The 65,320-nt window shown below is 45.8% G+C and overlaps 3 protein-coding genes across 3 annotated transcripts; 1 reads left to right on the forward strand and 2 right to left on the reverse strand.

Annotated features, from left to right (window-relative positions):
• The first annotated feature begins 3,612 nt into the window (after nucleotides 1–3,612).
• On the forward strand, nucleotides 3,613–12,988 carry C1S (complement C1s). Its single transcript, XM_032391013.1, has 12 exons — nucleotides 3,613–3,802; nucleotides 4,699–4,863; nucleotides 5,135–5,342; nucleotides 5,480–5,657; nucleotides 6,526–6,651; nucleotides 7,103–7,302; nucleotides 7,503–7,656; nucleotides 8,070–8,185; nucleotides 8,582–8,660; nucleotides 9,330–9,458; nucleotides 10,353–10,427; nucleotides 11,749–12,988. The coding sequence occupies exons 2-12, from the start codon at nucleotides 4,841–4,843 to the stop codon at nucleotides 12,546–12,548; spliced, it is 2,088 nt and encodes a 695-aa protein (XP_032246904.1). The 5' UTR covers nucleotides 3,613–3,802; nucleotides 4,699–4,840; the 3' UTR covers nucleotides 12,549–12,988.
• Nucleotides 12,989–25,978: 12,990 nt separating this feature from the next.
• C1R (complement C1r) lies at nucleotides 25,979–34,978 on the reverse strand. The gene is made up of 11 exons (XM_032391007.1): nucleotides 34,805–34,978; nucleotides 33,850–34,078; nucleotides 32,350–32,542; nucleotides 31,680–31,826; nucleotides 31,382–31,578; nucleotides 30,977–31,124; nucleotides 30,746–30,867; nucleotides 29,625–29,703; nucleotides 29,090–29,245; nucleotides 27,325–27,399; nucleotides 25,979–26,863 (listed from the first exon to the last, which is right to left on the reverse strand). Coding segments are annotated over exons 1-11 (2,118 nt in total). The 5' UTR covers nucleotides 34,807–34,978; the 3' UTR covers nucleotides 25,979–26,093.
• A 3,922-nt stretch (nucleotides 34,979–38,900) lies between these two features.
• On the reverse strand, nucleotides 38,901–49,924 carry C1RL (complement C1r subcomponent like). The gene is made up of 6 exons (XM_032390922.1): nucleotides 49,805–49,924; nucleotides 49,025–49,253; nucleotides 43,381–43,570; nucleotides 41,989–42,111; nucleotides 41,785–41,859; nucleotides 38,901–40,158 (listed from the first exon to the last, which is right to left on the reverse strand). The coding sequence occupies exons 1-6, from the start codon at nucleotides 49,885–49,887 to the stop codon at nucleotides 39,386–39,388; spliced, it is 1,473 nt and encodes a 490-aa protein (XP_032246813.1). The 5' UTR covers nucleotides 49,888–49,924; the 3' UTR covers nucleotides 38,901–39,385.
• Nucleotides 49,925–65,320: the final 15,396 nt, after the last annotated feature.

The raw sequence follows: 65,320 nt of genomic DNA on the forward strand, positions 1-65,320 counted from the left end.
CTGGATGCTGGAAGTCCAAGATCAGGGGCCAGCATGGTTGGGTGGGGGCCTCTTTGGAGTCACAGAATTTTTGTTGTTCTCACATAGGCCTAGGGAGCCATCTGGGTCTCTCTCTCTTCCCCACCCCTGGGTCTCTTTTAAAAGAGCACTAAGCCCATTCTTTTTTAATTTTTTAAAAAGATTTTCTTTATTTATTTGTCAGATAGAGAGAGAGAGCAAGAGAGAGAAAGAGCAAGAGAGCGAGAGAGAGAGAGAGAGAGAGAGAGTACAGCAGGGGGAGAGGCAGAGGCTGAGGGAGAAGCAGGCTCCCTGCTGAGCAAGGAGCCCAATGTGGGACTCCATTCCAGGACCCTGGGATCATGACCTAAGCTGAAGGCAGATGCTTAACCGACTGAGTCAGCCAGGCATCCCACTAATCCCATTCTTGACCCTCATGACCTAATCACATTCCAAAGACCCCCACCCTCTAACACCAGCACATTGGGCATTAGGATTCCCACTTGTGAATTTGGCAGGCATAATCAGACTATAGCAGTTACTGCTTCTTGTCAACATTCACTTCTTTTTATCCCTCTCCCCTAGTTACACTTTATTTGTTCTGATATAGCTATACTTGTTTTTTTCCTTAGGATTTTTCTTTCTTTTTTTTTTAAAGATTTAATTTATTTATTTGAAAGAGAGAGAGCGAGCAAGAGAGCACGAGCAGGGGGAGCAGCAGGGCAGCAGGGCAGAGGGAGAAGCAGGCTTCCCCCTGAGCAGGGAGCCCGATGCGGGACTCGATCCCAGGACCCTGGGATCACGACCTGAGCCAAAGGCAGACACTTAACTGACTGAGCCACCCAGGCGTCCCTGAGGGAGATGATATTATCCCCATTTTACACATGATAAAGCTGGAGCTCAGAGGGATTAAGTAACTTTTCCAAGGTCACACTCCCAAAAGCAGCTAGTAAATGGTCTGAACTCATTGGCTCATTCAGTCAGTCATTTCTCAGATACTCACTGAGCATGTTTATCAGCCATTGTTCTTAGTTGCAGGCAACGGAAACCAACTCTGGTAGATTTGAGCAGAAGAGGAATTTATTAAAGGGATCCTGGGTTGATTGCTCAGAGAAATGCTGGGAGCACTGGAGTACAAACTGTGGAAGCTTCACAGCAGGAACAATGGTCAGACTATGGCTGCCTTGGGGCACCTGGGTGGCTCAGCTGGTTAAACATCTGCTTTTGGCTCAGGTCATGATCCCAGGATCCTGGGATCGAGCCCAGCATATGGCTCCTTGTTCAGTGAGGAGCCTGCTTCTCCCTCTCCCTCTGCGTGCCACTCCCCCTGCTTGTGCTTGCTCACGCTCTCTCTCTGACAAATAAATAAATAAAATCTTAAAAAAAAAAAAAAAGAATATGGCTGCCTCTGCTGCCCTGTCTTTGCTAGGCCCTAGACACTTCAGCTTGTGACGCTCACCCACTGGTTCTGGACACTGGAAGCTGTTTGTGAGCACTGCTTCCTCCCTCATCTTTTTTTAAGATTTGTTTATTTATTAGAGAGCGTACATGTGCGTCAGTGGGGGGAGGGGCAGAGGGAGAGAGAATCCTGAAGCAGAATCCCCGCTGAGCGCAGAGCCTGTTGAGGGGCTCAGTCCAAGGAGCCTGAGATCATGACCTGGGCTGAAATCAAGAGGTGGCTGTCCAACTGACTGAGCCACCCAGGTGCCCTGGTCTCCTTCATCTTACTGCAGCCACCACTGTCCCCAGAGTCTCCATAGTTTCTTGGTATGACAATCTCTGGATTCAAGGCCTAGGCAGATGCCTCTGATGAGTGGAGCGTGAGTGCATGGGCTTGTTCCAGAGCTGCTGGAGTGGGGAGCAACACACTTCTTGCACTTGCATCTTCTCTCCTGGGAGGTGGGCTCTATTCCCAATCATATGATAAGGAACTCTCCAAATGTCGTAAAGACATTCAAACCCTGGGCAGCCAAAGGAACATCAAACGGTCATATGTATATCTACTATACGAATGGCACCGCTAGACATGGTGGAGAATGCAGAGATGAATCAGACCCTGAACCTGCCTTCAGAGACCTTATTGACTCATAATTCTCTTCCTTTCAATGTGCACATTTATTTGGCACCATAGTTTGCAAAGCTCTTTCACTCTCACTATTTCATTAGATCCTTCTGACAGCCATGTAAGACAGGCAGAACTGATGTTATCTCCATTTTATACTTGAAGAAGCTAAAAAGTTAGGTAATGAGCCAGTCCTCTGACTCCAGGCCCAGTGCTGAGTGAGTCAACCAGCAATTAATTCCAAGGCATGTGGTTTCCCCATTTTTAAAAAAAGATTATATTTATTTATTTGAGAGAGAGCGATCGGGGGGTGGGGGGGTTAGAGGGAGAGGGAGAAGCAGGCTCCCCGCTGAGCAGGGAGCCCAACTCGGAGGCTGGATCCAGGACCCCAGGATCATGACCTGAGCTGAAGACTGACCCCTAACCCATTGAGCCACCCAGGCGCCCTTCCCCTGACATTTTAATGCTCCTGAAATCAGGAGGCATCTTATAATCGATGGTATATCATAGATTAATTGGCAGCCTCATTCCTAGTGGTATGTAAACTAAGGGAGCATCTTCAATTGGTGTAGATTCATTGGAATGCAGTCACTAGATAAGGGTAGGAAGTAAAGTAATAAGGGGACATAAAGGTGAGCCAAGAGATCAGGGAAGACTTTGTCGGGGAATCGTACAGCGCACCATCCCTTGGTTCCTTATCTACAACTCTGAATTCCAAAAGGCTTTTTTTTCCCCCCAAGTTTGGCACCAAAACTCATTTGTCAGCAAAACCTGACCTGAACTGATGTGAAGTAATTTATAACTATAAGGGATATGTAAATATAATATATAATTATAACCAAATAATAATTTTAATTATTCTACTTACCATGAAGATCAATATGTGTAGCAGCAGAAATATTAATGTTTGATAATGGAGCATTATTCCAGCCCCTCGAGGGGAGGGAGAGGAGGAGGTGTTACCTAATATTGGGTCCATGTACTGCACTGTCTTTTTAAAATCTGTAAAATTCTGAATTTTGAAACTCATTTAGACCCAAGGGTTATGGATAAGGGACTCTGGATTGTGTCTGACCTGGGGCTTGATTGGTGGATAGAATTTAGATGTTTGGAGATGTGGAGGGGATTTTAGGAAGAGGAAGAGCATCATCCCACACCAGCTTAGGTCTAGGTCTAAGTCATTATCCAAGCATTAAACTTGCTTTAAGAGCAGAGATGACTGGCATCTCTCCCTTAAGTCGTGATTCATACATTGTTGGAGGGTTGGACTTTCTGGGTTTGGCTTTTTCCCCCACAGTATTAATCCCCTCCTTTTCCCACAAGTCACCTGACTTCTCTGAAAACTCTTAACACACCCTTTGGCTGGAAAAGAACATTAAGCAATCGGTGGAATTCCCCACTCCTTCTTTCTCCCCCTGGAGCCCTGGGTGAAGGGACCTCGGGCATGACAGAAGTATGCAGTTCTTGTTTCAAAAGCAGAGGGAGCTCCAAGATCGAGGCTGAGTTACCCTTTCCCTTGTCATGGTCTCCCAGCCCCCTCTTTGTTTAGATCAGGGAATTTCAGACATGCACCCTGGGATAGAGAATCAGATGAACAGAACCAGGACAGGGAGGCCGGCGGAGTTCCTGCAGAGGGAGCGACCAGGCCCAGTGCTGCTCTCCCTGGGAGCCGGCAGGGTTGCCCAGCATGTCCACTGGCACGAGAGAAGGGACTGACCCACTTGTTCCCATCCGCTTCTGAAGGTAAAAACCTTAAAAACTGAAGAGCAGAGCTTTGGTGGAAGAAAAAGAAAGGCAGAGAACTTCACATGGGAAGGTTTTGGGCAAAGACCGAGGGCTGGAAGGAGCAAAGTAAAAGAAGGCAGAATATAGGCAACCTCTTTCTCTTAGGTTGTCCTCCCCCCTCCCCTCGCGGTTACCCCACTACTTACCATCGTTTTCAGGGTTAGAAACATTTTTGGCAAGACTCTCTGAGGAACTATGGAAAGATATCTCATCTTTTTTAATAAAGGAAAAAACCCCAAACCCTTTTTAACGTAGGAATTAACGTAGGAAATTGAGGGGATACATTTCCTTTCCTTTCTTTTTGTGTTTCTTGTCATTCAGCTGCCCTTTGTCTCATTCCCCACCCAACCCTGTCTCAGACCACTTCTCCCAAGGTCACTGCCTTCCCCTAGTAAAAGAAGCTCATCCCTCCATCAGTGGTCATTGGGAGCACCAACAGAAATACGTGCAATAATAAACATAGTAAAGAGAGCTGGTATGAAGTGATAAAGGGGATCTTTGCCAAAAGAGGAGGGAGAAATGTCCTAGGTGGATAGTCATGATGGGGAAAGACTCCTGAAAACCTGAGTGGAAATGGGGATATTGTTTTGTGAGGGCAGGAGAGAGACTGATAGAGTGGGGGCAGGGGTCACTGGTGGGGGTGAGGGAAGAGGAGGAAGAAAATTGGGAGAAAGAGCTCATGTTTTTTTTGGAGAAAAACTGGGAGAAGATCCAGAGAAGCAATGGGAGAAGGATAAGATCTAGTTTTAGTCTAGAAAGTGAATTGAAGTAGAACCAGGGAGGGTATGAGATGACAGGCATCCTGTGGTGATCAGTGTATTGCTTTGTTTAACCTGTGTGTTACTCTTATGAAGGTGACACTGAACCCCAGGTGACCCCCATCACCAAAGCAGGTGCCTGTGTTTGTTTGACAAATACAGCCAGCCCTGCCACCCCTTTGCTCCAAAGTCCAGAGGTGCAGAGAGCCAGGACCTAGAGGCGTGCTCTTCACCAGGGATGAACAAATTGCCAAAGATGTGGTAAGTGATCACGAGTCTACAGAGATGTACATGGACTCTAGTCCCTTTATCTTCTCTAGAAAACAGCTCAGATCTGAAGCCCAGGTTTTGGTTTGACCTAGGCCTTTTTGCTCTATTCCAGCCTAAGATTCTCTTCCACGTGCTGTTGCCCTTCTCCCTTCTACCTATTTCCCTCCCTTTCCCCTCCCTTCTACCCATGACAAATGCTAGGGCACTGCACTAGTCTGCCAGTACCTGGGTCACCCCCCTCTCCATATGTTTTTTTTTTCAGGTGCATTGTGCTATTTTCCCTTTTGGCATCCGTTTATGCTGAGCCTACTATGTATGGGGAGATCCTGTCCCCTAACTATCCTCAAGCATACCCCAATGACATAGAGAAATCTTGGGATATAGAAGTTCCTGAAGGGTATGGGATCCATCTCTACTTCACCCATCTGGACATAGAACTGTCAGAGAACTGTGCATATGACTCAGTGCAGGTATATTATAATAAGCACATAAAGGATAGGGCTGGGGGGGTGGTGGTGGTGGAATGTTCTATTCTTTCTGTCCCCTTCTGTGACCTCCATGCCAAAAATATTACCCTTTCTTAGCTTCCTTTTGACTCTTTTCTTAGATAATGTCAGGAGACTTTGAAGAAGGGAAACTATGTGGACAGAGGACCAGCAAGAATCCCAACTCCCCAATTGTGGAAGAGTTCCAAGTCCCATACAATAAACTCCAGGTGATCTTTAAGTCAGACTTCTCCAATGAAGAGCGTTTCACTGGGTTTGCTGCATACTATGTTGCTGTAGGTAAGGCTCACCCTTCTCTATGTTCCTTAGTGATCCAGCCAAAAGATTAGAAGCAGAACAAACACTGAGAGATTCCGTGAATAAGGATTCTGTTTATAATTATAACTCTTATGAAGTGTTGACTGGACTTGGGTATGTCCATGAATTGCCTTTGTGAAATTCAAATACAAGATTATATCTCAGTGATGATGATGATAATGATAAAAATAGGTAATAAATAGTAACTTATTGAGAACCACTATAAATTGGGCACTGTATTAGGAATTTTATCTATATTAACTTAATCTTCTCCTCAGCTCTTCAAGCTAAGTATAATGATCTCCACTTAAAGATAAAGAAAGTGAGGACTAGGGAAGTTAAGTAACTTGCCAAGAATCACACGAGGAATGCATGATATTCAAACCCATCCAATGGCAAACAAACCTTCAAATTCTGTGTGCTTCTACACATAACTCTAGGTTAAAGTGAAGTTAGAACATCTCATAAAGCCAAACTATTGTTTGGATTTGACAGAAATGCCCAAATCCTCTAAAGTGGTAAGCGTACTGATTGCACTTCCCCTCAGAAGACATTTAATCATGTTTAGCCTATAGAGTGTTGTCTCTGGAACTGAAATGCTCTGTTTGTGAGAAAGGCCAAGGGTCTCTGGCATTGAGAGCTCCCTTATAGCCATGCAATGACAGGGCTCAACTCCAGAATCAGAATCATGGAGAGTAATATAGAATAATACCATCCTGAAATGTGATTCATTCATTCATGTTAGCAATAGGCCTTTCCTAATTTTTCTTACCCTTGTAGTTTTGGGTTTAAATTCATTCTTCCTTCTATGTCTTTGTTCTTGACTTCAATCTTTCTCTACTTTTTCTAGATATAAATGAGTGCACAGACTTTGCAGATGCCCCTTGTAGCCACTTTTGCAACAACTTCATTGGTGGTTACTTCTGCTCCTGCCCCCCAGAATACTTCCTCCATGATGATATGAAGAATTGTGGAGGTGAGCTTGGCATCAAGTGGGGTGCATGTTCCCTGGGATTTGGAATGGCTTGAGGCTTCAGTTATAGCTTTGTTGACCCTTCCAATTTTGACTAGCCTCAGCCTTGCTTTGGCACCTATCTTTAGTTACCCATAAGCTGCGGGGGAGCCACAAGAGCGGAGGAAGACAAGACTACAGGGTCAAGTTAAATAATTGGAGAGGAGAGATAGATGCCTGTGAAGAGTCTACCTGGGACTGTTCATAACCATGAGGGGCTCTATCATAAACAATGTGATGGAAACCCAATAGGCATTGGGTATCTCTATTGATTTGTATCGGGTGTGTAATTGTGGCATGTGGGCTCCAGTCAGGGATGCTCAGTTCATGAGAAGAGTCATAGAATGGGGCAGGATCTCCTTTCCTTGACCCTATATTTGATTCCTCTTTTTTTTTCTTTCTTTTTCTCCCTTAGTCAATTGCAGTGGGGATGTATTCACTACACTGATTGGGGAGATTGCAAGTCCCAATTATCCCAATCCATACCCAGAGAACTCAAGGTGTGAATATCAGATCCTGTTGGAGGAGGGATACCAACTGGTGGTGACTATGCGGAGAGAAGATTTTGATGTGGAACCAGCTGATTCGAAGGGCCACTGCCCTGACAGTTTAGTTGTGCGTGATGATTAGTTTTCCTCCCAACTCACACAGAGAGATTTCTCCTCATAGACAAGTTGTCTTTCTTTCTGTCCCCTCTTTTCTTCCCCTCCTTCTTATTTTATGTTTCTTTCATTACCTCCTTTACTTTTATCCCCTCCATTTTACCTCTTTTAGTTCTTTCTCTCTGCTGATTTCATCATTTCATTTCTTTTCAGTTTGTTGCAAGAGACAAGCAGTTTGGTCCTTACTGTGGTAATGGATTCTCTGAGCCACTAAATATTGAAACTAAGAGTAACACTCTTAATGTCATCTTCCAAACTGACCAAACAGGGCAAAAAAAGGGCTGGAAACTTCGTTACCATGGAGATCGTGAGTAACCTAGAAGTTGCTCTTTGGTGTTACCAAAGTCCTTGGACAATATAAGATCCAAACAGGTAGATTGTTATATGGCTAGGTATCCTGAGAGACTTCACCTCTTCAGCAAGATCTAAACCTGTCAGTGGTTGTAAAAATGCCTGAACCTCTAGGAATCCTTCAACTGGGCTTGCAGGTGCAGACAACTTGGGGTGGTTAGTTAGTATGTACTAACATGGCTGGGTGGATGGAACTGGCTCAATGACTTCCTGGAGTATGTAATACCATATTATTTTAGACATCTCCATTGGAATGTTAGGCCTCAGGATTAAGGACTACTGAATGATTTCAGAAAGTGTGAGGATGATATAAATAGAATAGAGTTTCTCCAACTCTTTGGTAATTTTTCTTTTTCTGTCCCTTCCAAGCAATTCCTTGTCCCAAAGAAGTCACTGCCAATTCTGTTTGGGAGCCTGAGAAAGCAAAATATGTGTTCAAAGATGTGGTAAAGATAACCTGTCTGGAAGGGTTTGAAGTTGTACAGGTAAAGTACTATTAGGGTCTTCTCCCTAATCCTTACATCAGGATGAGCATACTGGAATTGTCTAATGGTTTACCGAATGTCCTTGTTTGAGCAAGGTTTAACACCTTTTCCACAAACAGAACACCTCAGGATCTTTAGTCCTTCCTTGTGAGTCATGGCCAGATTGACACTCTCCTTCTGCCTTTAGTCTTCCTGGGGAAGGGGATTTGATATGCTGGGGCAAAGTTGTCTTTTAGCCTTAACTTCTGGGTGCTTTGGGTCATTCTACTAAGATGTCCCCAAGCTTCTTGTGGTCAGGACTCCTCATTGATCCAAGGCCAGAGATCAATTTCATTTTTGACTTTGATTTCCCATATCTCTCCTTATAAATTAATGGTGATGTGTATTATTCTCCAGGGAAGTGTTGGCTCGACATCTTTCTATTCTACTTGTCAAAGTAATGGAAAGTGGAGTAATTCCAGACTGAAATGTCAACGTATGTATTTTTTTTTAAATGGGACTCTTTCCCCCCACTTTAGATGGGAATTAAAAGATCGGTTCATCAAGATTCAAATTCATGTTTTCCTCTTAGGCTTGTGAGAGAGTGGGTTGGATTTTTTTAAAGATTTTATTTATTTATTTGACAGAGAGAGAGAGAGAGCACAAGCAGGGGGAGCAGGAGGGGGAGATTCAGGCTCCCCATTGAGCAGGGAGCCTGATGCATGAACCCTGGGATCATGACCTGAGCCAAAGGCAGACGTTTAGTCGACTGAGCCACCCAGGCACCCTATGGATTTTGTTTTTGAAGGGAAGCCATCCATGAAGTGTCAGCCCAAATCTGGTCCCAGACTGGCCAGACTAGCAGGTTTCTTTCAAAGAAAGAGGCCATGGGATTGGTAGAGTTAGTAGAACTATAGAAGTCCATTCCTGGCTTCTGCAGGGTCCTCCACCAACCACTGAGAAGCAGGTTCCTCCTTGTAGCTTTCAAGGGCCTATCTGAATTGGCAGGACTCAGTGGTCTGGGGAGATTCATCTCAGGTGCGCTTATGGACGTGGGGGGTGGGAAGGAGTGAGGGACACGGCTGGGAGAATGGAACTGGCTCGGTGACTCTTCCTAGTAGGATGTAACTATCCTAACCATCACTCTCCTGCCTTCTTCTTGTAGCTGTGGACTGTGGCTCTCCTGAACCCATTCAGAATGGTAAAGTCGAAGATCCAGAACATACTTTATTTGGTTCTGTCATTCATTACACTTGTGAGGAGCCATATTATTACATGGAAGATGAAGAAAGCGGTAGGTTTCTTTGACTAGAGAAAAGAGGAGAAAGAATAAGAGTGCTGGAAAGGGAATAGAACAATCTTTCTGGGTTGGAAGAGAGTTTGGAGAGAAATGAAGGATGGGATGGACTTTATCCTCTTGGCTTAGTCTAAAGATATAGTTTTCCTATGGGGATATAGGATCATCCATAGGGAATAACAGAGGTCACTGAGCTCAGCTTCACAACTATGGCAGAAATTCCCCCTACAATATCCATTTTCATGTAGTTACCTAGCTTTTGACCAATTATTTAATGTAGAACATACAGGAGTAATGCTTCCAGTGTCAAGTCACCAATACTATGTGACTGGCTTTCTCAATGGAGAGGCCTTATTAGTACTAGATGAAGGACTGGAAAAGGCACAATATGTACCACTTCATTGCTTTTAATTTATTATTATTTTTAAAGATTTATTTATTTATTTTAGACAGAGAGAGAGAGAGAGAATGAGAGAGAGAGAGCGAGTGGAAGGGGCAGAAGGAGAGGGAGAGAGAATGTCAAGCTGAGCGCAGAGCCTGTCATGGGGCTCGATCTCACGACCCTGAGATCGTGACCTGAGCCAAAACCAAGAGTGGGACCCTTAACCGATTGTGCCACCCAGGCGCCCCACTTTAATTTAATTTAATTTATTTTCCCACTTGAAGCATTTTTCTAATTTCTGCCATAACCCTCTTCTGCTTCGGAAACTGTTCCTTCTCCTCCCTTGGCAGGATAGAGGCCAGAGGCATTGTGTAGAGGGTGTCCTCGATTCTTTTCTAGTTGATTTGATTTGATCCCCTCCTCAAATCTCAGAGGACCTGAGGCTCTGCATGAAAGGGGGAATGGAAAAGAGGAGATGTGGTGGTGAGTGTGTCTTTGTGCTATTCCAGGAGAGTATCACTGCGCTGGCAACGGGAGCTGGGTGAACAAATTGCTGGGCACGGAGCTGCCAAAATGTGTTCCAGGTAATGAGGGCTCAGTCTCGGGGACAGACCATAGACTCAGGTGCCGGTGTATGGGGCCACTCTCTGAAAGTAGCTGCAATCCTCTTGGGAAAGGACTTAATCTGGGTCTAGCTGAGTCTAGTCTAGAGGTGGAGACAACACTGGGCTGGGGGCCTGCCAGGGCCTTGGGGCATTCCTCCAACATTGAGTCAGGCCAACTGACAAGAAATAGAAAGTTAGCCAGTGACGATATCAGATTCGGGGCCAGTTAAGTTTGGTAATGTAGCTGTAGTAAGGGGATGTAGAATTGCTAAAAACAGGACCTGAAAAGTGAGAGTGAGGAATCCACACACAGAAACAAGACAAATTGACTAGCCCAGTTATTATGTAAAAAGTCTATCTGGCAACAGTCTATCTGGCATCAAGAAATGAGTTGCAGACAGATCAGAATTGGATAGAAGAAGGCTTTCAGGCAAAGCCAGAATAATAATAATGTCCTGGTAGTAACAACTAGGGGCTGAGCTAGTTAATTGCATTTATTATCTCATTCCAGTCCTTGCAACAACCCTTTGAGATATGATTAGTCCCATTTCACAGATGAGTGAACTGAGTACAAGGTCACAGAGTTAGTAAGAGGCAGGAGTAGACTTTGAACCCAGGTCTGTCTGGGTCCAAAGACTTTTATGCTCACCTCAGAGTCTATTCAGGCTGATTGCTGAGCGATTTAGGTAAGCTGACTTCATCTGGAATAAAATTCCATTTTAGTTGTATTTGGTAATGGCAAAGTAATCAAATCTGCAATCAGTGGGGAATGAGATGAAAGAGGAAAGAAGAGAACCCTCTCTTTGTCCTACTTCCATGGACTGCTAGGAGGGACTCAGCTGCAATTAGGACTTCAGTAAAGAAGGCGATAAACACTCCATGTGGGCATCAGAAGAAGGTGGGATGTTGCCTCCTCCACCATCTGTATGAGGAAAGAATTTCCCAGCACTGTTTCCAGTTGGGCCCCTGTCCCATGCTGAACCTAGGATGAAGTGCACCTCTAGAGGGGCTGTTCATAGTGTGAGGCACTAGCTCATTTGGACTCAGGAAGTCACACTCTGCTTCAGTTTAACCAGTCTCTTCCACAAGCCTGCCTGTGACTTTGGAAAAGTGAGGGGGAGATGTTTGGTGATTTCATTCAGGATGAACCTGGTACTGAGATGGTTGATCAAATACAGGGTTGGCTATATTGTGCTAGAGAATTCTGATGCCTGGCAGGTTTTTGAGTGGTTGGAGGATTTGTAGGAGGCCAGCGATTTATTTCTTGCTCTCTCTCCACCTTGTTCTTGTTCCTTCCTAGTGTGTGGTGTTCCCAGTAAGCCCTTTAAAGGAACACAGAGGATATTTGGAGGAATCATTGCAGATATTCAAAATTTCCCCTGGCAAGTCTTCTTTTCAAACCCATGGGCTGGTGGGGTTCTCATCGATGAGTACTGGGTGCTGACAGCTGCCCACGTCGTGGAGGGAAACCGTGACCCAGTAATGTACGTTGGGTCCACCTCAGTGGTCACCTCAGAACTGGCAAAAGCCCAGATGCTCACAGCTGAGCGTGTAATTATTCATCCGGGTTGGGAATTCCTGGATGCCCCAGAAACACGAAAGAATTTCAACAATGACATTGCACTTGTGCAGCTGAAAGAGCCAGTGAAAATGGGACCCACTGTCTCCCCCATCTGCCTGCCAGGCACCTCCTCAGAATACAACCCCTCAGTGGGAGACCTGGGACTGATCTCAGGCTGGGGCCGAACAAAGGTAAGAGATCATGTGATCCAGCTCCGAGGGGCAATGTTACCCGTTGCTCCCTTAGAAAAGTGCCGGGAGGTGAAAGGCAAAAATGTCAAAGTGGATATAAATTCCTATGTTTTCACTAATAATATGATCTGTGCTGGAGGAGAGAAGGGTGTTGATAGCTGTGAAGGGGACAGTGGTGGAGCCTTTGCTCTACGGGTTCCCAATGAAGAGACCCCCAAATTCTATGTAGCTGGTTTGGTGTCCTGGGGCCCCCAGTGTGGAACGTATGGAATCTACACACGAGTGCAGAACTACATTGACTGGATAACGAAGACGATACGGGAAAACAGTACCCCCAGAATGGACTAATCCATACATACACTACCAGCCTCTCCAAGGGCTATGACCAATCTGTTGCTTTCTGTTCCTCTCAATATTCCCATTATTTCACCATGATTGAGAGAAGACTTGGGAGTATGATTTAAATAGAACTTGATTATTGGGATACCTAGCTGGAAGTAGTGTTTGCATTACATCGTATTGGTCACTTGGTGTGGTCTGATTCTGTGGGGTCCTCTCCTTTGAATTCCAACTGTGGATAACAACATGAGAAAGGTGCTCCTATCTTGCACTGTTCCATAGGGAGTCCCCTTTCCTGATGATTGCCTGATGTTACAGTTCTGACTCTGAAATTCATTGTTGGGCATACCCTTGATTTTTTTGTTTCCTCTTTACCTGTTTGAAGTTCCATTTACTTTATCATACTCAGTGTCTACTATCTACTTTTAATAAATCATGGTTATAACCCAGTTCTGGCTGACTTGTCTTATTCCACATCAAGACCTGAGCCCCAGAGAAGGGTGATGAAAGGCTGTGTCATGGAGATTCAGGCATCTAGCAGTTCATATTGAATTGTCGTGAAAACAGGGATTTCAGATTTTCTCCTCTCTTCCAATTGAGATTTATTGTGGATCAGCATGAACATCATCAACACAAGGTGCCATATTTTGCTTTTAAAACTTATGAAACAAACCTGAACCTCGTTCAGAAGTCCGCATACAGAATTGGCTGTTTAAGATCTTCAAGTATAAAATTTTGAGGTATAAGTTGTTTCGACATCTTCTGAAAATTAATTTTCTTTTAATACATTTGTATCATATAATATTTTTTTGTATAATACAATATTACAACTTAATAAAAAGAAAAAAGAGAAATTGAACATGCTCTCATCAGCTTGCCTCATGGTTTTGATCAATTTGTCAGTCAGGCAACAATGTCTTCTCCGGGTTAAACTCTGTGCCAAGACGTTACAGCTGAAAATTCTGGTGAGGATGGACCCAAAAACTCTCCCTTCTATTTTTTTCCCCAAGGGAATGGAAATTAAAAAAAACCTTCTTTCTCACCACAAATTGATTAGTAATGAAAAATGACCACACAATTGAGACTAAGTATTTTTAAACTGTGGACAGGAGGCTTCTTTAGGGTGGCGGTTGCCCCAACAAGGTGTCTTATGAAAGCCACGGACTGAGAGTAAGAGTAGGAGTTCAGGAAGACTCTGGTCTGTTGGATGGGACATGAGGCTTTCAAGGGAGGAGTTTTTACCAGAAGGCAAAAGGTGTGTATTTGGGGCCCATCAGGAAAGGACTTTGATTTTTCGTAGACCAAAAGGGCTAAATTCAACAGTTGACCTTAGACTGAAGGTTAATACATGATGAAGTAAACAGAACTGTAATTGAAAGTTCTGAAGAATCAAAGGAGAATTATAATAAGGAAACTTGGAAGGACTGTGTCAAGTCAACCAAGCAGCATAAAGCCATTTACATTATTCCTTGACTGTGTACCTCATAACCACTCTTGTCTACCTGCTGTCATTACATATGCAATGGAATTGACAGTATAACCTGGACTACAATGTTTTGGGTGGGAGAAGGGTGATTCCTCTAGAGAAAAAAAGCATTGAAAAAATACTAAGAAACTTCCTCATGATGTAGAAACTTTCTTTTTAAATAATTGAGATAATAGAAAAAAATAACCTGGAATCAGACAAGTAACAGATAAAGGAAATCCATCTATGCCAGGATCTTCAGTCTATTTGGGTTATTCCTTTACAGATGACCTGGGGTATTAGTGACAGAATCCCCTCATTGTTACTGCCTTATACAGTAGGATGGTTATGGTTAACTTTACTACAAGATCATTTCTCTGAGTGAATGGCAGAGAGGGGTTCTAAATGAATCATCATCAGAGACTTCAGAGCTGGGAAGGACTCATCACCAAGGCCTTGAAGGGCTAGAGAATCACTGATTGTGACTTAAAGAGTATCAATCATATCGCCTCACGCGTCACTTGGGAACAATGTGTGTCTGCTTCACCTGAAACTCAGGAAAAGACAACTTTTAAAAGCGGGTGAATTGTCACATTTCTTTGGTCAGAAGAAAATGGACTGGTGGATCAGTTTCTCATGCCAGGGTGAAAAGGTGGTATCCAGGGGCCAAGAGGATTTAATGGAAGGAACCTAATCGAAACTGGACTCACACAGAAGGCACTGGCAGGATTTCGGGACCCTCTAAAGTTGCTTTTAGTGGGATACCTTGAATCAACAACATATTCTGTAGAAATGTGATGTTACATTTTCCGCATACCTGTTTTTTTAAACTAAAAATAGGAGAAAACTGTTTTTTTCAGCTTTGTTGAGGTATAATTGACAAAATTGTAAAATATTTAAAGTATGCAATGTGATGATTTCATATACATATATATTGTGAAAGGATCCCCCATCACATTCATTAATTCATTACCTCACATATTTACCCTTAATAATATTTTTTTTGGGTGGGAACACTTTAGGTTCTAGTCTCTTAGCAAATTTCAATTATATGATATTGTGTTATCAACTATAGTCACCAAGTTATGCATTAGATCCTCAGACTTTATTCATCTTATAACTGAAAGCTTTTACCTTTTTACTGACCTCTCCCTATTTCCCCTACATCTCACCCACTGGCAACCACTTTTCTACTCTCTGTTTCTATGAGTTTGACTTGAAAAAAAAAATTTTTTTTTTGAGATTCAACATAAAAGCAATACTATGCAGTATTTGCCTTTCTCTGGTTTATTTCACTTAGCATAATGCTTTCCAGATTTGTCCATATTGTCACAAATGACAGGATTTCCTTTTTTAAAAAGCTGAATAGGGGTGCCTGGGTGGCTCAGTCGGTTAAGTGTCTGCCTTCAGCTTGGGTCGTGATCTCAGTGTCCTGGATTGAGCCTGCATTGGGCTCAACTTTCAGCGGTGAGTCTGCTTCTCCCTCTCCCTCTGTGCTCTCTCTTCCTTTTGCTCTCTCTTAAATAAATAAATACAATCTTTTTTTAAAAAAATAAAAAGCTGAATAATATTCCATTGTATGTAATATACACCATATTTTCTTGATCCATTCACCTCTTGACAGACACTTAGGTTGTTTCTATACCTTGGCTATTGTGAATAATGCTGCAAAGAACATTGGAGTATAGATATCTCTTTGAGATAATGGCTTAGTTTCTTTTGAATATATACCCCGAGGGGGTACTCCTGGATCATATGTATTTTTATTTTTAAGTACTTGAAAAACCTCCATTCTGTTTTTCATAGTGGTTGTACCAGTTTACATTCCCAACAACAGTGTACAAGTGTTCCCTTTTCTCCACATCCTTGCCAGTATTTATCTTTTGTCTTTTTTCATAGCCATCCTAACAGATTTGAGATGATATTTAATTGTGGTTTTGATTTGCATCTCCCTGATGATTAGCAATGTGATGCTGAGCACCTTCTCATGTACCTGAGGGTCATTTATATGTCTTCTCTGGAAAAATGTCTATTCAGGTCCTTTACCCATTTCAAAATTAGGTTATTTCCCTTTTTGCTATTGAGTTGTACGAGTTCCCTGTATATTTTGGATATTAACCCCTTATTGGATATGTGGTTTGCAAATATTTTCTTCCATTCTGTAGTTTGCCTTTTCATTTTGTTGATGCTTTCTTTTGCTGAGCAGAAGATTTTTAGTTTGAGGTAGTCCCACTTGCTTATATTTGCTTTTGTTACCTTTGCTTTTGGTGTCAAATCAAAAAAGTCATTGCCAAGATCAATGTCAAGGAGCTTACCCCCTATATTTTCTTCTAGGTGATTTATGGTTTTAGGTCTTATGCTCAAGTCCTTAGGATTAAAGACCTTTTTTTCAGTTGATATTTGTGTATGGTGTAAGATAATGGCCTAGTTTTATTGTTTTGCATATGGCAATCCAGTTTTCCCAACATCATCTATCGAAGAGACTATCCTTTTCCCATTGTATGTTTTTGGCTCCTTTTTAAAAGCTTAATTGCCATATGCGTGGGCTTATTTCTGGGTTCTCTATTTTGTGCCATTGATCTATGTGTTTGTGTTTATACCAATACCATACTGTTTTAATTACTATAGCTTTGTAATATAGTTTGAAATCAGGAAGTGTGGTGTTCCAACTTTGTCCTCCTTTCTCAAGATTGCTTTGGATATTCAGGATCTTTCATGGTTTCATAGAAATTTTAAGATTGTTTTTTCTATTCTGTGAAAAATGCCATTGGAATTTTGATAGGGATTACATTGAATCTATAGAAGGCTTTGGGTAGTAAGAACACTTTAACAACATTAATTCTTCTAGTCCATGAGCATGGAATAGCTTTCTATTTATTTTTATCTTCTTCATTTTCTTTCATCAATGTTTTTTTTTTCGAGTTTTCAGTGTATGGATCTTTCACCTAAGTATTTTATTCCTAAGTAGGTTTATTCCTAAGTATTTTATTCTTTTTGATGCTATTGTAAATAAGATTGTTTTCTTAATTTCTGATAGTTTGTTGTTAGTGTATAGAAACAGAACTGATTTTTGTTTATATTGATTTTATATCCTACAACCTTACTGAATTTATTTGTTAGTTCTAACAGTTTTATTTTGGTGGGATTTTTAGGATTTTTAAATATAATTTCATGTCATCTGCAAATAGAGACAGTTTTACTTCTTCTTTTCCAATATGAATTCCTTTTATTTCTTTTTCTTGCCTGATTGCTCTGGCTAGGACTTCTAGTACTATGTTGAATAAAAGTGGTGAGAGTGGGCATCTTTGTCTTGTTCCTGATTTTAGAGGAAAAGCATTCAGATTTTCACTGTTTAGTATGATGTTAGCTGTGGATTTGTCATATATGGCCTTTGTTATTTTGAGGTACATTCCCGCTATACCCAGTTTGAGAGTTTTTATCATGAAATGATGTTGAATTTTGTTAATGCTTTTTCTGCATCTATTGAGATGATTATATGATTTTTATCCTTCATTTTGTTAATGTGGTGTATTCCACTGATTTGTGAATGTTGACTTATCCTTGCATCCCTGTAATAAATCCCACTTGATTATGGTGTATAATCCTTTTAATGTGCTGTTGAATTTGGTTTGTTAATATTTTGTTGAGGATTTTAGCATCTCTGTTCATCAGGGATTTTGGTCTGAACTTTTCTTGTTCTGTTTTGTCTGGCTTTGGTATCAGGTAATGCTGGCTTCATAAAATGAGTTTGGTACTGTTCCCTCCTCTTCTATTTTTGGAAGAGTTTGAGAAGGATTGGTGTTAATTTTCTTTAAATGTTTGGTAGAATTCATCAGCGAAGACTTCTGGTCTTAGGACTTTTGTTTGTTGGAAGGTTTTTGATTACCAATTCAATCTCTTTACTAGTAATTTGTGGGTTCACATTTTCTTATTTCTTCATGATTCAGTCTTGGTAGATTGTATATTTATAGGAATTTATCCATTTCTTCTTAGGTTGTCCAATTTGTTGCCAAATATTGTTCACAGTAGTCTGTTATGATCCTTTGTATTTGTATGGCATCAGTTGTAATATCTCCTCTTTCATTTATAATTTTATTTATTTGAGTCCTCTCTCTTTTTTTCTTAGTAAATCTGGCTAAAGGTTTGTTTGTTTTGCTTCTTTTCAAAAAACCAGCTCCTAGTTTCTTGGTAAATCTAGCTAAAGGTTTGTTTTGTTTATCTATTAAAAAACCAGTTCCTAGTTTCATTTTCTATTGCCTTTTTAGCTTCTATTTTATTTATTTCTGCTCTGATCTTTGTTATTTTCTCCCTTCAACTAAATTCAAGCTTAGTTTATTCTTCTTTTTCTAGTTCGTTGAGGCATAAAGTTAGGTTGTTTATTTGAGACCTTTCTTGTTTCTTAATGTAGGCATTTATTACTATGAACTTCCCTCTTAGGGAATATTCTGTATATATATATTTGTATGAGATACTATTGAATGAAATTGGTGTGAGGTACTGTTATAGACAAACTGAGGCTCAGAGAGGTTAAGCAGCTTGCTAAGTTACCATGGGTAGAAAGAGACTAGGCCCCTTGACACAAGAGTGAATTCCCTGAACTAACATACCCTCTTGCAGCTTAGTCAGTTGGTGACTGTCTTTTTCTCCCCCAGCCTCCATTCTATAGGGCCTGGCAGTGTGTGACTCCTTGAGCCTCATTACCATGTAGAGACCATTCTCTTCCTTTTGTGGTCTCTTAGTGTTGAAGCTCATGGCATCAGACTATGTCATTTACATCTACTCATTGTTGTAGTCCTCTCCTGGAACCTGGGTCATTCCCCTCATTTTCAATGATCTTGGTTCCTGATTCACTGTCTTTCTAACACTATTCCTGTCATAGTTTTCGGCAATTTCAAAATACAGATAGACGATCCTTCTAACGCTTTGGCCTTATAGTTCCACAAATCTTCTCCAACACTTTATCTTCCACTTCATCTCAGCCACACACTCCCATGGTCATGCTTTGATAAACCGTTTCATTACCAGTAACTGCAACCTCTTCTATTATCTCAACTTCGCACATCCCATTCTTTTGCCACCACCTCCTATTTTTCCAAGTCAATTCCTATAGGTCTACACTTCCTATATCCTATAATACCAGAAACCCTAATACATCTATCCTACTACATATTTACTGTCCATTATCCTCACTGTACTTGGTCTCCTCTTTATCCCACTTAAATTCAATATAATAACTCTCTTGCATACAACTTGGACTCCTGTGCCCTTCTATGGCTTCAGTATACTCACTTGGCAAAATGAAACCTGCCTCCTCAATGCCCGTATAGGTGCAGCTGAAAGTGGCTAGGGAAAACATACAACCTAACTCATACAACTGTCTCACAAAGGTGAGAACAACCATCTCATTTTATTTATTTGTTTATTTATTTTATTTTATTTTTATTTTTTTAAAAAGATTTTATTTATTTATTTGACAGAGAGAGATAGAGAGAGCAGGAGCACAAGCAGGGAGAGTGGGAGAGGGAGAAGCAGGCTCCCTGCTGAGGAAGGAGCCTGATGTGGAGCTCGATCCCAGGACCCTGGGATCATGACCTGAGCCGAAGGCAGACGCTTAACGACTGAGCCACCCAGGTGCCCCAACAATCATCTTATTTTAATTCATGACCATGAATCTCAAGTGGACCCTAATGCTCCTAGGCAATCAAAATTCCCTAATCCATTCTTTCTCCCACTCTCCTTGATGATTATTCATTCTTTCTTCTCTCTCCTCAAACCCCCAAATCCTTCATCCACACTCTCAGCCAATAACCTTATTTTCTACTTCACCAAGACAAATGAAGAATTAGAGAAGAACACCTATGGAAATACCAGCATCGTATAATCTGCTTGCCTGTCTGTTAGCATAGATAATGCATCCATGCTTCCAACTGGATTCTATCTCTCTCCCACTTCCACTGGCCATCATCATTTCCCCTCTCTATTATGTAATTCCCAACAGGCTGTAGACATGTTGTTACTTCTCTAATTAAAAAACAAACAAACCCTTCTCTTGACTCCAGTTCTTCCAATAGCTTGCCCTGTTTCTTTGTTCCCTCTTGCAGCAAATTCCTTAAAATAATTGATTATACTTTTTGTCACTAATTCTTCTTCCACTCTCTCTCCAACTCCAGTCTGGCTTTTGCCCCCATCATTCCACCAAACTGTGCTTTTCTGGCTCTCCAGTGACCTTGGCATTGCTCTATCCCAGGATCAATCTTGTCTTCATCTTGACCTATCAGTGGCATTTGCTCAGTCAATCAGTTGATCACTCCTTCACCTTGATGCATTTTCTTTCCTTGGGTTCAAAATTCTGAGCTCTACAGGTTTTCCTCCTACTTCAGTGGTCACTGTCTTAGTCAGCTCAGGCTGCTATGATGAAATATTATAGACTGGGTGGCTTAACCAATATCTCACAGTTTTGGAAGTCCAAGATCAAGGTGCTGGCATATTCTGTTTTGGTGAGGTCCCTCCTCCTGGCTTGCAGACAGCTGTCGCACTGTGTGCTCATGTGGCCTTTTCTTGGTGCCTATGTGTGGAGAGAGATCTTCACTTTCTTATCCCACCCTCATGACCTCATCTAAACCTAATTACCTCCTAAGGACCTCAACTCTGAATACCATCCTGTTTGGAGTTAGGTCTTCAACATATGAATTTTGAGATTCAAATTTATTCTATAACAGTCACAATTTCTGAGCCTCCTTAGGCTGATTTTTCCTGCTCTCCCAGGCTTTTATAATGGCATGCCTCAGGGCATAGGCATTGGTTATTTTCTCTTCTCTTTCTCTTCTCTATCAATCTTCACTCCCTTCACTCCCTTGGTGGCTTCATTCGACCTTGTGGCTTTAAACACCCATCTATATACCTACCAATGACTCCAAACTTTGCATTTTTAGCTTAGACCTCTCCCTTCAACCCCAAATTTATACATCAAGCAGCATATTCAGCATCTCTTTTTGGGTGTCTAGTGGACATTTATTTAATTTTCTGAACACATAAGATGAAGTTATAGCAATTGTTTTAATGTCCAGTCTTCTAATCTTACATATGTCAGTTTTTGCTTGGTTTTGATGGATTTTTCTTCTCGTTATGGGTCATATTTTCCTGCTCCTTTGTATGCCTCATATCCTTTGATTGGTTGCCAGATTTTGTGAATTTTATCTTGTTGGGTGCTGGATATTTTTGTAATTCTATAAATATTCTGGAGCGTTGTTCTGGGACTCAGTTAAGTTACTCGGAAACGGTTTGATCCTTTTGGGTCTTACTTTTAACATTTGTTAGATAGGACCAGAGCAGCATTTAATCTAGGGCTAATTGTTCCCTACCACTGAGGCAAGACCTTTCTACATCCCCTGCCTAATGCCCCATGAATTCAGTCTGGCTGGTGGGATCAGCACTTTTCCTAGCCTTGCTGATTGCCTGCTACTGTTCCATATAATCGTGTCATACAGCTTTTTTCTCTATCCTTGAATAATTTTCTCACATATGGGTGAGAAAATTGTAGGACTCTTCTGCAGATCTCTGGAGTTCTCTCTTTGTGGCTTTCTTCTCTCTGATCCTCAGTTCTGTGAATTTCAATAGCCTTGGTCTCCCTGCACTTTTGGCTCAACCCAGGGAGTCATCTAAGTGCTTCCTGGGTTTCTCCTTCCAGTACCTCAGCGTGGAAACTGTCTCAAGGAAGTAAGCTGGGGCAATCATAGGGCAACCATTGTCCTTTGTTACTTGAAATTTAATGTCTCGAGAATTATTGTTTCATATATTTGATGTTTTTGTTGTTGTTACTGTTGTTTGTTGTTTCAGGAAGGTGGGTAAATCTAATCCCTGTTACTCCATCTTGGCCCTAATCTAATAGGCATCTGAAATTCAACATGTGCAAAGGGACCTCCTTATGTTTTTCATCAGACCTCCTCCTCTTGTAATCTTCTGCATCTAGTTGACTTCTCTCTTTTTCTCATTCAGCTCTCTCCAGTATATTTTCCATCAGGAAACCTACTGGTTCCTCCTGCAAATTTTATCCATAATATGACTACTTTACATCACTTCCACTGCTACCACTTGGTCTGAGCTACCATCACTTCTTGCCTGTATTATCGTAATTGCTTCCTAACTGGTCCTCTTTATGCCCTTTCCCACCTGCAATCTGACCTCAATTCAGCAGCCAGAGTGAGCCTTTGAAAATGTAAGTTCACATTATTCTGCATCAGCTGCCTCTGCAATTCTCTAATGGATCAAGCATATTCTTGCCTCAGGACCTTTGCACTAGCTGTTTTCTCTTCCTGGAATGTCTTTTCTTAGATCTCTGAATATCTTTTTTTTTTTTTTTAAAGATTTTATTTATTTATTTGACAGAGAGAGTCAGAGAGCACAAGCAGGGGGAGCAGGAGAAGGAGAGGGAGAAGCAGGCTCCCCACTGAGCAGGGAGCCCCATGCAGGGCTCGATCCCAGGACTCTGGGATCATGACCCAAGCAGAAGGCAGACGCTTAACCATCTGAGCCACCCAGGAGCCCCTAGATCTCTGAATATCTAACTTCCTTCAATCTTTGCCAAATGTCTACCTTCTCAATGAAGTTACCCTTTTGAATTTTTTTTAAATTAAAGAATATCTTAATAGAGCTCTATTTCTCTATTTTTTGACTAGATAATGCATCTACATGACTCAAAATTTGAAAGATCAGAAGAGTATAGAGTAATAACTTTTCTTCTTACTACTGCCCTCCCCTAGAAACCACCATTGTTTCTTGTATATCTTTCCAGCAATATTTTATACTTATAAAAGCAATGTACACCCACTCTTTTATATAGTAGTACTTTATACACACTGTCCTGCTTTTTATGTTTTTCATTTAAAGATTGAATGGCTACATTGTATTTCATTATTTGGATATTCCATAATATAACTGAAACTTTGGTACCAGACCTTTCAGAATTCAGGATTCTAATGCTTTGCTATCATATGCAGTGCTTTGATGACTAGCCTTGTACCTATGTCATTTATCTCATTGAGAATATCTGTGAGAAAAATTCCTAGAAGTGGAATTGCTGGGTCAGAGGCATGTGCATTTGTGGTTTTGATTGCATGTTGCCAAATTGCTCCTTACAGAGTTTGTACCATTCACACTCCAACAAGTAACGCATGAGTGACTGTTCTCTCTACATCTTCACCAACAGAGTATATTATCATTGCCAATCTTACAGCTAAAAAGATGGTGTCTTAATTTAAGTATTTTCTTTTCTATGAGTTAGCTTAAGCCCCAAAGCTTAACCTTAATTTGTATTTTCTTTTCTGATGTCTATTCATAGGACATTGGTTTTAGCCTTATTTTTTTTGTTCCGGTCACTTGAAGGATAAGCTGCATAGGACTTTGGAGGAGGGGCATGGGGTCCAGGAGGATCAGAGCAGTCACTGGACTCTGCTGGGATCACCTTTGAAGACTACAATAAGGACAAAGAACTCAGAATCTTAACTTTGCCAGGAACCTTAGAAATAGTTCAATATTTTCATTTTCGTTTCAGTTTCTGTTCTCACCACTTCCGGCTCCTTCGCCACCTCCATTCCCATCTCCATTGGAATCCTGGAGGTGCTTCACTTCTGAAAAATACTAAGTTACTGAAATCAGCGTGTGCTCCTCAAACACACTGCATACCACTTGTGGATGCTTTTGTGTAGACTATACAAGAAAATGTTTTCCTGTCATTTCTGCCATGTCCGCAATCCTGAAGTCCACAATCCTGACCTCTGAAGTGCTCTTAAAAACTGAGAGTGTTTTAATAGTTTGGCACCAAAAGTTATTCAGTGGCAAAACCTGACCTGAAGGGTAGCTGTTTAGAGTCTTTATCTATCTCATATACTGTGAATATTAAAATGTTTTTCAGAAGAATTATTCCTCTGTTTTGTTGCCTTAGAGTGCTACCCTAGACCCTGCTGGGGACATCACATAATAGACAGTATGTTACATTTCTGAATCCTGTAAGATCTTGAATACTAAAGGCATTTGGCCCTGAGAGTGTCAGATAAGGGATTGTGGACCTGCATTTGGACTTAAAAATTCTCATTACTTGGAAAAGGCTTTGACTCTGCACTGGTCTTCTAATTTTTTACTTATTTTTATTTTTTATTATTTTAAAAAGACTGGGCGCCTGGGTGGCTCAGTTGGTTAAGCAACTGCCTTCGGCTCAGGTCATGATCCTGGAGTCCCTGGATCGAGTCCCGCATCGGGCTCCCTGCTCGGCAGGGAGTCTGCTTCTCCCTCTGACCCTCCCCACTCTCATTCTCTCTCTCTCAAAAAATAAAAAATAAAAAAAAAAAATCTAAAAAAAAAAAAAAAAAAATATATAAAAAAAAAAGACTTTATTTATTTGTTTGTTTGTTTATTTAGAGAGAGAACATAAGCAGGGGGAGGGGCAGAGGGAGAGACAGAATCTCCAGCAGACTCTGTGCTGAGCGTGAAGCCCGATGTGGGGCTCGACCTCAAGACCCTGAGATTATGCCCTGAGCCGAAACCAACAGTCAGATGGTCAACTGACTGAGCTACCAGGTGTCCCTGCATTGGTCTTTTTAAATTCAGGCCTGTGTATGTCAGTTCATGTAAAGTTGTTCAAACAAGTCCAGAAGAGTCAGTTGTTCGATAGCATCATGATAATATTCTATTATAAATACCTACAATGCTTATCCTAAGTTTTGGGTCTTTCTCTGACCTTTAAATATGCCTCAAGTAATACAAGTTATTTGAAAATATTGTTAATCTTTCAACTTGGAAACAAAAATTTCATACCACTCCTCTTCTTATAGAATATTTAGAGGGGCGCCTGACTGGCTCAGTCAGCGGAGCATCTAACTCTTGACCTCAGAGTTGTGAGTTTGAGCTCCACACTGGGTGTAGAGATTACTTAAATAAAATCTTTAAAAAAGAGAGAGAGAGAAATATTTAGAGATTGGAAAGTGAGCTTTTTAAAAAAACCTGTTAAATTTGCAACTACCTGCGTGGGAAAATCAGGATTTTCTTCATATCATACAATCAAAACAAAATTAGAAATCAATTGTTATTGGGGCACCTGGGTGGCTCAGTCAGTTGGGTGTCTGCCTTCGGCTCAGGTCATGATCCCAGAGTCCTGGGATCTAGCCCGGCATCTGGCTCCCTGCTCAGCGGGGATTCCACTTCTCCCTCTGCCCCTCACCCTGCTCTAGTGCTCTCTCTCTCACTCTCTCTCTCAAATAAATAAATAAAATCTTTTAAAAAAAGAAATAAATTTTATCTACAACCCTAATTAAAAATGTGTGCATAAACTTTTTTGTTCTTATTTCCTTCCTAAGTATTTTTTTTTTTAAGTAGGCTCCACACCCAACGTGGATCCCAACGCAGGGCTTGAACTCACAACCCTGAGGTCAAGACCTGAGCTGAGATCAAGAATGCTTAACTGACTGGCCCACCCAGGTGCCCCTGCCTTCCTATTTTAAATACGATCTTACTAAATATTTTTATATCGATTGAATACTGCTTTTAACTCATTTTGCACACTGGAATTTCTTTCTTTCTTTCTTTTTAAAGATTTTATTTGTTTATTTGCCAGAGAGCAAGAGAGAGAGGGAGAGAGAGCACGTGCGCCCAAACAGGGGGAGAGGCAGGCAGAGGGAGAAGCAGACTCCCTGTTCCCTGATGTGGGCCTCAATCCCCGGACACAGGGATCATGACTTGAGCCGAAGGCAGATGCTTAACCTGAGCCACCCAGGCATCCCAAGCACACTGGAATTTCTCATAAAATTTTATTTGGAAAGAGTTTCAATTATCCAATGGTACAAAAATGGAAGAGAACAATGATAAGTAGAGATTGTGGAATATATCTTCTGTAATCCTTAGAGGAAAGAAAGGTGACTTTTGGGTTGTTTTAGGTGACAAACAGGGATGGGGTTATAGAAAAGAGCACTTATTTCACACGGGGTTTTTCTGCATCAGTGATTTTAATATGGATTCTTAGTGGTTATCAATAACTGGTCAGATAATTTTTTTTTTTTTTATGCACTGCCCTCTGGATTCTGCCCTAGTGAATTCTGGGCTCAGTCCTCCCCCTCCATCTCCTTCTTGATCCAGTCCACATAGTTGAGTAATTTGGTGTAGAAGCCGTAGCCCCTGCTGCACCCGATGCCCCAGGAGACTATGCCCGTGGCCACCCAGCGATCGTTGTGCTCATCCTTCACTGCAAAGACCCCTCCACTATCCCCCTGACAGGCGTCCTGCTTTAGAGATGGGTCCCCAGCACAGAACATGTTTTGAGAAAACACATCGTTCCTCTTGTTTTTCCGGAGCCAGTTCTCACATGCCTCTCGCTTAGCTACGGGCAGGCGGATAAACTTGAGGTCATAAGAAAGCCTCTCCTCCATTATCCCAAAGCCACTGACGTAGCCCATGAGGCCCCTGTCATAGAAGGTCTCGTTGTCAGGGAGGCAGATGGGGAGGAGGTTGGGGCCCAGGGTGACACTATTTTCCAGCTCCAAGAGGGCAATGTCCCCCTCAAAATTGTGGGACTCATCCTGGCGGTAGTCTGGGTGGATGCTGACCCTGCGGACAGGGTGGTTTGCTAGTTTCGTGATCTCTTCCACGCTTATGTGGCCCAGGAACACATCCACGGTGGCATTGCCTTGTGCTTCATGATCCTTGGGGTAGAGGGTGTGGGCAGCTGTGAGGATCCAGCGGTCGCCCAGCAGGGCTCCACCCCCTCGCCCATAGATGTTGGTGAAGGCCTGCCAGGGGAAGTTGCCTAACTTGGCTTTTTGCCCCCCAATGATACGCTGCTTCTGTTCCACAGGGTGGACGGGTTTCCCACACACTGGAGAGGAGAGACAGGGAAGGCAAGGACAAGTCAGGCTGGGCCCACCCTCTTCCCTTCTGTGGTCAGTCAGTTCCCCCTATAACCCCTCTTTCGGCTCTGGGCTCTTTCCTCTTTCTCCTCCCATTCCCACACCTGCTGTCTTTGGTCTTTTGTCAGCCTCTTCTCCTTGTTCTTTTTATTTCTTCCTGGGGGGTTTTCTTGCTATTTTTATTCCCTGACTTCGCAGCTGCTCAGTGAAAAAGCAGGAATGTCAGGACTGACTCTGGTTCTCTGGGTTCCTTTCTCCCTTTCTCCTGGAATATCTCCTCCCCTCTTCCCCTTATTCCTTTTTTCTATTTTTGACCTCAAGCTGGAGTGTCTCTCCATTCACTTTGTCTTCATTCTCTGTGCATGCTTTTCCTGAGGCTCTGCAGGGCTGCAAAATGCACTGGGGATGGCCCTGGAGAGCTTCCACCAACCTGGCAAACACCGAGGAATCTTCGATCCTTCCCATTCATTCTTCCATATGCCCTCCGCTGTGCAGGTATAGGCCCCTGAGAGCAGAGGGGGCTATGATCAGGCTGGGAGGTGGTGGGCAGGGAAACCAGGTCCCAGAGGCCAACGAGCACTGAATATGTGGGACGGGGAGACGGGAGATTCGGAACCAACAAGGACAAGGATCAAAGGGAGAGGTTCAAATACATAAGGATGGACTATCAAAAGTGTGGAGAGGGGAAAGGCTCCCTACATATATTTTTGTTTTAATGTTCAGTGAAAAAATCAGAATACTTAACTCTATGTTTGATGTGATCCCTATTTGTGAAAGTAGACATAAAAACTGGAAGGAACATATGAAAATCTTATCAGTGACTGCATCTTGGTAGTGGGATAGTAGATGATAATGGTAGCTACATGCTCTGATTGCTGACAGTGTACCATGCTTGTTGCTAAGCACTTTGTCTATATTATTTCATTTAAGCACCACAGTGACACTTTCAGGGATGCATTATTATCCTCATTTTTTTGGATGAGGAAACTGAGCTTAAATAATTTGCACAGGGTCACATAACTTCTAAGTCCCAGAACGAAGATGCAAACTGAAGACTGTCTGACTTCAAAGCTAAGCTCTTAAATAATACCATATAATCTATATATAAGACTTTTTTCTTTTTTCTTTTTGATGTTTTAAATCTATGAAGCATGTGATTTATTTCATTTTAAAGAAAAGTTTTGAAGATGAGTTTGAGAGTCATTTGTTGCAAAAAAATCACAACATAGTAGCCTGAGGGGTATGTGGGGAGAATGTTGGGGAAGTCCCACATAGCTGCAGTGTGGTTGTGGTGGTGGTGGTGATGCTGGTGGTGATGGTGGTGGTGGAGGTGGGGGTTCGTCATGATGGTGGTGTGGCGATGATGGTGATGATGGTGGTGGAGGTGGGGATGGTGGTGGTGGTGGTGGGGTGGTGGTGTTGATGGTGGTGGTAGAGGTGGGGGTTGGTCATGATGGTGGTGATGATGGTGGTGGGGGTGTGGTGGTGGTGTTGATGGCGGTGGTAGAGGTGGGGGTTGGTCATGATGGTGGTGGTGATGGTGATGATGGTGGTGGAGGTGGGGATGGTGATAATGATGGTGGTGGGGGTGTGGTGGTGGTGTTGATGGTGGTGGTAGAGGTGGGGGTTGGTCATGATGGTGGTGATGATGGTGGTGGGGGTGTGGTGGTGGTGTTGATGGTGGTGGTAGAGGTGGGGGTTGGTCATGATGGTGGTAATGATGGTGGTGGGGGTGTGGTGGTGGTGTTGGTGGCGGTGGTAGAGGTGAGGGTTGGTCATAATGGTGGTGGTGATGGTGATGATGGTGGTGGAGGTGGGGATGGTGATAATGATGGTGGTGGGGGTGGGGTGGTGGTGTTGGTGGTGGCAGAGGTGGGGGTTGGTCATGATGGTGGTGGTGTTGGTGGTGGTAGAGATGGGGATGATGATGGTGCTTGCGGGGGTGGCAGTAGTAATGGTCATGGTGGTGGTGAGAGGGAGCTGACTGTTTATGAAATTTAAGACTTTCTTTGTATCAGCTCAGGTGCCTCCTTCAACCCTACTAGTTGCCTCTCGGCACTGTACTTTAGGCCCCTGAAGCCAATGTCCAGGGCAGATACCTCAATATGCATCCCCTAGGGATTATGTTGGAAAAATCTCAGAGGATGTCTTGAGAAGATGGAAGGGAGAAGGCTGCCATTTGCATGGGTCCCTACCTCGCGCGGTCTCGCTGATGCCGCCTCTGGTATGCATCTTATAATATGGCTCCTGGCAGTAGTACTGGATACGGGCCTGGTAGGTGTTCACCCCCTTTGTGGTGGCGTAATTGAAGGCCCCGTTAGTCAGGCTTCGGGGTGGCCCACAGTCCTTGACTTGGAGAGAACACAGGGCCGTATGAGAGCTGAGAGTGACGGAATTAGAACGTCAGTGGGAAGAACCTGAGTTTTCTGCCCATAGAACAGGTTGAGAACCTTAGGGAAATACGGTCAGTGGCGGGGGGGGGGGGCACTTGTGAAGGATGGGAACTAGATGGAGTGAAAATCAGTTCTGGGTAGAGCCCACCAACACTGCTCACTTGAGAGTTGACCAGTTCCTGAGGTGGGCCATAGGCTTCAAGGGACAAGTGAGGGGGAGGGTGTTTTGGGGAGAGGCTTAGTCCACATCCTCTCTTCCTGCCACAGCCTAGGTCTCCATGACTGGGGTGGTGGTGGGAGCTCCCCAGGGGCAGACACCTGCTGAGTTGTGACTTACTCTTGCACCTGGGCATGGCACGATGCCAGGTGCCATCATCCTGACAGACAGCTGTGAAGGAGAGCAGCACTTGGTTTCCCTGTATGAGAAGAGGCAGAGAGAGATAGAGGTGTCATTAACACAAGGAGGCACTGTGGTTCCCTACCTGCCTTTCCCGCACTGGAGCAGCAGGGAATGCAAGGCTATCTCTCAGGCTCTCAGACCTCAGCACCCCCATGGATGTGGCTCCTTTGTTCTTCTCAGACCAGAGTTGCAGATGAGAGCACTGAATCACACAGCGGAAAGTCAGAGCAAGGGCTGATTGTCAGACTCGATAATCCTCTCTCTAGACTCTTGCCTGCTTCCACTACGGTCCAGTTGACACCCACAATTTTGTTTTGTTTTATTTTATTTTATTTTATTTTATGTAGGCTCCATGCCCAACATGGGGCTCGAACTCACGACCCTGAAATCTAGAGTCGCATGCTCTATGGACTGAGTCAGCCAGGTGCCCCTGAACCCCACAATTTTAAATTTAAAAAAATAACAAGCTTGGTAGCCTCAGGGGTCCCTCCAATTGTATATATTTTTTTAAATAGCATTTTAGTTTACCAGCTTTTGTGAAATTAACCAATAAAGCCATGGTCTTTCCTGAGCCTGCAAAGCTGAGGACATGGTGGTGGGCCCAGGGTGAGAACACCATCGTGCATAAAAAAGCCCTGGGGCACGAGGTAGGAGATTTGGTTCTAGTTCCTGCTGTACAAAATCACTGTGATGTTGAGTGAGTCACTTCTTGCACTCCACCCTGCCTTGTCAGTTCCTAAATCCTACCATTATTATGCTAGGCAGTAGTTCACAAACTTGGCTGCACATTAGAATCACCTGGGTAGCTGTAAGTAATCCTAGCTGCACTCCAGACCAATGGAATCAGTCTCTTGCAGGGGACCCAGACAACAGTGTTTTTAAAATTCGAAGTGTTTTCAGTGTGTAGTCAAGTTTGAGAGCAGGTAGACCGGGTGATCTTCCAGCTCAAACATGTGTGAATCCAGCTGGGGCTGAGCCTAAATCTGATATGAACCTACCCGCCTGAATTGCTCCTAGAGGGCTGGGCCAGCTCTCTCCCGTCAGCCTCAGGCTCTTACCTCCACGAGCTGGTAGCCTTGTTGGCAAGTGGCGATGAAGTAGTCACGGAACTGGTATTGCGGCTGTAGGTTCTGGATGATGGTGAACTTGTCTAGGGTCTTGGGCTGGGGGCACTTGATGACTGTTGGGAGACCAGAGGACATGTTTATTTCAGAGCCACTGTCCTTCTTTTGACCCATCTGATTCTGCCCTGTTGCTGGCCAGTGAGAGAGGCCCCCAGGCAACCTTACTTTCAGTGGTATAATGCAGCTTCCAGCCTCGGCTGTCCCCCGAGTCATCTGTGAAGAACAGCAGATCCACCGCATTGCTGTTGCTGTCAAAGTCAGCGGGTCTTTGCTTCCCACAGAACTCGCCGATGTTCTTCCCGTTGGCATAGATCTGGTGGGGAAGATGGAGGGCCATCTCTCTAATTCAGACATTTTCCCACTGGGCTAGGATGGTGGTGGTGGTGGGAACTCTGCTTTGTGTGTATGTTTTCAGCTGGAGGAGAAAAGGGATCCCCAGGATCCACTTGCCTAGCCTGTGTGTGAGGTTGGTCATTCCTGTCCCAATTGGCCAGAGGATATAGCGGGAAGCAGGGATGCGGGGAGTGGAAGGGGAGGAAGGGAGAGTCTCAGGGAGTAGGATGGCTGTACCTGTAGCTGGTCATAGGGGCAGTGTACTTGCTGGTGGTCATCGATTTCAAAAGGCTCCAGGAACTTGACGTGGAGGGTGAGGCCGCGCTCCACCCGGATGCTGTAGTTGCAACGCAGGTCAGGTGGGTAGGGCTGGGGGTACTCCAGGCTGGTAATGTACCCGGATGGCTCTGTGTACAGCTCACTGCTGCACTCGGCTGTGAGAGCAGAGCCGGATGGGGGTCATTGGGCGCTCTCTGACTGGCCCCGCACGCCCTTGCTCGGTCCCTGCCTCCCTCCCACAGTGCCCCAAGCTTACCCTGGCAGGAATGCCTGTCCTTCTGAAGCTCATAGCCTGGATGGCAGGAACAGAAGTAGCCACCAACATAGTTGTGACACAGGTGCTGGCACTGGGGCTGGAGATTCTCCTCAACTGAGTTTCGCTGGGAAGCACATTCATCGAGGTCTGGAAGACATTCCAGAAGGAAGGGTTAAATTCCTGCCGGGGACTTCTGTCATGGCTCTGCTCTCAGAGAGGTCAGTCACCAGAGGCCTAAAGACAAAATCATCTCCTGGCCACCTGGAATCATCTCCAGGCCTCTCTCTCTCTTTTTTTTTGGGGGGGGTGGTGGTGGTGTGGGAAGGGACAGAGGGAGAGAGGAAATCTTAAGCAGGCTCCATACCCAGTGCAGAGCCGGACACGGGGGTCAATCTCATGACCTGAGATCATGACCTGAGCCAAAACCAAGAATCAGACACTTAACTGACTGAGACATGCAGGCGCCCCAATTTCAGGCCTCTCTAATGCTTTCTGGGAACTACCCCACCGTAACAGAATCTAGTTGGCAGTCCTCTCCTGGAAAAAGCTCTTTTGAGGAGAAAAAATAAGGAAGGACAGGCTTCCTGCTTCAATGGATTCAAGATTCCCCTTTTCTGGTCCCCATACAACATGCCTAAGGCCAGGAAAAAAGGCACCCGGGGCCACTCACCCACAGCTTGGTAATAGGCCAGGAAGCCCTTATAGAACATAATGGTGCCATTCTCCTCATTGGAGAAGTCCGTGTGGAAGGTCAGCTGCATCTTGTTCCCTTGAGACATAAATTCCTTTGCTTCTGGGGCGTTGCCCAGTGGAGAACCCACTTGCCCACAGAACCTCCCCAGAGTTTTTTTGTCAGCAGAGATCTGTGGAGAAAGGACAAAGGGTGGGAAGAAGAGCAGTTGAGGAGACATGTCCTGGGTGGAAGGTCAGCAGAAGTCTTCCTCTTGTCCCAAAGAGTGAGTCGTGCCCCCCTGCTGGACCAGCTTCCATCTGGTCTCTACCTGCGGGGCTCTGGCTGTTGTAAACTGTCTCTCCATGACTTGCTTTCTTTTTGTTCCCCCGGTGACTTCCACCTGTTGAGTCTTTGGTGGCTAACTCCTGGCATGTTATCCTGTGCCTGGTACATCGCCCCTTCCCTGTTCTCTGTCCCCTGGCATGTTTCAGACCTTCCTTTGTCTCCACCACCTCCCATGCTCATCTTCCACTGGAATCCTGGTTTTCTCCACACAGCCTTTAGCATCCCTTCATTCCTGGATCCCTTCATTCCTGGAGCTTCATTCCTAAGTGGTCTGCTTTATTTTCTGTCCAGTTATCCCACCTTATGCAAACCTTTCACGTCCAGCCACATGCCTCCTGGTATACTCAGCTGAGTCGGAGCCTCTCCAGCCTTCGCATGGGCTAGCATCACCGGACTTCCCTTATCTCTTTGCTCATAGGTTCTTTAACTCCTCAGAAGTGGAAGACATCCTGCCCCCACCCCATCCCTCACCATCCCTGCCACCAAGACCCCTCCCCCCAACCCTGCAAACTTCTCCAGTCCTCTGGGCTAGAAGATGTATCATTTTCATGTTATTCTCTCATAACCTCCAGAGGGTCTCCTGGGAATGGTATTTACTGCATGTGTGTAGACTCTACTTGAATCCTGAATCTAGAATCTCATTTTTATTGATATAGAAAGTTGAGACTGGGAAGGCACACTTGGCTGTCACAGAGGTGAGGAGACTGAGCCCATTGACCTTGCTGAAGCTTATTCTTGAGCTACCACCACACACGTTTCTCTTCCCCATATTCCTGTTTAGGAAGGCAGCCATGGTGATATTCTACACGGAAACAGGGAAACTGGGGCACAGCAGTTTTCCAAAGACTCCCAGCAAGTTAGCTGATGGAGAAGGTTTTTCTGACTCCTATAGACAGTAAATTTCCTGGAAGTGGGGCCTGCACATTCCCTCCTCTGTGTTTCTCCCTTCAGTGCTCACCGAGGGCCTCTAAATCCAGTGGACACCCCATCCATGGTGTCACCAGACTCTCCGAACTTCACTTGGCCATTAGCTCTTGCAGGGCTGGGGCTGTGTCCATGGGTGGGGAATGCTATCCAGGGTGATTAGAGCACAAGTCCTCAGTTTCCAGAGACACCCAGCTCTCCCTCTGCCCTCCCAACCTGATTCCCTACCTTGACATAGTCATACAAACAGCCTTCAGAAGGCTCCAGGTCAAACTGCCAGAAGATGAGCTTCACTCTGAATCCTGTGGGCACTGTGATCACAGTGGTTTTCTCAAAGTTGTTGGGGTAAGGCTTGGGGTACAGAGGAGATGTCACCTCCCCAAAGAGCTTCTGCGAAATGGGGATGGAGCCTCCCACGCGGCAGAACAGGATGGGCACCAGGAGGTATAAGAGGCACCTGCCGACAAGAAAGTGGGTGTCTAGTGCTGGAGGGCTGCGGCACCCTGCCGTTTGGGCAGTGACTGGGGTGGGGGTTGGGACGGTCCTACCGCTTGGCATTTTCCTTTCTGGCCATTCTAGGCCTCGTAGAGATGTTCTAGGTGGGGGTGGTGAAGTGGAGAGCCTGGCCTCTGCAGCCGCTGCATTGGGTGTTCCTCCCCCTGGGTAATGTCCAGTCTAGAGGTCATCATACTCCCTGTACCTCCCTCCCCATCCTCCTCCCCTGCCCTCTCCCACCACTCCCCTCCCCTTCCTGGAATAGGGCTGGCTTGGGACCAGTTAACGGAGGGTGAGGGTTTCCAGTCATGGCTCTCTGATGGGGCTCCCAAAGGCTCAGCAAAGACCTCTGGGAGAAACGGCCTATGGAATATGGAGTCATGCACAGAGCACACCCCTCCTGGGCACAGTGGATCCCTTCATCTTGCTGCTCCCCTGCCATGAGTTAGGAGGAAGAAGGGAACATGGCCATCGCCTCATGGGTCTAAGGTCTCCTCCTCAGGAGGAGGGATGGTGGGGTATGTGTTTGCATAAGCACGTGTGTGCCTACGGGAATAGGTAAGGCATATGGGGAGGGAGGGGTGTTCCCGTCCCCCTGAATGAATTTGGGAGCAGGGTTGCCTCCCATGCCCAGGATTCTCTCCTCTGGCTTCTCCCACCCTCCCGGGGCCCCATCAGCCTTACTCACATTTCTCAAGTCTTGTTTTTGGATCCTGGACTCTCCTGACAGTGTCTTCATCCACTCTGTGTTGAGGGAGAGAGCGGTCATGCAGGGGAGGCAAGGGGGAGGGAATGACTGTGGAGGGGAAGGAGGGGACCATTCCCGGAGGAATGTTGTAGGGAAGGAACTATTTGCATAAACAAAACGGAAAAAAAATCTTTCCAGTTTAATGTAGTTTTGGTTTTGAAATCTCTGATGGTGGTGCCACCTGCTGGCGTGTCTGGGGAAGGCTAAGGAGATGGGCCCGAGTTTTTCAGAATGGAGAAAGCCTTTGGTTGGAAACCCAGACTTCTCGGTTTCTATATCTGATCTGAATTCTCCCTTTCTTCAGGGACTGCTGCTGTGTTTACAAGGTCCCGATGCCAAAGGGAACGGAAATCGCAGTTGAGGGGGTACTCTCTTTTCTGCAGTGCCCTGTTCCATTAATCCGGTTCTTCCTGCCCTTACTCACCCGGGAATGGCCAGGGTTTTAATGTCCAGGTTGGTGTGACAGGAACCACGAGGCAGAGAGGGCATGGCAGGAGCGGACAGAAGAGAACGGAGTTTGGTTGCACTGGGGCCCCAGCCTCCTTTCCCATGAATGACACTTAAACATGGGACACGGGGTGCTTATCAGGGTGACCCTACAGCAGCACTAGGGTCTGTCTTAAGACCCTTCCTCCTCACTTCAGTGAACTCAGACCTGCCCGTGAACTTGGTTCTTAGAGAGGCAAGGGAAGCTGAGCGAGGGTAGAAACATCCCCTTCTTCTCGGCATCTGGTCAAGTGTTTGAACCCCTGAGGGTCACGGTTGCCTAGGACCAGGCAGACAGTATGTCTGCACACCGACAGTGACTTGGTCTTTTCTGAAAGAAAGTAGGCCCCTGGGAGGGAGGGAGGTTTTGTCTCTCCTGTGTTCCAGGCCATAGTCTCCTAATTTGAAAGTTTGCTCGCTGTGGAAGCCTTTCTTCCTCAACTCTCCATGGCTCAAATACCCTATGGCGTTCGATTCCAGAGGGAGGCTCAGGCAGAGCTGGCCTCCGAGTCGTGGACCTTTGTAGTCTATCCTGCTTGTTTCTCCAATTGGATTAAACCCTCTTTCCCTCCACCCGCCTACCCCCTCATTCATCCATGTATGGACTACCTATTTAATATGCCAGGTACTTTCCCAAGCAGTGGATTGCAAGGACTCACAAAGATGGGGCAGTTCACCATTAGGCAATGACCAAGGCCTCACTGAATGTGGTTAGAGAGCAGGTACAGGAAGATGCGAAGTCAACCAAGGTGTGGAGGTTCCTCCAGCAGGCCTAAATGTCAGAGCTGAGAATCGAATCTGATGGCAGGGCTGATCCATGACATAATCTGTGACATGACCCATGACCTGGTCAGGTCAGAAAAGACAAAAGATAGAGGAGAAGGATAAGGACTAGATGAGGAGACGAAGAAGAAGGGGAATTTTTTTTTTTTTTTAAGATTTTATTTATTTATTTGTCAGAGAGAGAGCTCACAAGCAGGGGGAGCGGCGGGCAGAGGGAGAAGCAGGCTCCCGCTGAGCAAGGAGCCCGATGTGGGGCTCGATCCCAGGACCCTGAGATCATGACCTGAGCTGGAGGCAGACGCTTAACGACTGAGCCACCCAAGCGCCCCAAGAAGGGGAATCTTGTCTCGCAAATTGCACATTAGCATTTTGACAACACTGTGTGTGCGTGTGTGTGTTGTGTTCATAGTGGAGGCAATATGGAGGAGATCACAGGTAGGAGCAGGTGGTCCAGGAAGGTAATTCTTAGCTGAAGTTCTCCTATTCATCCCAGGGATTCTGAGTATCATACAACATGGCTGCAAAGTGACAAACCTGGGCTTCATCAGCTCAGTCCCAGGCCGGCCTCCTCTCTGCCGGGCCACTCAAAGGAACCTTTACTTGCACATTTGTCGTATACTGTTGACTTACACCAAGGACAGAAAGAAGAAACAGCCATATGAAGATTACTCCTGCACTGGTTTAAAGATCAGTATCAGGGGCACCTGGGTGGCTCAGCCGTTGAGCGTCTGCCTTCGGCTCAGGTCATGATCTCAGGGTCCTGGGATCGAGCCCCACATCGGGCTCCCTGCTCGGCGGGAAGCCTGCTTCTCCCTCTCCCACTCCCCCTGCTTGTGTTCCCTCTCTTGCTGTGCTTCTCTCTGTCAAATAAATAAAATAAAATCTTAAAAAAAAAAAATATATATATATATAAAATAAAGATCAGTATCAGGGGTGCCTGGGCGGCTCAGTCATTAAGAGTCTGCTTCGGCTCAGGTCATGATCTCAGGGTCCTGGGATCGAGTCCCGCAACGGGCTCCCCGCTCAGCGGGGAGCCTGCTTCTCCCTCTCCCACTACCCCTGCTTGTGTTCCCTCTCTCCCTGTCTCTCTCTCTCTGTCAAATAAATAAATAAAATCTTAAAAAAAAATAAAGACCAGTATCGAAGACATTGTCTATTTTATTGTTTATTCTTCTTAGGTTTTGGTTCTGGAGAAAAAAAGTTTCTCTCTTAAAGTAATGGTAGGTTACCTTATGTGGATATATCTAGACATCTAGATCTATATAGATCTATAGCTATAGATATATATTTTTTGCCTTGGCAGGGAGAAACATCATTTTTTAATAATAAAAACAAAATAAAACGAATACATGCTCATTAAATAAAATTTAACAAAGTTTAGCAATTACGGAGGAATAGGGGAAAACAAAACAGCCAAAATTTTACCACCTAACACAACTTCTGATTAGTATTTTAGGGTGTTTTTAAAAAAGATTGATTGGTTTTAAAGATTTTATTTATTTATTTATTTATTTATTTATTTATTTGACAGAGAGAGAGAGAGAGAGTACAAGCAGGGGGAGTGGCAGACAGAGGGAGAAGGAGAAGCAGGCTCTCCTCTGAGTAGGGAGCCCAACTCAGGGTTTGATCCCAGGACCCTGGGATCATGACCACAGCCAAAGGCAGATGCTTAACCTACCAAGCCATTCAGGTGCCCCAAGATTTATTTCTTTTATTTTAGAGAGAGAGAAAGAGAGAGCAAACACAAGTGGGAGGAGCAAAGGGAGAGAGAATCCCAGGCAGACTCCGCAGGGATTGCAGAGCCTACGTGCGGCTCAATCCCACGTTCCTGAGATCACGACCTGAGCCAAAACCAAAAGTCAGACACTTAACTGACTGAGCCACCCAGGCACCCCTTAGGGTGTTTTTTAATAGTCTTTTATACTTAGGTTTAAAAATGGTTTAAAAAAATCGAAGTAACCACATGTATGTACAACTTTGAATCCTGCTGTTTTTCAAAGATCAATTTTTTTTTAAAGATTTTAGTTATTTATTTGACAGAGAGAGAGATAGCGAGAGCAGGAACACAAGCAGGGGGAGTGGGAGAGGGAGAAGCAGGCTTCCTGCCGAGCAGGGAGCCCAATGTGGGACTCGATCCCAGGACCCTGGGATCATGACCTGAGCCGAAGGCAGACGCTTAACGACTGAGCCACCCAGGAGCCCTCAAAGATCAATTTAACCTTTAACCAGGTAAACTAACTTGACCTTCAGTGCTAGCAGATTTGCTCTCTTCTGTTTTATGGTATTAATTATCTATTTCCATTTGAACAATCGTATTTTACTCGTGTCTTTCACTGTAAATCACCTCAAGACCTTATTAAAAGTTAAAGAGCTGGTCTTCTCAGGTGGAGCCCAGACCCAGGTGTCCAGCAGCACTGGGGGGTGTCGGCCCCAACATCCAGCCCGGTGCTGGGCTCAGCTGGGGGTCTGCAGGAGACGGGGCTAGCAGGGAAGTGTGAGCCAGGTGTTGTCATCTTCAGTGAAGCAGGAATTCCCAGGGAGGACCTGTAAGGATGTGGGGATTGGGAAGGGGAAGCAGAGCAGGTCTGGAGGACAATCGGGAGGTATCATGGTGTCCTGGGAAGCCCATTGCCTTGGCAGTCCCGTCCCAGCTGTGGGTTTTGGGCAAGCCACTTTATCTCCCTGGGCTTCAGTTTCTTCATTTGTGAAATGTGGGTAATAACAGCTCCGTTGCAAACTTGCTGTGAGGAGTCAATGAAATAACCCGTGAAGCTCCTGGTATGCAGAACATGGGCTGTTTACTAGAATTGCAGCTAGGAGATACCGTTGGCAGGGGGAGGGGGGTGAAGCCAGTAGTTTGAATGCGTGAAGGCCAACTAGAGGGGCTTTGGAATGTTTCAGAAATGAAAACAATTAAGACCACAACCCCCAGACCCCACTTGAACTTGGGGATGAGAAGGTGACCGTCTCCCAGGAGAGTACAGAAGAAGCCGTGTCAGCAGGAGATGAAGTTTAAAGGGAAACTGGCTGAGATGTCCAGGGCTTTCCTGGGTGGAGCGCAAAATTGGGCAAGAAGGTGGAGAAGGGGGGGGGGCACTGGGAAGGAGGAGGAGCTCTCTCGCACAAGGGACAGGACAGGAATAGGGGTTCCCTGCCCCCAGCGCCATCCCTGAGCCCAGTCCTCCCTCCTAACCCTCTCCCGGATCAGGGGACGCTCCACAGCTGGGTGTCACTGTTCAAGCGCCCCCAGGGTCAGTCCTTCCCCTCCATCACTCCCTTGATCCAGTCCAGGTAGTTGAGCACTTTGGTGTAGAAGCCATAGCCCTTGCCACAGCCCACGCCCCAGGAGACTATGCCCGTGGCCACCCAGTGATGGGCGCGCTCATCCCATACCACATAGACGCCCCCGCTGTCCCCCTGGCAGACATTCTGCTGCCTCATCTTATCCCCAGCACAGAACATGTTGGCAGAAAACACCTCGGACCTCTGCTTCTCTTGGAGCCAGGCCTGGCAGGCTGCGCGCGGGGCCACGGGCAGCCTGGAGTATTTCAGCTGGGTGGTCAACCAGCCCCTGTCCACGCCGAAGCCACTGACGTAGCCCCACACGCCGCTGCGGTAGAGGGCCTGGCGCTCGGGCAGACAGACGGGCAGCAGGCTGGGGCCCAGCCGCACGCTGCGCCGCAGCTCCAGGAGCGCGATGTCCCCGTCGAAGCTGTGGGACTCGTGCTGGCGGTAGTCCGGGTGCACCACCACGCGGCGCACAGGGTGGCTCCCCAGCCGCAACATCTCGTCTATGCTTGTGTGGCCCAGGAACACCTCCACGCTCCGGTTCTTCCCGAGAAAGATGCCGTCCTTGGGATAGATGGTGTGGGCGGCCGTGAGGATCCACCTGTCGCCCAGCAGGGCCCCGCCCCCGCGGCCGTAGATATTGGTGAAAGCTTGCCAGGGGAAGTTGCCCAACTTGGCTCTGGAGGAACCCAGGGCCTCCTGGTTCTGGGCGATGGGGGTGACCGGCCGGCCACAGACTGGGAGAGAAGAGAGACAGAGAGACGTACAGGGGACATCAGCAGCTGCATCAAGATGCATTTGTTAAAGACCTGCTTCCGTGAAGCGCTCTCTCTCCTGCGCCTCCTCACACGATTTCTTTTTAAATAAGAATCACTCTTATTTTACCTTAATAATAGGATTTTAAAAAAATTAATTCCAGTGTCATTAACACGCAGCGTTATATTAGTTTCAGGTATGCAATATAGTGATCCGACAGCTCTACAGGGTACTCGATGCTCATCACAGTAAGAGTGCTCTTGGTCCCCTTCCCCTGTTTTCCCCATCCCTCAGACATTTTAAGGCCACTTCTTCAGACTCTTGGTGGGGCCGTCCTGAGCAAAATCATGCAGCAAGCAGTTTGTCCTCAGTGCCTGTTGCCTGTTTTCTGTGTCCTTCCTCATCGTTGACATCTTCCACCATCACCTGCCCTCCAACCCACTGCCCAAACACTGCATCAGCCTGGCCTGAGAGCTTTCTGAGGGTCAGGAGCGAGATCTGAGAAATGTATTCGGATTGGGTTAGAAAGGCAATGCTTTGACTAAAAAAAAAAAAAAAAAAAAAAATGGATTTCAAAAACAGTGAACTTGAACCCTCATATCTTGCTGGTGGGAATGTAAAAGGATGCAGCCCCAGCGGAAAACAGCCTGGCAAGTCCTCAAAAAGTGACACCTACAGGTGTGATGTGATCTAGCAATTCCACTACTAGGGATATGCCCAAAAGAATAGAAAACATATGTTCACACAGAAACTCGTACACGAATGCTCATAGTAGCATTTATCCCTAAAAGGCAAAAAGTGAAAACAACCCAAATGTCCTTTAATTGATGAATGGATGAACAAAAGGTGGTATATCCATGGAAAGGAATGGAATCCTGACACCTGCTACAACATGGATGAACCTTGAAAACAAGCTAAATGAAAGAAGCCAGACACAAAGGCCACATGCTGCATGATTCCCTTTATAGAAAATGTCGGAAGAGGCAAATCCATAGAGACAGAAAGTAGATTAGTGGTTGCCAGGGGGTGGTGGAGGGGAGAGTCTGAGGTGCTGGGTTTCTTTTTGGGGTGATGGGAATGTTCTGGAGTTAGTGGTAATGGTGGCACGACATTGTGAATATACTAAAAATCACTACATGGTATACTTTAAAATGGTTAAGATGTTGAATTTTATGTTACATAAATTTTATCTTAATAAAAAGTATTAACATGGCAGACTTCCTGGCACTGTGGCATGTAGGTAGGGAGATGTTTTGGGGACAGAGAGCCTGTCTGTGTATCCTTAAAGCAGACCATCCCAAGAGAGGGGTTTCTCTTCTTTCCACTCTTCTGACCCTCTTCTCCTTTACTGTCCCCTCTGATGAACTTCCTTTATGCTTTTACTTTCTCAGTTATCTCTTGATCCTGAATAAGGGACAAGATTCTTGCTTCTCCTTTTCTGGGCCTTCTTGGTTCCCCTCTTCTTCTGCACCTTCTGCCTTTATCTCTCCCTGTCGACCCTAAGGCTTTCCTTTAACCCCCTATGTCCTGCTCCCGCGGGCCACACATACAGCTGAGGTTTCTTCGGGAAGTGGCCACAGGGTCGGCGCTGGGAGGTCCCTACTCACCCGGGATGCAGTGAGGAAGCTCCTCCCTGTCTTGCGTCTCCTTCCAGGGGCCCTGGGGTGTGCAGGTGAGTGTCCCTGGGGAGTGAAATGAGGGGAGGCAGAGAAACAGATTCACAGTTGGGAGGTGGGGGTGCTAGGTGCCCAGAGCGCCTCTTGCTGGGAGTGAGGCAAATAGGAGCTGGTTCCCCAGCAGGCGGGACGCACCTGCTGGCGCGGCCTGATAATAGGGCTCCTGGCAGCGGTTCTGGGTCTTGGAGGGGCTGTCTCCACGTGTTCTGGCCTCAGAGGCTTCCCTGGTCTGGCTGACGGGCTGACTGCGGTTCACACCTGTAGGAAACCAGTGGTCAGGAGGACCCCGAACTGGCAGCCCTGGGACTGATTCCGGCCCAGGGCCGTATTTAGTGTGACTTGCACAGTCTTTTATTTAGAACATCTGAACTGTTTTTCACTGATAAGATCATCCATGATAAAAATGATTAAAAAATGGAAAGTAACGGTGATAAATAGGCTGTAGGGGATACAGGCATCGTCATACAGGGCTAGTCAGTGCATGTTAGCAAAACCTCTTTGGAGGGAAATTCAGCAATGCTGAAACTTAAATTGCAAATGCCTTTTCACCTACCATTTCTATTTCTAAGAATTTACCCTCATACACAGGCTCAAAGATGTACATACAGGGGTAGCCATAGCAGGACTGCTTGTGGCTGCAGAGTATCAGCAGGACTGGCTGCACAGATTATGTGCATCAGTCACAGGAATACTATATGGTCCTTAAAAAGAATGAGGCACTGCTAACCACATGAATATGGGATGATCGTTAAGACATATTACTGAGGGGCGCCTGGGTGGCTCAGTCGGTTAAGTGTCAGCCTTTGGCTCAGGTTATGATCCCAGGGTCCTGGGATCAAGCCCTGAGTAGGGCTCCCTGCTCAGTGGGGAATTTGCTTCTCCCTCTCTCTCTGCCCCTCTCCCTGCTCGCGCTCTCTCTCTCTCGCTCCCTCTCGTTCTCTCTCAAATTAATAAATAATCTTTAAAAAAAGACATATTATTGAGTGAAAAATGCTAGATTTAAGACATTGTGAATATTAGGCATCCCCCCCACTCCGCCGCATAACAATTATATTTGAATGGCACCTAGAGCGTCTTTGGAAGCATACCCAGGAAATGGACAACAGGGTTGTTTCCAGACAGGGTAGCCAGGGACTAAGGGCCAGAGATGAGAGGAAGACTTACTTCTTATACTATTACCATATTATATTATTTTTTAAAAAAATTATCATGTGCATGCATTATCTTTCAAAAAAACCTGAGTTATGATTTGAAAATCTAGAATTTCACTTAAAAATCTGGACTCTTGGTTTCTTTTGAAAGAGGAGATGATCTGCAAGCATTCAGCCTATAAATCTGCATGGAAACAACTGCTGGAGCTGAGCCACGCCTGCCCCTTTAATTGGGCTGCTCAGCAGCAGGGGCATAGCTGGGGCGGGGGTGGGGGGGGGGGGGGGGGGGGGGGTCGCTCAAGCTTCCACTTGTCCCTTCGGAAGATCAGGGGCCATGGCTCGGGGTAGAGGCTGCACCGCCAGGAGGGACACTCACCCACAGCTTGGTAGAGGGCCAGGAAGCCCTTGTGGAGGCCAGTGGTCCTGTCCTGAGAGGAGGCAGGGGCTCGGAAAGTCAGCCGCAGTCGGTTCCCCGGGGACACAAACTCCCTCTGATCAGGGGGGCTGCCCAGCGGGGAGCCCTGCTGCCCACAGAACCGACTTGGATCCATCCCACTGGCTGTGATCTGAAAGGGGAGGGTGGGCAGGCAGGTGTGGGGTGAATCTGCACCACAGGGTCACATCCTCTAGAAGGTCTGCACACCTCTGGGCTCAGAAGCTGTTCCTCGGGGAGCTTTCCTCAAGTAGCGTCCTGTCCCATTACTGACCCCCAGGATTCTTTTATCCATGACCAGATACCTAATGTATTTCTTTAGCTTACTGTGAGTATCTCATAAAGCCCACCATAGTTGCCTACTTTCAAGAAGCTCCTTAGCAACCCCAGGGTTTCTCCAAACAGTCCGCTGAATCATAAATTCTAAGAAGGCAGGAACCACATCTATTTTGCTCACCCTGACTCCCTGATGCTCCAAATGGTACCTATGGCGCCACAGCCTTGAATTGACAAATATGCAGACCTAAATCCTTCCCGTCCCACCTCCTCCACCCCCATCACCTTCCACTTGTCCGAATAACTTCCAGTGGCCAACATCTGTGAAGCAATAAGACTCTTTGCAAAGACTGAGCCCCTTGGGTTCCTAGCCTTTCCTGTTCTCCTTCCTTTGGAATGTTTCTCCTCTTACTCCAGAAACTGTAAGTGAAGCCCCCCACAAGGTGCGAAATCTACGGACACAAAATGTACACAGTGCGTGTACCCTGGGTATTGATGCTTTAGTATGTTCTTGAAGCAGGTTGTCTCTGCTTCTGTTCCTTCTGCCTGCCTCACCTCTGCTCAAATCCTTTAATGTGGGTTCCCCAACCCAAGGAAGGGCATCTTGGAAGGAGTTCCCCTGGCCCTTGCTTCATGCCTAATCTCTTCTCTGGGCACGCAGCTCACTGGTCAGCTCATTTGATTTCTGACCTTCATATTGACCCACATACCCTGGGTTCTTGCTAGCTCTTTGTTCTCTCGTTCTCCCCAGATCGCAAATTTCTTTAAGCCTCCCTTCAGCCCATCTCTCCATGATCACAGTGACTGGGGGGAAGTTGGCATAAAGAAAAGTTTTCAGTCACCTGGAATGTCTTGCTCGGGCATGTCCCAATACTTTTCCTTCCTTAGGACATCAACACATTTAATGTCCCTATTTAAGAGACCTACCTCTTGGGGAAGAAGCATTTTAACCTAGGAAACTGTCCTTTACTGCTACACTTGGTTGTTAAGTGCTCCAGTTTTCTTCTTACCCTTCCTCATGAGTTGTTGGCTAAATAAAATAACTTAGGAGTCTAATTAGCAAAGTAGAATGAACACCCGAGTGAGAGTCCTCAGACCTATGTTAAATTCCAGACTCTGCCCCACCTCCTTGTGTGACATGGGGGGTTTCTTAACCCCCGTTCTCGGTTCCTTCCTATAAAATGGTCCATGAGGCCTCTTCTAGCCAGGACAACATCACGCCCTATGGCAGTTCTCCAGAGTCTACACGTGGAACAGGGGTGAGGATGACACTAAACACCTGCTCATCCCAAATTCATTCTGTTGTGTGTTCTACAGAAGCTTGGATTTCATCCATCCATCCATCCATCCATCCATGCATCCATCCATCCATTCCTTCAACAGGTACTGATTATGTTCTATGTGTGAGACACTGTGATAGGTGCTGGGGGTACAGATATGAAGAACAGACCGTTCTGCTACCAAAGAGCTCACAGGCCAGCTGAGCATACTGACGAGTAAAAATGGAACTAGACTCCAGGGTCTTAAGTTCTGCATTTGCGGTGTCCGTGTGATTTGCTCTGGAAGCAGACAGGAGGGAAGGATCCTCTTCCTGAGCTTGAACTCCCTCCATGACAGGGAAGAGTCAGGCCAAGATGGAAACTGCCCGTGGCTGAGAAGAGCAGGGCTCAAGGTAGGTGCTCAACAGACATAGGCTGAATTAAATACAGTCCCGACTTCCAGTAAAATCTGAAGCAGTAAACACATGCATTTATCTCCTTTCCCACCTCAAATCCCACCAATGTCACAGCAAAGGGATAAAATGGTGTACGTGATCAAGGCAAAAAAGCGAGAGGACGTGACAGCAGAGGAGGGATGTCAACATTTTGGAAGATGGGTTGGAGATGGACAAATGGCAACGAGTCTTCAAAGGTGGAAGACAACATAAAGCAAGCAGGTTCTCACCACAGAACCCAGGAAAGTTTCAGAAATTGGGGTAACCGGGCACCCCTGAGGATGAGGATGGAGGAAGGGCTGACGGAAAGCCATCGTGGGGAGACCTCAGAACTCTAGGTTCCTTTGCCCATGCTGTGCATCCGGGCAACCCCCTCCGGCTCACCCTGGCAGAAAACCTGAGCGTGAGTCGGACACCCTGGACTTGGGATCCCCTGGCACACTCAACAGAGGAGGTGAAGACCAGTGTGGAAAACAGAGGGCTTAGGTGAAAGTCTACATATCAAACAGTGCAATTCCCTCCTCTGCTTGTTTACCAGAACGTTGGCCACCCTGAACAGGAGACCCAAGGATTCCGATCTGAGCTCGGCTGTCCCTAAAGAAAATACTTCCGCAAGCTAATATTTGGGAGGTTCCCCAACAGCACAAATAGGTCACCTTGTTGATAACTTTATTGTCAAACCTGTCACTTCACAAATTTTAGATATCCACACGGAGCATCCAGTGCCATCTGAGTATTTCACTCTTAAATATGAATGGACAGCCAAGGATTCTCAGACATTGTAGGAAAGTTTCTAACACGATAAGCAGAGACCAAAACAAATGAACAATAAAAGGGAACCTGGATGAAGTAGAGATAATATAGGAACAGAAGAAACATTTAAAAATAATCCCTGTAGAGGAAAGGATATTGCCTCTACGAAACAAGAACAATATTCTATACAAAGTTACGTTTAGAAGATAAGAACGAGCTTTTAGACATGAAAAAATACATTAGCAGAAAAAAATTAATAAAAAGTTCATATTTAAGGGGCGCCTGGGTGGCTCAGTCCACTCAGTCCAGTGGCTGCCTTTGGCTCAGGTCATGATCCTGGGGTCCTGGGATCGAGCCCTGCAATGCTTCTCCCTCTCCCTCTGCCCCTCCCCCTGTTTGTGCTCTCTCTCAAATAAATAAAATCTTTAAAAAAAGTTGGTATCTAAAATGAGGAAATCTCCCAGAAAGTGGAACAAAACGAGATGGAAAACAGAACAGAATGGATTAACAAAACTGGAGAATCAGTCCAGAATTTACAACAGCTAAATTTATTTTCTCTTTCTGAAGAAAGAGAAAATAAAGAAGCAGACATCTGGAACTTATATAAAAAATAATACAAGAGCAGTGGGTGGGGAAATGCATGAAGTAGGTGATGGGGATTAAGGAGATCAAATGTCGTGACAAGCACCAGGAGATGTATGAAAGTGTTGAATCACTATATTGTACACCTGAAACTAATATGACACTGTCTGTTAGCGAACGGGAATTTAAATAAAAACTTAAAAAAATGAATACGTGAGGAGAAGAAAAGTACAGCATAAGGAATATAATCAATAATATTATAATAATATTGTATGGTGACAGATGGTGACTACAGTCACTGGTGTAAGCACTGAGCAATGTACAGAATTGTGTTTTCAATATGTTGCACAATTGAAACTAAGATAACATTTTATGTCAATTGTATTTCAGTAAAATAAAATAAAATAAACATAAAAATAAACATACATAGGCTCAGAAGCCTAAAAAAAAAAAAAATACAAGAGCATTCTCAGAATTGAAGGACTGGATTTAAAAAGTCTCTAGATTAGGGGCGCCTGGGTGGCTCAGTCGGTTAAGCGTCTGCCTTCAGCTCAGGTCATGATCCCAGGGTGCTGGAATCGAGTCCTGGGATCCAGTCCATGTGGGTCTCCCAGCTCAGCAGGGAGTCTGCTTCTCTCTTTGAAACTCCCCCGCTCGTGCTTTCTTGCTCTCTCTAATAAGTAAATAAAATCTTAAAAAAAGAGTCTCTAGATTAAAAACCCCTGTATAATGAGTACAAAAAGACTCTCATTAAGGCACATCAGAATGAAAACTTAGAATACCGGCAATAAGGAAAATGTTCCAAATGTCCTAGAGCGAAAAAACTAAGGACCAGGAATCATCCTTGTACCAGGCTTGACAACACTAGAACAAGCAGACCGTATCATCAAAATTCTGAGAGAAAATGGCTTGTAACCCAGACTGCGTCCCAAATCCACTATCCATCAACTGTGAGGGTGGACTAAGACATTCCGGGATATGTGAGATCCTTTACAGCTTATTCCCTCATATCCTTTCTGGAGGAGAATGTGCTCCTCCAAAATGAGGGACTAAACCAAGAAAGAGAATGGTATTGGGTTCAGTTCCAGCACATAACAGGTATAGGAAATGCCCAGAAGGAGGGAGAAAGGAACTTCCAGAACGCTTGAGGCTCTAGAGAGCAAGGAACTCTGAGGAGATGAAGCATCACGAGATCTTCAGGTGGGATGTCAACACAAAGCAAGACCAAGAGATTAAGATTTGTAGTTGATCATGTCGAGAAGAGATTTACTCTCCTGGCTAAGAGTTTGGGGAGCTTAGTTATAGACAGAGCTAAGCATACTAGAATCAAAACAAAAACAAACAGAAAACCCAAAAAACTCCATGAGATTACTGACTCCCGGGAGACCCAAAAGCCAGAGAAGCAAGGACATATAATTATTGTACACCATGTGCTCAGAAGGGAATATTTTAAAGTCATGATAATGTAAATAACTAAAAATGCTAATAATGGTAGCTTGGGAGGATGGGGCGGGGAAATGCAGTGAAGGTCTAAGAGAGGTAAAGCGAGTCCTCATCTTCTATGGTTGGAAATTAAGTGATCATGTGCACAAAAGTAACACAATAAGCATGCTATTTATACACATGGAAGTAAATGCCAGATGGAGCAGCTACATGCATCGCAGGCGCTGCTGCTGGGAGAGGCCCTGGGGCTGGGAAGAAGCCTGGAGACTGCTGTTTTCATTATAAGCCTTGTATACTCATTTTTTATAAGAACTCTGTGCATGGATTATTTTGATACGAAGGAAATTTAACCCAAAAGATAATGTAAAGTGCTATTTTTAAAGTGTCCTTATCCTGCAGCTTGAACAGTCACCTAAGTTTTTGTTAGTATTTAGGCCCAGCTTCCTGATCAGATGGAGCCTGCACTCCACAGATACTTGGTGGATCTTTACTGATGGATGTGTGAGTCCTTGCTGTTTGACGCCAGGGTTTTGCAGTATGTGTGTGTCCCTCGGTACGACTTCCAAAGCAGGGCCTGCCCTGCCACCCTCTCTCTTGCTCTGTGGGACCCAGATGGTAGCAGGGACAAGGGCAGGCCTGAGGGCAGAAGGCAGCGCCCTGGGGCAGACCCTGACCTCCCAGCTAAGCCGCCTGTGCCCCTGACTTGGGCTCTTCATCCATCCTTTGCCATTCAGGGCACAGCCACGTCCCCCTGCCTCTGGGCTCCAGGCCAGGAGGCTCCCTCCCCAGAGTCCCTTCAGGACCCCCACTGCAGCTCACTGTGACAGAGTCCTGCTCACAGTCCTGGGACGGCTCCAGGTCGAAGTCCTGGAAGACAAGCCTCACGGCAAAGCCCTCTGGAGCCTCGATGTCAGTGGAGTTCTCTTGGCCTTTGAGATATGGCTCCGGATACCCGGGGGATGTCAGCTGCTGGGGTAGCTGCTGGGCCAAGAGCACGGAGCCCTGCGTGGGGCAAGCCTGGAGGACTCCCCAGAGGAGTAGCCACCACCTGTGAGTGGATGAGAGCAAGATATGGCCACACACATATGGCCCGAGGCCTGTGGAAGTATGAGGAGCAGGGGCAGGCGAAGCTGAGAGATTGAGAGGCCCCGCAAAGGCATTAGCCCTTGAGGCCTGGGCACGTGTGGGCTCCTCCCTTACTGCCCCTCCTCACCCTGATTCCTTCAGCCTCCTAGCCAGCCGGAGCTTGGACTGGGAGTTTTCCACCATTGCTCGTGTCCCAGGACAGTCTCAATCAAAGGAGGGGGCTGCTTTCTGCTTCGGCAGGTCCCAATCCCACCCTGGGATCTGGAGGAGCAAGGGTGGTAGGAGGGAGGGACATTTAAATATGTTAGCTCTCCTGGCTCGGACCACGGAGTCTGACCAACTCCAGGGAAGGCTGCTAGAGGCTACAGGCAACTTTCCAGTTCTCCCCACAGTAACTGGTTCTGTGTGTGTGTGTGCGCATGTGTGTGCGTGTGTGTGCACGTCCCTGGGTCCCACCTTCCCCTCTCCCCGCCATTGTCCTCTCCTCCAGGCCTTTCCGGTGGGCACACTCACATCTTGCCTGGGCAGCTTGTGGAGTGGGGGCTTCTCCAGTGGTTATTTCCCCACTCTGAGACCAGGCATCTGGAACTGGACATCTGGGACCAGCGGGAGGACGTGCCCCACGCCAGGGAACAGGAGGTGGGGCTGGGGAAGGCCCTGCGGGGGAGGAGGGAGAAGTTACTGGAAATGAGTTAAGTAATTCTCCACAGTTCCCTTTTTCTAGTTCTCTGGGTTGAGTGCCACCTACTGTCTGATTCAGGAATAGTTTGCCCACCACTGTAGAGGAAAAACACCTCCCAAATCCCATTTGCCCTCAGAAAATATCAGGGGGCTGGGAAGGCACTGACTCTTGACCCTTTTGTACTGTTTACAACCAATTTTTAACTCGTGCATGTATCACACAGTAGGGTGGTCCCTTTAATGGGCCATACCCCTCCCTCCCTGACCTTTCCACTCATTTATGTTAAAAGACTGCCTCTTGTAGAGATTGAAGTTTGTGACCCATGAACTTGAGCTGCTCCTTGCTCCTCTCTCATCAAGCATGGATGGGGGCACTCGCTTAGGTAGTCTTTTGAATCCTGCCCACAGCCCCTGGAAGCTGCTTGTCCAGCAGGGTCAGGCCCAGACTCAAACTTCTTTAGACAGATACCAGAGGCCATGGCAGGGGCAGAGGCCGCCCTCCCTGCCCCCCCCCAGGAGAGACACTCACCCGTGGCTTGGTAAGGGGCAGGAAGCCCTTGTGGAGGCCAATGGTTCTGTCCTCAAAGGAGGCAGGTGTGTGGAAAGTCAGCAACAGCCTGCTCCCTGAGGACCTGAACTCCCTCTGACCAGGGAGGGCTGCCCAGTGGGGACACCAGCTCCAAGCAGCCCCCCTGGCTGTGATCTGAAAGGGGAGGGGATGGGGGGAAGCAGGCAGATGTGCGGCGCATCTGCAGCATTGGTTGGCCCAGGGTCACGTCCTGTTGTGGACTCCAGCCCCAGCTAGAAGCTTTGCACACCTCTGGGGCTCAGAGTTATGACATGTGATGGCTTTGTCGAATGATTCTCTCCCGTTCTGCTCACCACAAAGGCTAAGAACGGCTCCTCACACTCCAGTGCTCTTGGTCCACTCTTCGTTCAAGAGGCTCTCCGGAAGCCCTTAGGACACTCCCAAACGGTGCACCAGGCCAGCACGCAGGCCCCATTACGGCAGGGACTGTGGCTACTCGGCTCACCATCACTGATGGCCAACATGGTGCCTAACCCATTGATACGACGGCGAAACATGCGTGGCTGAATCCTGACTATATGGGTAGAAAGTCTCTTAATCGGCTTCTTCCCTTTCCCTCTCATACTGACCCTCAAATCCCCCTTCTTCCAGCCCCTCTATCACTTTGCTAAGTACTTTTCTGCTACCACTCTCTGGGACCTGGCTTTTCCCGCTTCCCCTTCTTCGGCAGGATACCTCCTCCAGCTCCTTCCAGGCTCTCCCTGGGTCATCCCAAATGACCAGGCTCCTTCTCAAGCGCCATCCCTCTGGTTTCTATTCGGCCCTAGAGCATCCTGCCTCCATCCTTAGTCCAAGGGAGAGCTCAGTAGGCAATCCCTCTCACCCTCATTCCAGAAGTAACCTCTACTCTGGGCCCATGCACTGCTCAGGTCCCTGGTCGTATCCTCCTTCTCATTACTTCTTCCTTTATTTGTCCCTCACCCCCATTGCTTTCCTCCCTTTCTCCAGGCCTTTGTGTTCTTGCTTTCCTCCTCCTCCTCCCTGATCCAAGCTTTAGCTCCGACAGCTTCCTCTCCTCTGAGCCTCATGGCACCCCGTCTTCTTGGAGAGCCTCTGGCTTGAGAAGGCAGCTTCCTACTGAACTTGAGAATTTTTTTAAAAAAATATTTTATTTATTTATTTGACACACAGAGAGAGAGGGTGAGTGAACACAAGCAGGGGGAGCGACAGAGGGAGAGAGAGAAGCAGGCTCTCCTCTGAGCAGGGAGCCCGATGCGGGGCTCGATCCCAGGACCCTGAGATCATGACCTGAGCTGAGGGCAGATGTTTAACTGACTGAACCACCCAGGCGCCCCTGAACTTGAGAATGTTTATTGTCTCTCAAGTAATAGGGGCGCAGTGGAGATGGTGACCCCAAATATCATGGTCAGGGCATTTGTTTTCCTTCTATCACCCCCAGGGCAGGGCTGGCTATGGGCCCCACATTCCAAATCCCCTCAAGTTAATTGAACGTGGGGTTGTGCTGCTTCCCCTTTTCCTTTTCCAGCTCTTCCCCACAAGGCTGATCCCCAGCTTTCCTGGTAGATCGCAGGGCAAGGATTTCTCCCTGTTAATTCAAATTATCACAGACTCTTAAACTCTTTGAAAAAGACAAACAGAAGAATGAGATTTTACCTTTATGCTTGAAAGGACAAGACAGTCCCAAAGGTATTCTTCTGGTCTTACAAACAAACAACAATCTCATAAATCTTTATGCCTTTTCGAAATTGAAGAGGTTAATTTAAATAATGTTTTCAGGGATGCCTGGGGGGCTCAGTCAGTTAAGTATCCGACTCTTGGTTTCAGCTCAGGTCATGATCTCAGGGTCGTGAGTTTGAGTCCCGCTTCCAGCTCGGTGCTGGGCATGGAGCCTGCTTGGGATTCTCTTTCTCTCCCTCTCTCCCTGTGCCCCTCCCCCTGCTTTTGTGCTCTCTCCTTTAAAAAAATAAATTAATTAAATATTGTTTTCAGACAAATAAATTATCAATGGCCAACCGGAGTTGCAGACTTTTAAGGTTTACAAATTACATTGTATTGGTCATATAGCAATCTTCTCTGATGTCTGCATGTCTTAAAAGATTCCTTTGTGCAAATTACACTTCCAAAGATGATATAAATATAACATAGAACAGGATTACATATTTTCACACCAGTGGGACTGAATGTTCTTGATTTACCACTTTATCAGAATCAACTCTATGAAGCAGAATCGTGTCTGATTTTCTGCAACTCTACGATAAGAGGGAATATGTTCTCATCTTGCTGAGATTTATTTTATGAGCATTTATGGGGCTTGCTTTTTAAAACTGAGCACCAGAATTTCATTTTAGGGCATTTGGGGGGGGGGGGGAAGGCAAGCCTGAGAAGCTTAAAATGTACAAAAGAGAAAGTTAACAAATGGAATATGAGACACATTCTGGTTTTCACCTATAATTGGGAGACAGGTCCAGTTACTCCAGGGCAAGTGAGAGGGTTTGGCTCAAGCAAGGCAATGGAGCTGTGGCTGCGGAAGGCTCTGGGAGGAGGCAGATTGCTGGAAATATAGTAATTCCCAGCATGACCTTTAAAAAAGTCTCTAGGGTAGATAGCACTTGCCATCTGGCTCAGGGATAGCTAAAATATTGGAGACAGTTTTTTATCCCAATTGAGGCTGGATATCTCTGAGATCAAGAAGACCTCTTACCCACCAACACCCAGACTTAACTTGAAGGAGAAGCTGAAGGAAAGTTCGGTGGGGTCCATGCCAACTGTTTATTTTTTTTTTTTAAACTTCTCTATTTCAAAGACTCGATTTCTATTTATTTATGCTCCTGGTTCTCTACTAATCACTCCCCAGACTGTGGTTGTCTCTATCTGTGCCCTTTCTTTCCAGACCGGGTGCCCTGGGGAGAGGAGACATGGCCATGTGGAAGCCCCGGACACGGCCTCATAGCGGACAGAGGAAGGCTCCAGTGAGGGCGAGTAGAATTCACCTCGGTGGACTTCTCCTCAGCTGCTGGCCTGCACGGCTCACCTCGCCTTGAATTGGAGATCTGGAGATGATACAGCCGCTGTCGGAGGTCCTGCCTTCTCATTGGATGTCAGAGCATGTGAGGTGGCTGATTGTGGTCTGCGTGGGAGGGAAACATGAAGGCCCTTAGAAGTACAGGTTGGACCACTTTATGCCGATTGCAGCAGTGGGAGGAGCAAATGGAGCCCCAGAAGTGGAAGCCTTCTACTGCCCCCTGCAGGTAAAAAACCAGGACCTGCAGGACCTGCTCAGGAACAAGAGGGACCCTGGCATGAGCTCCCACCAGGGATCTGTCCTGGGAGGAAGGGGCACTGAACCTGCCACTGAATCATAAGGTTTAGGGGCCGGGTATTGTGTTCTTTGTCTCTGATGTTCTTTGTCATATTCTTTTTTTTTTTTTTTTTTAAGATTTTATCTATTTATTTGACAGAGACACAGTGAGAGAGTGAACACAAGCAGGGGGAGTGGGAGAGGGAGAAGCAGGCTTCCCGCGGAGCAAGGAGTCCGATGCGGGGCTCGATCCCAGGACCCTGGGATCATGACCTGAGCCCAAGGCAGATGCTTAACATCTAAGCCACCCAGACACCCTGTCATATTCTTTTGATTATGCTTCACTATAGCCACTCCATCATATACCCGTCTAACCACTCATCAGCCCTAACAATACTGGCCACTTCCGCATTTATTTTCACCCACCCTGATTCACTTTATTCAAAGAAAGAAATTCATAGAGGCAGGAGTCCTACTATCTCTCCATCATGGTCATCATCTCCCTGAGGAGGTCTGATAGTCCTAAGAAGATTGCTAGTGCTTTACCCACGAGGGTATTAGCCCTCCCTCTCTTTGTAGCTTTGGTAGACTAACTATCCAATCTTCCAGAACACTCTTTAGGGTCCTCTATTGGGAGAGCATATATCTCAGTTTGGTTGGAACAGTCCCAGTTTACACTGGTTGTCCTGGTGTAATTATTACTAGTGCCCTCCTTCCCCTGGTTTGGACAATAAGCTATCTGGTCATCCGAGGGCAAGGTGCTTTGCAACTACTTCAGTATGGCGACTCTGCTGCATGAGACCTCCCTCTCCCCAGCCCCACTCACTGTCACTTGTCACTGTGGTCGCTACCCCAGTCTGAGCCCTGATTGCCTGGAGCCCTTTCTGGCAGCTCTGTGCTCATTACATCAGTTGGCATGCTTTCATGAGCAACATGATACTCCTCTGAAATCCCACGTGGGACACGTGCTCACCAACATATCTCTGCTCCTTCCGTCTCCACCAAAATCAGAACCTCCCTTCTCTAATACTTAAAAAAATGTCATCTTAATGTACTCAGGTCTGAAAGGTGGGAGGGGATGGCTTGTCCCAAAGTTCTGAGGTCTGTGTACTAACCCCTAAGAACTCATCATGAGAAAGAGGCTGGGGATATCCCCCAAAGAACCTTCCTGCTTCTACCCTGCCAGAGTGGCTGAAAGGGAGGGCAGGGATGAGTCCTCAAAACAGGAAAAAAAGATTGTGCTAGAGATTTTCAGTGTGTTTGGAGTGAGGAAAACCACTGTAGTGGAGTAGTATTGTACCTCACTCTGCCTCTCAGCAGCAGTGTAGACTGCCCTGTCAAAAATGATTCATCACCAGAGAGTGGGGGTTTGAAGCTGAGACCTTTCCCCCACAGATCACTCAATGAAAGCATTTATTTAGAAGTTGGATTGTTATAGAGGGAATTCCTCATATGGGTGGGAAACTATCTGTCCCAACTCCTTTTTCTCCCAGGCCTAAGAAGAACTTACCATTCAGACGCCAAGACATGCACGTGTAGACACATTCATTTATTCAACCAACATTTCTTGAATGTTACTATGTACCAGGTGTTCTAGGTACGTGGAATGTATGGAAATTCTTACATGCCATTTGGTCCTACATTCTACACACACACGCACACACACACACACACACACACCTTTCATATAAGAATCCATTGTTTCTTCCATTTTGAATCTTGTAATGTGGCTCCTCACAAATGTGGCAAATTACAAGACCCAAACAGGGTATGTTCTGGAACTTTGGTTTTTCCAGGCTAAAAAGGTTCAGGAGAGCTATGGTTCATGGCTATGAGGGGATGGCAGGAGAGTGATGGTCAAGACAAACACAATTTACCAGGTACAGTCCTGGTATCAAGTCTACCTCTCTTCATACACCAACACCTACCACACCTGGGAATAATCTCCCTTATCCATCTTTTGAGGAGCAGGCCCCACTGGCCAGGATTTCTCCCCTCTCCTAGGAGCACTGAAACCTGCCCTCTTATATAATAACCCTTAGGGTCACATGGAGCATCTAGGAAGTCAGAGACACAGCCACAGGAGTGAACAATGGTCCAAGTCCATGAGCCATCTGGTGGGAAGAAACCAGATAAGGCTCCAATCAGAGCTGGGGGTTCATCCCTAGATTCCCTTCAGAGCATCATTCCCTACTCCATGATAGTCTGTGATGGGCAGGATTGTACTCTGTTCCTAAGCTTGTGCTCCATTCTAAGAGGGCACATACTGGAGGTTAGCACTTCTGAGAAGACTTTCTTAGAGATGTTCTGGAGGACAGGAGGAGAAAGGCCTTAAAAGAGAATTCCAGGGCACATCAGGTAACCAACTGTTCAACTTGCCTGGGACTGAGGGCTTGCCTGGGTTGTAGACCTTTCAGTTTTAAAACTGGGCAAGTTCTGGGTGAACCTGGATAATGTCCCCTAGTGGCCAAGCATTCAAGAGCTGGGTGGAGGCTGGGTGGGAAAGAGGCAGGGAGCTAAGGGCGGGGGGGGGGGGGGGGGCACAGGGGAGGGGGAAGAGGTAGTGGCCATACTGCTGCTGGTGTCTTGAGCAGTCCGGATCCTGGACGTGGTCCCTGTTTGGAAGAATCTAACACTTTGAATATGAAGGCCTGCCCTCGTCCCACATAGGTGGTGTGGCTGCAGTGAGTGTTGGGGTCAGGGGACAAAGCCTCCACGTACTTGGGGGTGGAGAAGGAGCCTGGTGGCTCTCTGTGCAGCTGGTTGCTGCGGGCCCATGTGGGGCTGGGGCTGGGGCTGGGTAGCTGTGCCTCCATCCTGCATTCAGGACCACCTCCCCTGCACTGGGGCTTCCTCTTTGGCTGGCAGAGACATACAGTCGGTTGTTGCTCTGTAGTTTGTAGCCTGGTAGGAAAAGCAGAAGTGGTTACCCAAGCAATTATGGCATCAATGCAGACACAGGGGCTCTTCAGGGCTGGCACCGCACGGGATGGTACCCTTGCCCACATCCGGGAGTGGGGATGTAGGAAGAATGCCAGGCTTGGGCTCTGGAGCCTTGGGGAGAGGAACATCAGAGGGAGAGCTAGAACTCTCTTCTTAATATTATCATCACGAGACACTTTTGTTTCCCTAGACCTCTCTGGGGGCACAGGTGCTGGGGTCGGCTGTGGGGCTATAGCACCAAGCCTCTGAATCACCTCCACGCACATCACATTGTGTGATGTCTGGCTCATAATCAGGTTGTCAGCTATTTGAGTGTCTCAGGGATTTCTACCCTTGTTCCCCTGAGTCATGAATGCATGGGTCAGACTCCAGGCAGCCTAGCTAAGACTGAAAGAATTCAACTTACATCTGAACTACTGGGGCGCCTGGGTGGCTCAGTCAGTTAAACATCTGCCTTTGGCTCAGGTCATGATCCCAAGGTCCTGGGATTGAGCCCCGCATCATCCACCAGCTCCCTGCTCAGCCGGGGGTCTGCTTTTCCCTCTCCCTCTGCTCCTCCCCCTGCTTGTGCTCTCTCTCTCTCTTTCAAATAACAAATAAATAAAATCTTAAAAAATTTTTTTGAACTACGGCTCTCTCAAGATAGTCTGCAGTTTGAGTTAAGCCAAGCTAACTGCCTACTTGGAAAACAAAAACAAAAACAACAAACACACCAATACTCTTTGGAGGAACAACACAGAATCCATAGTCTTTATAATGTAACCTCATTGTGTCCAGGATACAGTCCAAAATTACTCCAAATATGAAGAAACAGGAAATACAAACCACACTCAAGAGAAAAGACAACAGAGATGTTCCCTGAGATGAGCCGGATGTTGGGATCTGTACACAAGGATTTTGGCACGCAAAGATGCAAAGAAGAATATGCTCATGTTAAAGAGAAAAGATAGGAAACATAAGCAGAAAAATATAAACTTTTAAAAGGAACCAAATGTAAATTTCAAAATTCAAAGATGTAACACTACATGAAATTAAAAAAAAAATCACTGGAGGAGCTTAGTAGAAACATGGAGATAGCAGAAGAAAGAGTCAATGAACTTGCAGATAGATAAATAGGAATTATCCAATCTGAGGATCAGAAGAAAAAATTTTAAAAATGAGCAGAAACTCAGAGATCTGTGGGACAAAACAAACAAAACAAACCCAAACCCTCTAATATATGTGTTCTTGAGTCCCAGAAGGAGAGGAGAGAGAATGAGGCAGAAAAAAATATTCAAGGAAGTATGCTGGAAATTTCCCAACTTTGGTAAAAAACAAACATTTTTAGATTCAGGAAGCTTGGTAAACTCAAAGTGGAATGGAAAGTAAAACCACAACAACAATAAAAGCACATCTAGGAAGAGCATAGTCAAACTCCTACAAGCCAAAGGTAAAGAGAAAATCTTGAAAGCACCCAGACGAAAAGGACACACTGCATACGGAGAAGAACACTTTCAATGTCACTATTTTCTCATCAAAAACACTGCAGACTGGAAGACAGTGGAACATCTTTAAAATTCTGGAAGAAACAAAATAGTCAACTCAGAATTGCTTTTCCAGTGAAAATATTCTTCCAGAATGAAGATGAAATAAAACCATTCTCAGATAAAAGAAAACTCGGAGAATTTGCCTTCAGCAGACCCGCAGGATGACAAATGCTAAAGAGCGTGTAGGGGCTGGGAGGGAAGGAATCCAGGTGGAAGATAGAGTTGCAGGGTGCAGTGAAGAGACATGGTAAATTTGTAGCTAAATAGAAAAATCTGGTTTTTCTTCTTAAATAAAAAAGGCATACCTGTTTAAAGCAAACATTGTAACATTGTATCATGGAGTTTATAACATATGTAGATGTAACATACAGGAAAACTCTAGCATAGTGGATAGGGGTGGACTCCTTCAGTTCTGGGGTTCTTCATGCAATATTAACTCTAAGGAGATGAAAAAGCTGAGGATGTGGAGCAGCAATTCTCTCCAGGGCCGTGGCTCTCAGCCTGTGGTCTGGCAAGCCCTGGGGGTCCCTGAGATCGTTTCGGGGGGGGGTTGTGAGGGCTAAATCACTTTCACAATAATACTAGGATACTTGCTTTTTTCTCTTTCTCTCATGAGAGAACCACGGAGTTAGCAGAGGCCACATGAGGTGTGGCGACATCATCCCCTGGCGTGTATTTGTGCATCCTTGTGTTTTAAAATGTTCGCCGTTTTAATTTCTAATACAGTGACTATGAATAGATATAACCTACACAAACAAAAGTTCTTTGAGGTTCTCAATTTGTAAGGGGATAAAGTGTGAGAAGAACTGCCTTAAAACAACCGCTAGAAATACTACACAAGAAATACAATACGTTGAATACAATACGATATAGCACAATACAATAATTTTTTTTTTTTAAAGAAAGGCAAAGAGGTATAGCTAAAAGACCAATCTATCAATTAAATTAAAATGGAATTCTGAACTGGCTTAATTCGCAGGACTCATTTCTAACAGGGTGACCTATTAGAAATCGTCCTGGTTGGTCTGGGACAGAGCCGTTTCCTGGGATACAGGACTTTCAAAACTAAAACTGGTTCAGCCCCACATAAACTGGGACAATTGGTTATTTCTAGCCCTTCAATCAACTACTTTGTTCCCCTTTCCCTTGGGCAAATGTGAGCCCCTAAAGAGCAAAAGCCACATCCGTGCTATGCGTAGGCCCCCGACAGGTAAGAGGACTGGATGAAGGAGGGAAAGGAAGCAAGCTACGAAATTGTAAGTATACCATGTTCACAGAAATAGAAAACATCCATGAGAACAGTCTGAAATGACTGTGACCATCTTAGAGTAGAGGGATGTGGATGAATTAAAAAAATGTTTCTCTGTTTAGTGAAATTTCTTTAATGTTATTAAATCACTTTAATAATTATAAAATAAATGTATTTAGAGTGATAATTGTGGCCAGGTGAATCTTTCTAAGCCAGACAAGATTAGAAGGGTGAGGCCATGGATCCTGAAGATGATGCTATACCCTGAAGATGATGCTAGACCCTGGCTCTGGGGGCATGTTTAATCTGCATGATTAATGAAGAAGGGCTTTCTGTCCTTCAATAAACACTCAGGCCAGGCACAGATGCTTTCAACCTTGGGGGGCTTCTACCTAAAGACAAATTGATAGCCTACTGTCTCAACTCCCTACTGTGTCTCACACCTTCTGCACCTGCTTCTGGGTCCACGGCATCTTGTTTCTCACTAACCAAGGAGAGGCAAAGGGCAGAAGCAGAGAGGCGGATAGTCTCCGAAGTTGTGAAAGGATCGAGAGAAAGCAAAGGGAGTACATGATGTGAGTGCAGGAATGCAGGAGAACATTTTCAGTTTGAATTTTTAGTTTTCGGTTTAAATTTTGAAATTCCCATTGGTGCTGCCACCTGCTGTCCTGCATCGGGAAGGGCCTAAGAGGAACATTGGGGGCTTTTCCAGACCAGCGAGGTTTTCCTGCAGCCTTCATTAGACCCCAGCATTTGGAGAGGAGTTTACTATTTCTTGGAATCCAAACAGCCATGGGAGACCCTGGGCTGGGGGGGGGGCAGTTTCCTGTTTTTAGACACCTTGCCCCGGGCCAGGACATGTTGGGTCTTTCATGCCCTGTATCAGGTAAGGAGCAAAGTACAGGAAGGGGGTGGAGAGCAGAGGGGGCTGAGGAGGCCTGAGTCAGCTGGGCTGAGATCCTAGGCTTCCGTTCTTAATGGACACTAGAGCTGTGGAGAGGGATGCCTGGGTGGCTCAGTCGGTTAAGCATCTGCTTTCAGCTCAGGTCATGATCCCGGGCTGCTGGGATCGAGTTCCGTGTCGGCCTCCCTGCTCGGCGGGGAGTCTGTTTCTCCCTCTGCCTGCCACCCCCCCCCCCCCCGCTTGTGCTCTCTCTCTCTCTCTGACAAATAAATAAATAAAATCTTAAAAAAACAACAACAACAAATAGAGCTGTGGACAGATATTTAGGGGATGGGAGTGACTCTAACAAGAGTTGAGTCTGTCCGTCAAGCTCCACTCTCCCCAAGTCGTCTCAGGTATGCAAGTTAGGGCCTCGGTGCCCATAGGTTAAGGATATTCGGGCAGAGGCTAAATCAGTCCTGAAGGAGTGTCAGCCACTAGTGTTGGCCCTCCGCTCCACCTTCCCCACTCTGTCAGCTGTCTGTCTACAGCACCAAGTGATCATGCTCCTCCCCAGCTTAAAACCTTTCAGTGAATGCACCCTCTGATCCACAAGGTGAAGCCCAAGCTACTTGACCGTCGTGGCACATTCTTCATTCATAATTGGGCTCTGCTTGCCTTATGCCATGCGGTTCCCTCCTGTCATATGTGTTCCAGCCTCACTGTGATCTTACTTTTGCTAAACATTGCCTTGCATTTGCACAGATGACTCCTTGGCCAATTCTGTGTTTTTCGGGTATCAGAGACCAAGAGGTAGCATAACACAGTGGCTAAAGGAGTAGGCTCCTAAGTCAGATTCACCAAGCTCAAATCCATGCACTGCCTCTTAGAAGCTTTGTGACCATGGCCAGCTTATGACGTTTCTCTGTGCCTCTAAAAGTCCTCACATGTAGAAGAAAGATGAAGACGATGGTACCCATTGGGGTGTTGTGAGGATTACATGAACTAATAACCAAACCTCTTTGGAGAGTGCCTGGTATTTGGTAAACACTCAATCAGGATCTTGCTTAGAAAGGCAGAGTAGTAGCAAAATAGTTGGGTCAATGGTTTTCAACCAGGAGCAATTTGCTCCCCAGGGGATACTTGAAAATATCTAGAAATTTTTGGCTTTCACAGCTGTGGGGGTGCTGCTGGCATCTAGTGGATAGAGGCCAAGGATGCTGCTAAGCATTCTACAATGCACAAGACAGCACCTCCACAATAAAAAATTATCTGGCCCCAAATTTCAATAGTGCTGAGGTTGAGAAACTTGGGTTAGGTGGTCAGACTCCTCTAGAACCAATCTATTTGGGTTCAAATCCTGGCTCTGCCTTTGATATGTGACTTTTGGCAAATTACTAAAGAACTCTGTGTTCCTTAATTTTTGTGATGGTTAATTTTGTGTGTCAATTGACCAGGTCAAGGGATGCCCAGATAGCTAATTAAACATTATTTCTTGGTATGTACATGAGTGTGTTTCCAGAAGAGATTAGCATTTCATTTGGTAGACTGAGTAAAGCAGATGGGCCTCCCACTATGGCTGAGCATCATCCAATCCACTGAGGGCCTGCCTGAATAGAACAAAAAGCAGAGGAAGGGAGGATTAGCTGGGACATTGGTCTTCTGCCTTTGGACTGGGATTTACACCATCAGCTCCCCTAGTCCTCAGACTTTCAGACTTGGACTACAATTATACCTTCGACATTCCTGGGTTTCTAGCTTGCAGCCAGCAGATCATGAGACTCCTCAGCCTCCATAATTGCTTGAGCCAATACCTTATAATAAATCTCTGGAGAATCCTGACAATACAGTTTCCTTACCTGTGAAGTAAGGATAACATTATGTTATAGGATTCTTGAGAGGAGTAAATGAGTTGAAAAGTAAATGTCTGGCATGTAGTAATCATGCCATGGATGCCATCCATTATTATTACTTCCTCCTCGTGGGTCCACTCCTCTGGGAAGCCCTCCTGGAGTCAGGGTTAGATTACTTCCCTGTGCTTATCACACATTAGCACTTATCTTGATGTATGATAACCAGTTGTTCACTTGGCTATCTTTCTTACAAGACTATGAGCTCCTTGAGGGAGGGACTGTTCTATCGGTTTCAATATCCCCAGGAGTGAGCATGACGCCTGGCATATGTATCTGTAGGATGAGCTCATAGGATGAGGTAGAGAGGAAGAGGATGGACCAGGTAAGGAGTTTTCAAGGAAGGTGCCCAGGAGGAAGAGAGCATGTGGTAGATTGGCGGGTCCAGGAGCTGAGGTTGGCACTGGGGGCAGATGCTCCAAGAGAGGATGCCTAAGCCTCATTCCTGTTTTCCTGATCCAGAGGGTGAGGAAGTGAAGTTTACCCTGAGCATAGCCCTGCCCCATTTTCTTTTCTGTAGTGAGAGTTCTGACCATTATTATGTGACCCTGCTCCTCACTGTTGGGTAGAGAAAGCGGGCATATGAATGCAAGGTGTCCTTGAGAGGGCTCAGCTGGCCCTCACCTGGGGGCCCTGGCTACTACCTTCTCTGGTCTTCATTAAGTAATAAGGCTTTGGGCACTGGTAGTAGATCTGGACCTGATGAGTTTCTGCTTTGCTTGGGTGACAGCAGAGGTTATTGTATGCCAGGCTCAGGGGCTGCCCATAGCCAAGATTGTTGGAGAGAGCATAGCAGAACAGAGAGCCATTAAAACCCCTTCCCTGGTGTCCCCCTCTTTCCAGCCATCAGATTTGGCTACACCTGGTGGCCTCTGCACATAGCCTTTTCCCAACTGTGTTTCTCCATTTCACCTTCCCTCTTTTCAACAAAGAAATCTTTGGCTCTGGTATCACCATGCTGGCCTTGGAGGGCTGGGAAGAACCCCAAATATTCCTTACTCTGCGAGGGATATCTGGCCACCCAGGTGTGGCTCTGCCCTGCCTTGTATGTCTGGATACCACCTTCTGCTCATTGCTGCTGGTCTTCAGGACCCTGATGCTCTGTCATTGCAGAATTTGCCAATTAGCTTCCCACCAGCAAAGAACTGATGCTATCTAAGATATTCTCCCTGCCCCTGGATAGGCAATCTCTCTAATGACATGAGGCTTACTGAGTTGTATTCTGCTGCATTTGTCCTATTAAAGCCACAAGGTAAGCTTACACATATGTGAAAGTGGGGGTATTATTTGAAGATGCTGGACATTCTTTTTAACAATTACCTAGGGAAAAGGTGGATTCTCAGAAAGTATTCCGACATGTGGACCTAAGAGAGGAAAGAAAGGGGGCACCTGCTTAGCTCTGAACTTCACTTTCTTTAGACTTCTAGGGTGGCAGACACTGAGACGTGTGTTCCTGGTGCTGGGTACTCAGATGGTGTCTGGGCCTAGGGCTAGAATAGAAGGGCCTAAGACACTGAGTGTAGAGCCATACCTTTTTGTGACTGGACAGGTTTTTACTGCCCTAAGTCACTTGCCCATGTCCTTTTGCCAGCCTGGCAAATATTGAGGCTGTGGTGGTAGGAGGAGGGTCATTTGTGATGGAATTCAAAGCTGAGAATATGTATTAGTTACCTGTTGCTGTGTAATAAATCACTCATACATTTAATAAATCACTTATACATTTGCAGTTTAAAACAGCAAACATGTATTATTTTACATAGTTTCTGAAGGTCAGAAATCCAGAAGCAGCTTAGATGAGTGATGTTGGCTAAGTCTCTCACAAGGCTTCAATCAAGGTGTTGGCCAGGGCTGCACTCATCTGAAGGCTTGGCTGGGGCTGGAGGGTCTGTCTCCAAGATGGCTCCCTCACATGACTGTGGGCAGATCACTCCCACTTCCCTGATAGAGTTTAGGAGGAGAATCCACAAGAATGGGAATGCCAGAAAGCAGGGATCATTGGGGGCCATCTTGGAGATTGGTTGGGTATCACAGAAATAGACATATTATTTTAGTACAATAAATGCAGAAGACCAGTTAGTAGGATGTTATTTTTGCTAGGTATGGTTGTATTTCAGATACATTAACCTGAAACCAGAGTGCCTTTGGGGGCTCTGACCCTCTCCTTCACCTTAAGATCTGAAGGGCTCCCTCACTCATCCCCATCAAGTAGCAGGACCATACAGATCAAAGTATGACCTACAGGAGACCAAACACAAAAGAGGTGAGGCTTTGGGAGGAAGGCAAGGAGTTAAAAAAGACCAAGAAGCTGTTGAGAAGGAGAAAGGAAGAGAAGCAAGGAGGAGCCTTGCTTTTTCCAACCTAAAGGAGGGTAACAATAGCATGAGTCTTAAGAATCTAGGACAACGGTCCCATACCAGCAGATTGTCTAAAGGGACAAGTTCAGAGTCTGGAGATTCCAGTTCCAAATCTCCCATGCCCCATGGGCTTTGTGTGGACTTTCAAGCCTGAAATAAAGTCCTTTAGTAAAGAACTCTTTAAACATACTGTGTGTGTGCTTTGCTTGTTAATAGCAAGGCAGTTCTGTTATATCCTGCACCATCCCTTCCATCCACAATGAGTTTATGGGTGAGGCTGCATTCATACCTCAGATAATTGACTTATATATTACTCTCTGTTCTATTGTGCTTTTGTTTTTTCCAAGACTTTAATAAACCCTTATTTTAAATGGTTCACCTTTGTCCCATCTGTGCTACTCGGTAAGAAATGAGTGGTGGGGAAGCAGAACAGGTTGGTGAGTGGCAGCAGAGGTTAGGGGAGCCACCTTGAAGAGAGAGAGAATGCTTTGTGATCTAGCTCTTCCTTCCCATGTTGGGGTTCTTTCTCCATAGGGGGCATTGCAGGATACGCTTCAGTTATATGAAGGATGACAATTTCCTGACTGCTGGGTCAAGGACAGGGAGCATAGCTTTTCTAGAAACAGTGGGGAAAG

The sequence above is a fragment of the Phoca vitulina genome, unplaced genomic scaffold, assembly GCF_004348235.1.
Source record: "Phoca vitulina isolate PV1807 unplaced genomic scaffold, GSC_HSeal_1.0 scaffold59, whole genome shotgun sequence".
Classification (NCBI taxonomy): domain Eukaryota; kingdom Metazoa; phylum Chordata; class Mammalia; order Carnivora; family Phocidae; genus Phoca; species Phoca vitulina.

Bases quoted from the DNA above. Each gene is read 5' to 3' on its own strand.
- C1S (XM_032391013.1), top strand. From the start codon at position 4,841: ATGAACAAATTGCCAAAGATGTG. The intron at 8,661-9,329 runs GTATGTATTTTT...TTCTTCTTGTAG, and splicing joins TTCCAGACTGAAATGTCAAC to CTGTGGACTGTGGCTCTCCT. The intron at 10,428-11,748 runs GTAATGAGGGCT...GTTCCTTCCTAG, and splicing joins GCTGCCAAAATGTGTTCCAG to TGTGTGGTGTTCCCAGTAAG.
- C1R (XM_032391007.1), bottom strand. The intron at 31,125-31,381 runs GTACAGCCATCC...CTTCCCCACCAG, and splicing joins GCCCCTATGACCAGCTACAG to ATCTATGCCAACGGGAAGAA. The intron at 27,400-29,089 runs GTAGGGACCCAT...CTCTGCTCTCAG, and splicing joins CATCAGCGAGACCGCGCGAG to GGGCCTATACCTGCACAGCG.
- C1RL (XM_032390922.1), bottom strand. From the start codon at position 49,887: ATGTCCAGTTCCAGATGCCTGGTCTCAGAGTGGGGAAATAACCACTGG. The intron at 43,571-49,024 runs GTGAGCTGCAGT...CTCCCCTTTCAG, and splicing joins GTGAGCAGGACTCTGTCACA to ATCACAGCCAGTGGGATGGA. The intron at 41,860-41,988 runs GTGCGTCCCGCC...TTCACTCCCCAG, and splicing joins TTATCAGGCCGCGCCAGCAG to GGACACTCACCTGCACACCC.